The sequence below is a fragment of the Equus caballus genome, chromosome 8, assembly GCF_041296265.1.
Source record: "Equus caballus isolate H_3958 breed thoroughbred chromosome 8, TB-T2T, whole genome shotgun sequence".
Taxonomy (NCBI): Eukaryota; Metazoa; Chordata; class Mammalia; order Perissodactyla; family Equidae; genus Equus; species Equus caballus.
In genome coordinates this window covers 3188856-3260292 of record NC_091691.1, presented here as the reverse complement: position 1 = coordinate 3260292, position 71437 = coordinate 3188856, and the positions used below count along the sequence as shown (strand labels likewise).

Sequence of the window (71437 nt, the reverse complement as noted above, 5' to 3'; positions counted from 1 at the left end):
AGGTCACCTGCTTAAGAGGTCTTTTTTTTTTATTGTTAGTATTTGTGGAGAAGCCTTTGAAGATTTATCTGTGCTCTAGATAAGGAGGCTATGAAGTAGATTTGGGGAGAGAGCCCCTCTAGCAGCCTGCATTTAAAAGGAAACTTTTCCCCTTTTTTTCTCTAACCTCAGGCTTCACTGATTGAGGAGCCAGGTTGAGTCTCAGGTGACTGCGGGCTGTTATATCCTGGGCTGTTTACATGCTAAAGACAGGGAAACATTTACAACTTCAAAGGACACTGAGGAAAAAAATGCAAGTTTTTTCCAAGGACTTTCAGGGTAATTGGGGTTTAAACTTTTCCCTCAGTCTCAGGAATTGGGGACAGTCTAAATAAGGATGCTCCTGGCGAGGGTCCAGGCTTTGAGTCAGATGGGGAGGTGTCAGGATCAGTGACGGGGATGGTGGGACCTGAGCTGCCTGTGGAGCTGCATTTTCAGTTTTGCAGAGATTTGTGAGATGACGACAGTTGCTCTCAGTGCCTCAGAAACTGGGTTGTAACTTAAGTGACAACAGAGGTGGGTTTACCCATCCAATTACAGTATCCCTAATTTGCTTCTTTCTCTCTGGGTACATGGTTTTATTTTAACTTACACAAGAAAGCCTATTTTCAAAAAAATCCTTCTCTATATCTTATTAGTTTTCAGCTGGGAGAAAGAGTAAATATTTCTGCCAGTGTTAAACAACCCCATTACTCCTGGGCTGTTTAAGGGAATGACGTAGCAGTTTACCAGGAAAACCCTCAGAGTCTGGTCAACTCTGGAGGAGCCTGTCAGGGCTCTGCTACGAGAGTGGATGTGAGGGCATCAGTAAGGCCTCCTGTGTATGGCTGTGTGGTCTTTCCTTTTAGGTATCTCTTACAGCTTTAATTTTTCATTAGCTTTTTGCATGAAAACTTCCAATGAAGCCATTTTAGAATTTTGAAGCCTTTCATTTTAAGTGCACCTTTTAAATGATCTTATCTCATTAGAATGTCCCCTTTCCTGGCCACTCTGGTTTTAAATCATCCTTAGTAATTTTGGTTCATTGAGATAGAAATTTACAAGACAAAGGACCTTAGTTCTTAAACAGAAAACCAGCTGGAGTGCCTGAGGGAGAAAGTTCTTGGGAAATTTTGCAAAATGAAAGTCTCATGTGAAAAAAAAGCTAACAGACAGGAATGACAGTAGAGAAAGCCCTCAATTCAGTGAGAGTTCTCACTAACCAGAGAAAACCCTGCTGAGAGAATCCCCACCTGTGGCAATGGCCACCACACTGGCACAGACAGTCATCTCCAGGGCAGTCACCCTGATCCCAAAAAAAGGCACTGACCTCGACCAATGGAGGGAGGTCAGAACCTGAGACGACCCACAATCAGGAGAGTCAGTGATCCATGGAAATGGAGAGCACAAGGAGGGCCCCATAGGTGAAGCCGGGCACCTGAGGGTTACTGTAAACATTCAAGAAGAACATGCTTCCCTTCCACCCTGTTCCTATCACAGACACAAATCAAAAGAGGTTAATCTTGTGAATTTACTGTTTTCTTGTTTAATTTGAAGGGTGATTCAAGGGTCACTGGATTTATGAGCTGGTTTTGGAGAAGAAAAAGAACCCCTTCAAGGAAGTTGGATGACAGGATAACCAGCCCTGGGCTGCAGTTGATGCCCAGAAGTCTGACTGCCCAAGGACTTACCTGGACTGGAAGAAACCCGAATTTCCCTTTGTTTCTCTGAAACTCCTCCTCCCAAGTCTCTTAGCTCTATGAAACCCCCTGCTTTCTTCTTTTGTTAAGGTGGATTTGAGAGAAACTCTCCTCCTGCCTGCTAGTTTCTTCTAGTCACCCATCTTTGGTGACTCAAAAAAAGCTTTGTCCATGTCCAAGCACCAATGGCTCAGTGACAGGTTTATTGCACACATCAGGCGCACCTTCCGATTAAGAGGTTCGGTATCATAGGAACCACGCCCGCTTCCAGGGGAGGCCGGTCCATGCAAGTAAGGTCACTTCAGGCCCTGCTTTCTGACCCCATGACAGTTAGCCTAAAACCAAAGAGCTATAATGAGAGGCAGAGAGGGGTTTACTTGGGGATAGGACACTGCAATTCTGGGAGCACAGGTTCAGGTCGAAACCCAAATAGTGTCCCACTAGAGAGAAAAATCAGAGGCTTTTAAAGGCACAGAAGGGGGGTTTACATTACAAAGAATGTTCATTGGGGTTGGGGGCAGAAAACTGATCTTGGTGAAAATTAATTGATTGCTAAGTCCAGCTAGAGAGGGGCAAAAGTCCACATTGAGGGGCTGCAGGCTTCTTGCAGCGTTGCTCAGTCCAAATGTTCATGTCCTGGTGGACGAGGATGTTGACAAATTGAAATGGCAAGCAATAGGATATATTGGAGTCTATGAGGAAGCCATTTGGTGTAAACCCAATTCGGTCTGACTTTGTTTTTTCCAAAAGGGCCTGACGTGGCCATCAAGCATGCATTGTTTATCTGCTTTAAACATTTCCTATGGCAAGAACAAATGGCCTTAAGATAAAGGGGCAACTTCCCCCCACATTGGCATTTCCTTAAGGATAAGCATCTCTCCTTAGGCTAGGAACTGATTGCTGTGCTCACCTGTGACCACCCAGCTCACCTGTGACCACCCAGCTCGAGACAACAGACCTGCTTCCTGCTGTGTCCATCAATCACTGTGCTGAGAGAGCAGTCTCGCGGCTATTGTAAAAGGGAGATTTCAAACATATGCGAAACATCCTCTTTGGGGTTACATAACCACTCTGTACACCCCACTTCTTTGGTGCCATTCCTTCCTTCAGAAAGAAAGGCCCCAGGCTGTGGTCCTCACATTTTAGCTCAGAATGAACTGACCCAAATTTTCATTTATAGATTGGTTATGGATTATTTTCGTCAACAACGTGTGTGAGACCCATTTCCTTCATGGCTTCCCAGCTCCATTTTAAAGCCCTTAGACACGAGTGACTGTTTCACATTCCACAACCTCAATCAGGTAACACACAAGGGGCCAGCTTGGGGGAAGCTCTGGTCTCCCCACTTCTTACTCTGCTCCTCTGTTTACCAGGCTCCATCTCTCTCTGACATCCTGCCCTTCCTGCCCCTGGAGTTCTTTCTTGGAAACAGTTTTGTCCTTTATCTTTTATTGTGATAACAACTTTATTCACATACATAATACTCACCAACTGAAAACCTACACTTCAGTGGGTTGTAGCATAGCCACAGAATTATGCAGCCATCACCTCTATCTAATTTCAGAATGTTTTCATCGCCCCAAAAGGAAACTCTGTCCCCATTAGCAGTCACTTCCCATTCGCCTCTCCCCCATCCCCTGGCCACCACTGATCTACTCCCTGCCTCTATGTATTTGCCTGTTCTGGACATTGCATATCAATGAAATCACACAATATATGGTCTTTGTAACTGGCTTCTTTCACTTAGCATAATGATCTCAAGATTCATCCATGTTGTGTCACCACTTTATTTGTTCTTATGGATGAATAATATTCCATTGTCTGGATATTTCACCTTTTATTTATGTATCAGGAGTGGGTGGACATTGGGATTGCTCCTATGAGTAGCTATGAAATTCAAGTACAAGCTTTTGTATGGACACCTGTTCTCATGTCTGTGGTATATACCTGGGGGCAGAATGGCTGGGTCATATGGTAACTTCATATTTAGCATTTAGGAACTGTCCCATAGTTTTCCAAATCAGCTGCTGCATCTTGCATTCCCACCAGCAGTGTCTGAGGGTTCCAGTCACTCCACATCATCCTCACCACTTGCTCTTCTTTGACTTGACTGTAGCCATCCTGAGGGTGCATCACACTGCGGTTTTGATTTGCATTTCCCTAATGAGTAATGATTGATGAGGATTTTTAGGCTGCTTAATTTTAAAATGGTTTATGATGAGGATTTTTAGGCTGGTTGCTTTTAAAACTACAGGTAAGAACCAGGCTCTGAGGAGTGGAATTTGCTTGCCCTTTGATCAGAGACAATTGCATTTGTGATGGAAATCTCCATGCCTCCCTCTCTGTGCCAGGAGGAAGGGGGGATGGCCTCATTTCTGGAAACTCTTAATGGGGAAGGCAAGAACTTAAGTTGTTTACTGTCTGGCAACCTCATGTAACTGACCCCCCACCCCAAAATCCTCCTTTGTCTTTAGTTGAAGATAATATTTGACCGGTGACTTCTGCCATTTACTCAATCCGGTTTGATTCTTATCTAAAAGTTGTGGGACCGCCCAATGGCCGGACCCTACCGGCAATGGTACCATTTTAACTTTTTTTTTCCCTTTGTCTTGTAAAGAGATGACTCACATACCCATGCCTTAAATTTAGCCCTAACCCTCAACTCAGGGCAGCAGCAGGAGCTCTGACTGCCCGTGGGTCTTGTCCCCACGCACCAGCTCTGCCTGCCCATGGGTCCTGTCCCCATTCTATTCTATACTATTCTCTAAATAAAAGAGCACTACTGCCAGATCTTGAGAGTCTAAGAAATCTTTCTTTTGACTCCTCGGCTCACCGACCCCGCATCAATGATGTCAAGAGTCTTTCCATGTGGGGGCCGGCCCAGTGGCACAGTGGTTAAGTTTGCACATTCCACTTCTCAGCAGCCCGGGGTTCACCGGTTCAGATCCTGGGTGTGGACATGGCACTGCTTGGCAAGCCATGCTGTGGTAGGCATCCCACATATAAAGTAGAGGAAGATGGGCACGGATGTTAGCTCAGGGCCAGTCATCTTCAGCAAAAAGAGGAGGATTGGCAGCAGATGTTAGCTCAGGGCTAATCTTCTTTTTCAAAAAAAATTTAAAAAAAAAGAATCTTTCCATATGCTTGATACTGAGCAATGGGCTCACTGTGCTCACCGTCATCTGAGCCAATTAATCACAATGAGTTAAGAGATCAAGAAAGGAAGTTTAATTAGATTAGCTGGATAATTGGAAGATGGGTGTCTAATGTCTCAAAAACCCACCTTCAAGGATTATAGAATGTTGAGGCAATTATACAGGGAAAATGGGTGGTGAGGAGGGGGTCCAGGGATGTTGGTCTCCAGCTATGATGGGCTCCAGGCATCACATTGTTCTATTCTTCTGTCGGCTGTGATGGATACCTTGCAGGTGTGTTTCCCAACTGTCGTCAGCCTGTTCCTTGAGAGAAACTCATAGAACAAAGCTTTAATTTATCAAGATATCAGGGAGGACATACATAAGTGGAGGCCATAAATCAGGAGAGCATGTGAATTTTTTAAAGCGTGTGCAGAGCAGCGAGTAGCCACACAGAGGAGGGGCTGGGGCCATTTAGCAAAACAAGATGGCTTCACTTTTGCCCACTTACATGTTTATTGAACATTTGTGTGTTTTCTTTGGAGAAATGTCTATTCAGATCCTTTGCCCTTTTTTAAATTGGGCTATATATCTTTTCATTGTTGAGTTGTAAGAGTTCTTTATATATTCTGGATACAATCTCCTTATCAGATATATGATTTGCAAATATTTTTTCCCATTCTGTGGATTATTTTCTTTTCTCTTCCCTGATGGTATCCCCGGAAGCACACAAGTTTTTAATTTTGATGAAGCCCAATTTATATTTTTCTTAGATTGCTTGAACTTTCGGTGTCATATTTAAAGAAACCATTGGGGGAAGGGCAAGTGGGTAAAAGGGGTCAATTATATGGTGATGGATGGAAGCTACACTTTTGGTGGTAGTGTATAGAGATGCTGAATTATAATGTTGTACATCTGAACCCTATACCATGTTATAAACCAATGTTACCTCAATAAAAATAAGAAATAAAAGAAAGAAGCCATTGCCTAATCCACGGTCATGAAGACTTCATCCTGTTTTCTTCTAAGAGTTTTTTGGGAGTTTAGCTAAACTTCTCCATAGCATTGCTGCCTTGGCATCCATTTTGTGTGGCCAAGTGGCCTGCAGCAGCCTTGAAGTGACACTAGCCCCTCCTGAGAGTGTATGTCCTAGATAACCATAGGGAGAGTCAAAGTAAATGTCAGTTCCTGATCTGACTCCTGCCACTGCCCTTGTGAGAGGCGTTCTCCCCTCTCCCAGGACCTTCCCCCTGTGTGCACTCCTTAGGTAAGACCTCTGTGAAGCTTACCAAAACCTCATTTGGTTTGAATTGACCAATATTGACTTAGCCCGGGAACCCCAAAGCCTCTGAATGCGAACCCCAATAAAGGCATATGCCCCAGGTTCCACCCTGCTCTCTGCCTGCCCTCTGCCTTAACCTCCTGGTGTGGCCCCTCAAGGTGTCCCGTGGACCTTCTCCAGGACCTGTGAGTGAGAAACTCCTCTCTTTAAATTCCTTTGTGGTCTTTTATTGGACCAAGGCTGCCATCCATTACCCCTGGGCTCTACTTAACAAATGTTCATTTGACAAAGTCACAACACATATTACAGGCATACCTTATTTTATTTTACTTTGCAGATATTGCATTTTTTTACAAATTGGAGAGGGAGGAAGAGGGAGAGTTCTCCCCCTTTTTCCCCTTCTGGTTCTTAAGGCAGGTCAAAGAATTAAAATGACATAAGACAGGTTAGTTGGAGAAAATCAAAGTTTACTTTGCGTACATGGGGAATTCATGTAAGCATGAAGAACTCCAAGGAAAGTCAGAAAAATTAAGTATACATGTCTTTCTGGACTAAGGAGAGGGAGATAAAGGTCTGAGTCTTCAAAGGGGCAGAAGGCCATTTACAGAAAGATGAAAAGAGTTCATATTTGGTAAATTTGGTAAACAAATGTTTGCTGGGCCATGTTTTGAAAAGGGGACCTGAAAGAGATATTATATAAAAATGGCCCTTGCCAGATGCCTTCCTGTCCCCCACACCTAGGAGTATCTGTGTAAGAGCTCCTCCTGGGACCGGCCCTTCCAGTTTAAATTCTTTTAGGCAATTTAGGGGAAGGTCAAGTGTTCTTCCAGAGTCTTCTGAGTCTTGATTGTCTTCAGCTTGAAATAACCCACATAGCAGAGTGGCACATCTTGGAGTGGCCTGGCCTGAACCCCATCAGTTCCCCTCTCTGAAACATCCCTGGAAGTTTCACATATTGAAAGCTCAGCTGGTGGCTGTGGAGAGAGAAAATGAGTTAGTAGCTGAGTGGTAAGAAATCAGCAAAGGGAGAAAAGAACATGGATTAGAATGAGGATGAACAAGCAGATAGGAAGGGATGGGAGCCCATCTCCTCACACGCCATTAAACCAGTTCCCAATCCTGGGAATGAGTCAGTCCAATGAATGGGTGAGCTTCATTCATCTGATGGAAAGAGTGAATCTTCTCTTTATAGATGGAAGTTAGATACTGCTTGCCCTGTTTGGTTCACATAAAAGCAACGTTTTTCACCAATGATTGCACAAGCGCCTCCTTGCTGGGTAGTTAGTGTGTCCAGAACAGGGTGATTTTGGAGGCTAGGCTGTTAATCGCTGACTGGAGTATTTCCAATGTTTGCATGATGGGGTTGAACACTTGTTCCATCACCATGGAGAGATTTAAGTTCGCCTTTTCCAACTGATAATTTCCAAAGCTGAGGAATAAGACTCTCGATGCTGAAAAGAACTTGGAGTTGTGACACATAAGCAGATTCTCTGTGATTTCTCAACTGGCACATTCACGTGGTACAATCTTATGAACAAAGGAGCCCAAGTTTGCAATGTGGCTGGCATTTAGGGTGGAGTATCTGGAGACAGAAGGGGCCAGGTGTCCAAGTCCACATCGTCCTGACCAATTAGCTGGGAGCCCTTTCTATACTTTGTTGTCACATAAAATAAAAAGACCAGTGTGGTTTACAGACAAGGTTAGAGCTGAACCTGTAGTTTCCAGGGTCCAGAGTGTTCCATGACCTTTGCCACTGGTACTGTTGGTACGTAAACATCTCCATTTTCCATGCCCTCTTGTCAATCTGGGAGAGCAGAACAGATGCAGAATAGCTGGTACAGGAGGCCTGCAGCCTGATTCGGGCAGCTGTAAAGCTTGGTCCTGTCACCTGACCAAGTGAGTCCAGAGTTTGGATCCACCCACATATAGTTTGTGGTATTGGCAGCTAACCATGCGGGCAGCTGCAATACCCCATGTTGAACAAGGATAACTGATAAACCATCCAGAACATTTGGTGATTTGGCAAATGTTTGTGCCAAAAGGAGTAGTGTTAGAGTCAATTACAGTTTCCTTGAGAGGTTTGAGGATGCCACCTGTGGACTCAAACCGCAGAGTTTGATTGCAATATTGACTTCCTATGTCACCCAGGAAGGGTACAGTGTCCAGTGTACTTTTGATGCAAAGAGAGCAATTTTCACTTATTGTCTTTATCTGGGCAAGGGACAGTCCTGGAGCTTCTATAGAGGTTTTCTTGGGTCCACATGACTCACCAGGAGAAGAGGCAGAGTGATGTCTTCCTTGTCATGGACACCATGCCCTGTCGTTCATCCATCTTCCATACTTAGTCCACCACCAGATGTTCACATCAGCAGGAAAAGGCCAGTTCAGGTTCTTCTGTGCTCTCTAGCTGTTGACATAGCCAACAGTCAGGTTGATTAGTTAGCATGGCCAGGGTTTGGTAAACTGGCATATGGGGGTGTTTGGTCTGTGCTCGACCTGGTGAGAAAGAGAGAGTTAGTGAGAGCAAGACACAGATTGAAAAATACTCAGAGTGGAAACTTAGAGAGGGGGAGTGGACAGATAGAGACTAATGCTCTCCAGCCAGGTTTCTGATAAGTGATTAAAAGAAATATATATACTCATTAACAGGAAAATGGTTGTTGTGTGTGTGCATGTGTGTGTGTATTTAGGGAGTTTTAAAAGCAAGGTGGGAAAATAGGTAAAAGTGAGGTTCTTTGATCCATGATCTTGGGAAAAGCTGTCTACCTGGTGAGGCCAGCTGCTTCTGGGACCTGATATTGGCCCTGGAAATCCTTAGTTTAAGGTCACTTGTGGGGACTATCTCCCAGCTGTCCTGAGAGTGACGTTTTTGGTCTATCTTGGTGTGGCATGCAAGGATCCTGGAGGATTTTTCCTTTATTTTGAAGGCAGTGTAGGTGGTCAGCAGGACTTCATAATGTCTTTCCCAGTGATGTGATAGCATATTTTTTATTCTAAAGGCTGGATCTACACCCGGTCTCCTTGTCCAAAGGGAGGGCAAGGCTTGTCAGCAGGTGGAGGCCATGCCTCTTTTACCTGTTGACCATATGCTTCAAGTAGACTAGTTAATTTTTGTCTATAGCTAGTCATAGCATCAAGTTGTTCACTTAAGTACCCATAATATTCTCTTAACACAAGAATGGAAAGTTTAGAGGTGCCAGCAGCCATCAGGCATTCAAAAACTATTTCAAAAGGAGTCACTTTGTGTCTCCTATTTGGAGTATTCCATATCTTTCTAAGGGCCAAGGGCAGAGGTTCTGGCCATTTAAGCCCAATTCTTTGATGGACCTTTCCTAAGTCCTTTTGATGTCTGGATTTTTATGTTCCACTTGCCCTGATGATTGAGGATGATGTGGGGTATGAAATTTGAATGAGTGCCCCAGAGTTTCTGCAGGCAAGTGGCTTATCTCTTCTGTAAAATGAGCTCCTCATTCTGATTCAATCCGTAAAGGAAGCCGGAACAAGGGACAACTGCAGTTGTTAATTTCTGTCCCACTGTTGTGACATCTGCACGTCTAGTCGGATAGCACTCAGTGCATCCACTAACCACGCAGACGATCACCAAACAGTGAGAACAGCCTAAAGCTGGGGCAAGTCTGTAAAGTCCATTTGGAGTGCCGCACAGGGCAGTGTGGGCCTGGGAGGACTTCCTGGGGTACATGGATTTCTCTAGAAACTTGGTGAGATTGGCAAGTGGTGCAATGGGAAGCAATTGGGTCAGAGATTTTGTGGATGCCAGGGCAAAACCAATTGTCTTTTAGTTCCTTAACTATCCCCCATCTACACATATGTCCCACTTGGAGGAAAATAAGTTCTAGCCAAAAAGTCAAAGAAAAAAGATACAGGACGTGCCTTTGGCCCAGTGTCTACTCCATCTGATCATTGTTTGGCACCCTTTTGTATCCAATTGTCTTTTTAGCCTGATAGTTAATAATGTCAGTCAGGGATTACAGGTAGGTATAAAAATTGGGTGGAGAAGGCACAAGGGGGTCCATGGTGAGCTGCACATTTAGCAGCTCTGTCAGCCTGTTGTTTCCTGAAGATTTGACATCAGTCTCCTGAGTGTGGGCTGAACAGGGAAAAATGGCATGTTGAGAAGGGAGGTGAATAGCTTGTAATAGGGCAGGAATTAAGTTTCTGTTAGCAATGGGAGTTCCTGTGGAAGTTAAGACTCCAGGGGATTTCCAAACTGTGCCCACAGTATGGCAGACTCCAAAAACGGATATGGAGTCCGTGTACAGAGTGGCAGTTTTCCCTTTTGCTCATGTGCAGGCTCTAGTGAGAGCTATGATCCAGCAGCTTGGGTGATTTTACAGTGGGCAAGGAACAAGCTTCGAGCATTTCATGTGGGGAAACTGTGGCATAATCAGTTATTATGTTTCCCCAGAAACTCTATGTACAGGAGCCATCACAAAACAGAAGTAAGTCTGGGATTTCTAAAGGGATGTCCGAGAGACCCTCTCGTGGCTTTGAGACCATTTCTATGGGTGTAAGGGAAGACTGTGGGATGCAGTGGGGCTCTACAGCTTCAGGGAGGGCGATGAGGCCGCTGGATTCACAGTGTTACAAGGATGTAAGATGATGGAAGGGTTATTTAGAAGAGCCTGCTCTGTCTGGCCTTGTAGAGAGGTGTTGTGTCCTGTGAACTTACAAAAGAGCAGACACAGCCCGGGGAACATAGAGATGACTGGCAGAGCCTAATGTTAGAGTACTGGCTTTGTCAGTCAGGGTGGCAGCTGCAGCCACTGCACATAAGCATGGGAGCATACCTGATGTCATGGGGTCTAGTTGGCATGAGAAACATGCCATAGGACTTATCTGTCCTAGAATGCGTGCAGCAGTTCCATTATTTTCATGACAGTATAGATGAAAGCTTTGTCAAAATTAGGTAAGCAGAGAACCAGGGGCGGGGGAAAAGGTAATTTTAAGGCTTCACAGGAGTTTAATGGGTCTGAAGGGCAGGAAATAGGCTGTGGGGTGATGTCTGGGAGAAGAGCACACAAGGGCTGCAGCATCAGGAATCCACTGGGGCAGTAACCAGCTGTCCCTAGATGTTTATGGAGCTGTTTCTTCATTTTGGGGAGAGGGGTGGACAAAATGGACTCAAGGCATTTGGGGTGAGCTGTTGAAAGCCTTGACATGGCTCCTGTCCCGAGTAGGTCCCAGTCGTCTGCGCCCACTGAGGTTTAGATCTTTATGGCCTCCAGCAGCTCGTGCCTTTAGGAGAGTGAGGGGTCTGTAAGGGCTCCCTGTTTACTCTGAGTACAGAGTAGAAGGTCATCCACATACTGAACAGGAGTGGAGCCTTGAGTGAAGGCTACAGAATTCAAGTCCACTGCAAGGATTTGGGAAAATATTGAGGGAGACTCAATATCCCTGAGGTAGGCGAGTCCATGTGAATGGCCTCCCTTTAAAGGTAAATGCAGAAGTAACTTGTGAGGCTGCAGTGGGATGGAAAAGAGAGTGGGGGAAGGTCCAACTCTTGTCACTCAGGCTGCACCATCAGGAACTGAATCAGGATGACGGCTGGATCAGGGGCCAGGGCTGCCAAGGAATACAGAAGACTTTATGGCTCTGAGGTCTGTACAAATCTATAGATTTGGTTCCATGTGAGTCAAACTTGTCTTCTTTTTTCACTGTCAAGATTGCAGTATTGTTTGCTCCTGTAGACATAGGTTCCCTACCTGCCACACAAGATGGGCCAAATAAACACTGGAACACCAGGCAAGGAAAAGGTTTTTATTTCAGATGATATCAGCTGGGAGGTGAGAGTGAGCTCTCAAATTTGTCTCATTTCATCTTATCTCCCTGAAAGATGGGGAGCCAGGGGCTTTAAAGGTTTGTGAGAAATGTGGCTGCTTGTGGCAGGGGGGAGTCAGTGGCCTTGCTGGTCAGAGCTTTCCCACCAGCCTGCCTTCAGCCTTGGGACACTGCTTGCAGGAAGGAGGAGGAGATGATATGGAATCCAGGTGGCTGTCCTTGGCTGTTTGTCTCCATGGCAGATAGTGGATTCTGCAGCCAGGGAGCCAGGGAGTGAGCAGGGCAAGAGTGCTTTGGGTTTAACCACATATATGCTGGTTTTAATGTAGGGGAACTGACATCAGGGCAGGCATCAGTATTACAGGGTGAGGAAGTAAGTTGAGTACATCCTGATGTGAAAGAGAGTGTACTATAGGTTCAATTCCTCACTCTGAATCTATGGAGAGGGTAATGGGCAACTGACGGACATGGTTCATCATTTTTCCAGGTAACGTGCGTGGTAACAATCCTACTTCATTGGCATGTGTAGCCCAGAGACTCTTGGGGACATATTTAAAGACTCATCCTCTTCAGAAGAATTTAAATCAGGATGAGTTTCTAACAAGGAAAGTAGGAGACTTGGGGTTTGGTCCCAGGGCAGGGAGGTGAAAATGCCTTTGTCATTACAATTCTAGTGGCATTAAATTTACATAACAAACCTCTGCCAAAAAGGTGGGAACAGTGCAAGACTAGAGAGGCAGGGTGAGTGTTAAGGGGCTCAAGCTGTGGGAGTGGCTGGGACCTGGGCCATGAAATAGGCTGCCCAGAGACTGTAACAGCTTGAACAGAATCAGAGGAGATGGGTAGAGATAAACCCTCTGAAGGGAGATTAGAGAAAGTCACACCAGAGTCACTTAAGAAATCCGGTTCCCGATCCTCTATTTTAAGTTTAGTGATGGCTCAGGGCAGTGACTGAGGATCAGCTGACCCCATCGTTTAAGGGGGAAATGCCCCTCAGGAGGAGAAATACAAGACTTCTGGGGGAACTGGGGCCAAGGCCGGGGAGGTATTTTTAAGCTTCCCCTTCTCTTCAGAGCAGGACAATCTCTCTCCAATGCCCTGGTTTCCTGCGAGACCTGCAAGTGTCTGGAGGCAAATAGGGAGCCCTCTGAGTGGGCTTCAGTGACTCTCACAGTCACAGTTTCGCTTCTCTAGACATTCAAGTTGAAAAGCAAGAAGAGTTGCTCATAATTCTTTTATTCTTTTACTTTCATGCCGACTATTTTCAAAGAACTGTGTAGCAGCCTCCATTATTACACTTAATGGCTGCCCTGACCCACCAACCACACTATTTGGAATTTGCTTTTGATATCAGGAAGAAAATTTCCTACTAAGCAGGAATTAGGAGATTCTTCTGCTCTGGGGCTTCCGGGTTTAATGCACTGCGCCTTTGAAAAGTTTATATAAGTGTTCAACAAAGGCTTATGGATGTTCCCCTCATTCTGAGTGCATAATTCCATTTTTGGCCATTTACCTTTAGGAGGAAACACCTCTAAAATTGCTCTTATTAACCCTTGAGTGTCAGCCTCGAGCAGAGCCACTTCCTGGTCATTTGCAGGAGGGCCTGGGAGAGGGTCTGGCCCTCTATTTCCCCTGTGAGGGCGTTTCCTCCAGGGGTCCCCTGGTCAGTCTGATAACTACAGTGTAATCCTGGGCTGGAAGAACCCCCTTAGCAGCCAGCCACGATCTCCGTGGGTGGGGTTATGAATAGCCACTGACCTTTCTGAGTCCTCTCTAAATTTAGTGGGTCTTCTGACCATGGAGGCAGGAGAGGTTTATAATTTCATAGATGGGCTGTGTCCAGGGGACATGAACTCTCTGCAGTGGAGGTCCAGGGCACATCCACAGTAGATCCCGCATGGACTGCCTGATGCTGGATCATATGGTAATTCTGTTTTTAGTTTTTTGAGGAATCTCCATACTGTTTTCCATAGTGGCTGCACCAGTTTGAATTCCCACTAGTAGTGTAAGAGGGTTCCCTTTTCTCTACATCCTCTGCAACATTTGCTGTTTTTGGTCTTGGTAATTACAGACATTCTCACTGGTGTAGGGTGATATCTCATTGTAGTTTTGATTTGCGTTTCCCTAATGATTAGTGATGTTGAGCATCTTTTCATGTGCCTGTTGGCCATCCATATATCTTCCTTTGAGAAATTTCTGTTCATATCCTTTGCCCATTTTTTAATCGGGCTGTTTGTTTTGTTGTTGTTGTTGCTGAGTTGTGTGGGTTCTTTATATACTTTGGATATCAACCCCTTGTCTGATAAATGATTTGCAAATATCTTCTCCCATATTGGTGGGTTGTATTTCCATTTTGTTGATGGTTTCCTTTGCTCTGTAGAAGGTTTTTAGTCTGATGTAATCCCTTTTGTTAACTTTTTCTTTTGTTTCCCTTACCCAAGTAGACATGGTATTCACAAAGATGTGGCTAAGACCAATGCCAAAGAGTATATTGCCTATATTTTCTTCTAGGAGTTTTATGGCTTCAGTTCTTACATTCAAGTCTTTAATCCATTTGGAGTTAATTTTTGTGTATGGTGCAAGATAGTGTTCTACTTTCATTCTTATGCATGTGTCTGTCCAGTTTTCCCAACATCACTTATTGGAGAGACTTTCTTTTCTCTGTTGTATGTTCTTGGCTCGTTTGTCAAAGATAGACTGTCCATAGATGTGTGGTTCTATTTCTGGCCTTTCACTTCTGGTCCATTGATCTGTTTGTCTGTTTTTGTGCCAAAACCATGCTGTTTTGATTGCTATAGCTTTGTAGTCAAGGAGTGTGATGCCTCCAGCTTTGTTCTTTTTTCTAAGAATTGCTTTGGCTATTTGGGGTCTTTTTTTGTTCCATGTAAATTTTAGGATTCTTTGTTCTAGTTCTGTGAAGAACGCCATTGGGCTTATGATTGGGATTGCATTGAATCCATAGATTGTTTTAGGTAGTATGGACATTTTGACTATGTTTATTTTTCCAATCCATGAGCATGAAATATCTTTCCATCTCTTTCTGTCTTCCTCAATTTCTTTCAATAATGACATATAGTTTTCAGTGTACAGGTCTTTCACTGCATTTGTTAAATTTATTCCTAGGTATTTTATTCTTTCTGTTGTGATTGTAAGTGGGATTGTATTCTTGGTTTCTTTGTCTGCTAGTTCATTGTTAGTGTATAGGAATGCAACTGATTTTTTAAAAGCGATTTTTGTACCCTGCAACTTTGCTATAGTTGTTGATTATTTCTAGTAGTTTTTTGGTGGATTCTTCAGGGTTTTCTACATAGAGAATCATATCAAATAGCAAATAGCAAAAGTTTTGCTTCTTCCTTTCCAATTTGGATTCCTTCTATTTCTTTTTCTTGCCTTATTGCTCTGGCCAATACCTCCAGTACTATGTTGAATAGGAGGGGCGATAGCGGGCACAGTTGTCCTGTTCCTGTTCTCAGAGGGATTCAGTTTTTTGCCATTAAATATGATGTTGGCTGTGTTTTTGTCATATATGGCCTTTATTATGTTGAGGCACTTTCCTTCAATACCCATTTTATTGAGAGTTTTTATCATAAATGGATGTTGGATCTTGTCAAATGCTTTCTCTGCATCTATTGAGATGATCATGTGATTTTTGTTCCTCATTTTGTTAATGTGGTGTATCACATTGGTTGATTTGCAGATCTTGAATCATCCTTGCACCCCTGGAATGAATCCCACTTTATTGTGGTGTACAACTCTTTTAAAGTATTGCTGTATTCAGTTTGCCAATATTTTGTGGAGGGTTTTTGCATCTAAGTTCATCAGTGATCTTGGCCTGTAGTTTTCCTGCTTTGTGTTTTCCTTGTCTGGTTTTGGTATCAGGGTGATGTTGGCCTCATAGAATGTGTTACGAAGTGCTCTATCCTCTTCAATTTTTCAGAATAGTTTGAGAAGGATAGGTACTAAATCTTCTTTGAATGTTTAGTAGAATTCCCCAGAGAAGCCATCTGGTCCTGGACTTTTGTTTTTTGAGAGGTTTTTGATTACTGTTTCAATATCTGTCCTCATGATTGGTCTGTTCAGATTCTCTGTTTCTAATTGATTCAGTTGTGGGAGGTTGTATGAGTCTAGAAATTCATCCATTTTTTCTAGGTTACTGAATTTGTGGGCATTAGCTTTTCATAGTATTCTCTTATAATCCTTTGTATTTCTGCAGTAGCTGTTGTTATTTCTCCCCTTTCATTTCTAATTTCATTTATTTGAGACTTCTCTTTTTTTTCTTGGTAAGTCTGGCTAAGAATTTGTCAATTTTGTTTATCTTCTCAATGAACCAGCTCTTAGTTTCATTGATCCTTTTTACCGTTTTTTCAGTCTCTATTCCATGTATTTCTGCTTTGATTTTTATTATTTCCCTCCTTCTGCTGACTTTGGGCTTTGTTTATTCTTCTTTTTCTAGCTGTGTTAGGTGCATTTTAAGATTACGTATTTGAGGTTTCTCTTGCTTGTTGAGGTGGGCCTGTGTTGCTATGAATTTCCCTCTTATGATCGCTTTTGCAGCATCCCCTAAGAGTTGTTATGTTGTTTTTTCATTTTCATTTGTCTCCAAGTATTTTTAAATTTCCTCTTTGATTTCTTCCATTTGTTGCTCAATAGCAAGTTGTTTAATCTCTATATATTTCTGACTTTCCCAGTTTTATTCTTGTGGTTGATTTCTAGCTTCAGAGTATTGTGATCAGAAAAGACAGTTGGGATGATCTCAATCTTCTTGAATTTGTTGAGGCTTACCTTGTTACCCAACATATGGTCTATCTTTGAGAATGTGCCATGGGCACTTGAGAAGAATGTTATTCTGCTGTTTTTGGATGGAATGCTCTATATATGTCTATTAAATCCATCAGGTCAAGTGTTTCATTTAAATCTATTTCCTTGTTGACTTTTTGTCTGGATGATCTGTCCATTGAAGTAAGTGGGGTGTTGAGGTCCCCTACTATTATTGTGTTGCTGTTGATTTCTCCCTTTAGGTCTGTTAATAATTGCTTTATGTACTTTGGTGCCCCAGTATTAGGTGCATATCTATTAATAAGTGTTATGTCCTCTTGGTGGAATGTCCCTTGTATCATTATATACTGCCCCTCTTTGTTTCTCATTGTCTTTTTTAAAACAAAGTCTGCTTTGTCTGTTAAAAGTATGGCAACATCTACTTTCTTTCATTGGCCATTAGCTTGAAGTATTGTCTTCCATCCCTTCACTCTAAGCCTATGTTTGCCTTTGAAGCTGAGATGCATTTCCTGGAGACAGAATATTGTTTGGTCTTTTTTTATTTTTTTGAGGAAGATTAGCCCTGAGCTAACATCTGCCACCAATCCTCCTCTTTTTGCTGAGGAAGACTGGCCCTGAGCTAACATCCAGACCCATCTTCCTCTACTTTATATGTGGGATGCCTACCACAGCATAGCTTGCCAAACAGTGCCATGTCTGCACCCAGGATCTGAAGTGGCAAACCCCAGGCCACCAAAGCAGAACATGGGAACTTAACCACTGTGCCACCAGGCCAGCCCCTGTTGGGTCTTGTTTTTTAATCCATCCAGCTACTCTGTGTCTTTTGAGTAGAGAGTTCAATCCACTTACATTTCAAGAGATTATTGTTGTATGAGGGCTTAATGCTACCATTTTATCTCTTGTGTTCTGGTTGTTCTATGTTTCCATTCTTTCTCTTCCTTTGTATTTCCTTTTTTAAAAATATTGACAGCTGAGCTAACAACTGTTGTCAATCGTTTTTTTTTTTTTTCTGCTTTTGCTCCCCAAATACCCCCAGCACGTAGTTGTATATTTTAGTTGTGGGTCATTCTGGTTGTGCTATGTGGGATGAGGCCTCAGCGTGGCCTGATGAGTGGTGCCATGTCTGCACCCAGGATCTGAGTGAGTGAAACCCTGGGCCACAGAAGTGGAGCACGTGAATTTAACCACATGGACATGGGGCTGCTCCCCCTTTGTATTTCTGACTGCCATTTCATTTTGTTGGTTTTCTGAGAGGGGTTTCTCAGTTCTCTCTCTTTTTTTTGAATTGTGGCTCTGCTCTGATTTTTTGTTTAGTGTTTACAATGTGCATTGTATGAAAGATATTGCAGATGAGATGGTCCATTTTCTTATAGCCTCTTATCTCCATTAGCCTAACCAGGTTCCTTCCCTTTCCTCTCCCCTCTGAGTCATTGCTGTTACACCTTGTTCTGTTTGAAATTTCCTGAGTGTGTGGCTGAGTTGAAGTGTGATTTACTTTTGATGCTTTCTTTCTCTTTCTCTTTAAGTTGTAATTGAGCCTTTGCCTCCCTATTCTGGTGGAGAGCTGCAGGTTTCTCATCACGTCCGTTTATTTATCTCCTTGCTCAGAGCTTTGTAGACCTTTCCCTTTTTGTTGCCAGTATGAGGGCATCTTTAATTATTTCTTGTAGGAAAGGACTGTGGTGATATCCTCCCTCAGCTTTTGTTTATCTGAGAAAGCTTCTATTGCTCCATTGTATCTGAAGGAAAGCTTCGCTGGATAGAGTATTCTTGGCTGAAAGTTTTTGTCTTTCAGTATTTTGAATACATCATTCCATTCTCTTGTAGCCTGTAGGGTTCCAGCAGAGAAATCTGCTGAAAGCCTGATAGGGTTTCCTTTATAGGTTATTTTCTGCTGCCTTGCTGTTCCTGATATTCTTTCCTTATCCCAAAATTTTGCCATTTTTACTATTATATGCCTTGGAGAGGATCTTTTAGCATTGATGAAGTTGGGCATTCGATTAGTGTCATTTATCTGTAAATCAGAAACCATCCTCATATTTGGGGAGTTCTCAGCAATTATTTCTTTGAACAGGCTCTCTGCTCCTTTCTCCCTCTCTTCTTCCTCTGGAATACATATAATCCTTATGTTGCTCTTCCTAATTGAGCTGAATATTTCTCAGAGAATTCCTTCATTTTTGTAAAATCTTAGTTCTGTCTCCTCCACCTGTAGAATTTTTACATTTTTATCCTCAAGAAGACTATTTCTTCCATAAGATCAATTCTATTTCTTAATGATTCTAGACTATTATTTATTTCATTAATTGTGTTTTTCATATCCAGAATTTCTGCTTGATTTTTTTTATAGTTTCAATCTCTTTGGTGAAGAGATTCATTTTATTGCTGGGCTCCTTGAATTGTCTTTCTGTGTTTTCTTGTGAGTCATTGAGTTTCCTTTTGATGGCTATTTTGAATTCTGTCGTTTAGGTTGTGTATTTCTGTGTCTTCAGTGTCAGTTTCTGGTGAGTTGTCATTTTCCTTCTGGTCTGAACTGTTGCTGAAGTTTCTCATGCTGTTTGCTAAACTAATCTTTTGTTGGGGCATTTGTGGTAGTCTTAGGATGCAGATTCCCCCTGCTATAGCTAGGAGGGAGCAGGAGCAGGGTTTCTGGCCCCACCCCCACTGCTGGAAGCCGTAGGGGTATTATGAGCGCTTATCCCAGCCTCGGGTGTCTTCAGGCACTTGTGTGGACCGTCCTTGTCGAGTGGGGCTTCCTCACTAGGCTAAGGTCACTCTTTGGCACCTCAGGGGTTCTCTGAGCTCCCCCTCCCTGTCAGAAAGAGATCACCAGTGGATTCAAAGCTGCCACACCTATTCCTGGATCCACCCCTCCTGGGGAGTGCAGCTGCCCTGTGAGCGCTCACACATGCCAGGGCTGTGTTTGCCCCACCACAGAAATCTGCTGAGGTCCTTGTTCACCATCTGAAGTCCGCAGTCCGCTGTGCTTGTGGGTGAGTCTTCCTCGCTGGGACCTGAGCCATGGCTGCTCTTTGATGGCCCTGGGGCACAGTGGGCCCCCCTCCCCACTGGGAAAGTGAACGCACATGTGTTCGAAGCTGCCGTGCCTTTTACCACAGCCGCCCAGACCTGTCGCCTCTTTGGGAGCACAGCTGCACTGCCAGCTCTGGTGCACGCCTGGGAAGTGTGTGCCTCAGCGCGGAAATCTGCTGAGGCCCCTGCTTACACTCCAGTCACAGGCGGGGCTTCCTTGTTGTGACCTGGGACCGGAGCTATGGCTGCTCTTTTACAGCACAGGGGTTTGGTGGGCTCCCTCTCTGTGCAGGGAGAGTGACCACGATCACGGGCTGAGAGTTACCGCCTCCTCCTCTTACCGTCACTCCGCTGCATATCCCCACTTTCTGGGAGTTTGCAGCGGGTTGCAAATTGTTCATGTGCCTGCACCTCACTACTGAGGGAGAGCAGGGCATGCTCACCTATCTCTGGCACTTCCCGGGTGGCCAGTCCATCCACCCGCAGATGTATAGCTGTGTCTCTCAGGCATCCTTTGTGCTGTGTGGGCTTCCGCCTGTGGTCAGTGAATGTCCCTTTCATTGTAGTTCAAAATGTGGAGAGACAAAGGGAACAACTCACTCGGTCATGTTGCTGATGTCACCAAGTGGAAATTTTCTTGAGGTTGGCAGCTGACCTGTTGTCATCTACTCTGTTCCTTGGCCAACTTATCCTATCATGGGCATCCTCTTGAGGCAGCAAGTACCCTGATGTCTCATCTGTTCAGCCCGTATCCACCACTATTGTGGTCATTTGGCTTCCAAGACGTCCCTCAGCAACAGCTTTTACCTCATGTGCCTGTGAACCCACAGCAAACTTTGTGTAAATAGATGCTGGTCTGCTGAGACCACAAACTCACCAGCCTGTGGGGCTGGCCCGGACGGCAGGCTTATAAGGCCTATGCCTGCATCCTGCCCTATGTTATTTCTTTCTTGTGACGTTTGACTCCAAACACAGAGAGAAAAAGAAAAAATACAGTGACCATCTCTGGGAGGGAAAGGACCAACAAAGCCAGCAGTACTGCACCAAATTTACCAGTGTCACTAAAAAGCACAAGAAACTAGTTTCCAAAATATTTTCTCCTGCCAATCCAAATTTAGAAAGAGAGAAAGATGTTCTCACCACCTGCTTCCACCAGACCCAGCAGACAGAGATTCCAGGAGGCTGACATGGTCAGAATCTTTCCTCTTGCAAGCCTTCATCAGGTGACCCAGAATCTCCTCCTATGCCACCGTCCTAGGGAGGAAGGAGTCCTTCCAGCCAGAGAGGGCAGCTTGCCAGCCCATGGGGATCCTGCCAGCTGTGCCAAAGCTGCAGGGGAAGAGGGAGAATCCCCCCCTTTTCCCCTTCTGGTTCTCATGGCTGGTCAAAGAATTAAAACGACATGAGGCAGGTTAGCAGGAGAAAATCAAGCTAAGTTTAGCACATGTACACAGGAATTCACATAAGCAGGAAGAATTCCAAAGACAGGCAAAATGAAGTGCATATGCCTTTCTGGACTAAGGAGAGGGAGGTTGAGGTCTGAGACTTCAAAGGGGGAGAAGGAAATGTACCGGAAGATGAAAAGAGTTCACATGTGGTAAACGAATGTTTGCATTGTCCCATCGACAGACCATGGGACCCAAAAGAGATCTTTTGAAGCAGTGCCCCCAGCTAGACGTCTACCATCCCCAGAATTATCGATGGTCAGAGCTTCTTCCTAGGGCAGGCCCTATTATCTTAAATTCTTTTAGGCAATTTGGGGGAAGGGTAAATGTTCTTCCAGAGTCTTCTGACCCTTGATTGTCTTCAGCTTAAAATAGTTCACACACCAGAGTGGCATATCTTGGGCAGTCTGTCCTGAACAGTGTCAAAAGTTTGTGGTAACCCTGCATCAACAAGTCTATGGGCACCCTTATTCTAACAGCAATTGCTCACTTTGTGTCTTTGTGTCATATTTTAATAATTTTCAAGATGTTTCAAACTTTTTCATTATTATTAATTTGTTATGTGATCTATCACTGATCTTTGATGTTAGTATTGTAATTGTTTGGGATTGCCACGAACTGTGCCCATGTAAGACAGTAAACTTAATAAATGTCATGTGTTCTGACTGCTCCACCGATGAGCCATTCCCCCGTCTCTCTCCCTCTGCTCAGGCCTCCCTATTCCCTGAGACACAGCAGTATTGAAATAAGGCCGATTAGTAGCCCTATGTTGGCCTCATAGTGTTCAAGTGAAAGGAAGAGTCACATGTTTCTCATCTTCCATCAAAAGCTAGAAATGACTAAGCTTTGTGAGGAAGGCATGTCAAAAGCCTGGATTAGCCAAAAGCCAGGCGTCTTACAGCAAACAGCTAAGATCTGAACACAAAGGAAAAGTTCTGGAGGGAAATTAAAAGTGCTACTCCAATGAACACATAAAAGGTAAAAGCAAAATTCTTATTGCTGATATGGAGAAAGTGTTAGCGGTCTGGATAGAAGTGCAAACCAGCCACAACATTCCCCTAAGCCAAGGCCTAATCCAGTGCAAGGTCTTAACTCTCTTCAACTCTACGAAGGCTGAGAGAGATGACGAAGCTGCAGAAGAAAAGGTTGAAGCCAGGAGAAGTTGATTAAGGTTTAAGGAAAGAAATGGTCTCCATAACATAAAAGTACACGGTGAAGCAGCAAGTGCTGATGTAGAAGCTGCAGCAAGTTCTCCAGAAGATCTAGCTGAGATCGTTAATGAAGGTGGCCACTCTAAACAACAGATTTTCAATGCAGCTGAAACAGCCTTGTACTGGAAGAAGATGCCATCTAGGACTTTCCTAGTTAGAGAAGAAAAGTCAATGCCTGCCTTCAAATCTTCAAAACAGACTGTTTATCTTGTTACAGGCTAATCCAGGTAGTGACTTGAAGTTGAAGCCAATGCTCATTTACCATTCTGAAAACCCTAGGACTGTTAAAAATTATGCTAATTACTGTGACTGAGCTTTATAAGTGGAACAACAAAGCCTAGATGACAGCACATCTGTTCACAACATGGTTTACGGAATATTTTAGACCTTTGAGACATACTGCTCAGAAAAAAAGATTTCTCTCAAAATGTTACTGCTCTTTGACAATGCATCTGGTCACCCAAGTTCTGATGAGGATGTACAATGAGATTGACGTTGTTGTTATGCCTGCTAATGCAACATCCACTCTGCAGGATCTGGGCAGTCATTTTTATCACGGATCAAGGAGTTACTTTGACTTTCAAGTCTTAATATTTAAGAAATACAATTCATAAGCCTATAGCTGCCATAGATAGTGATTCCTCTGATGGATCTGGGCAAAGTAAATTGAGACCTTCTGGAAAGGATTCATCATGCTACATGCTATGAAGAATACTCATGAACCATGGGAAGAAGTTGAAATATAACCGTTAATACGAGTTTGGAAGAAGTTGATTTCAACCCTCAAGGATGTCTTTGAGGGGTTCAAGACTTCAGTGGAGGAAGTAACTACAGATGTAGTGAAAATAGTAAGAGAACTAGAATTAGAAGTGGAGCCTGAAGATGTGACTGAATTGCTACAATCTCATGATAAAACTTTAATGGATGAGGAGTTGCTTCTTACGAATGAGAAAATAAATGGTTTCTTGAGATGTAATCGACTCCTGGTGAAGATGCTGTGAAGATTGTGGAAATGACAACAAAGGATTTAATTATTAGAAAATCTAGTTGATAAAGCAGTGGCAGGTTTTGAGAGGATGGACTACAATTTTGAAAGAAGCTCTAGTGTGGCTAAATGCTATCAAACAGCACTGCATGCTACAGAGACATTGTTTGCGAAAGGAAGAGTCACTCCGAATGTCAAATTTCATTGTTGGCTTATTGTAAGGAAGTTCCGCAGCCACTCCAACATTCCGGAAACACCACCCTGACCAGTCAGCAGCCATCAACATCCAGCAAGACCCTCCACCAGTGAAAAGATTACAACTCACCAAAGGTTCAGGAGATAGTTAGCATTGTTTGAGCAATAAAGTATTTTTAATTAATGTATGTACTTTCTTTTTTTAGACATAATGCTTTTCACACTTAATAGACTACAGTATAGTGTAAACATAACTTGCATATGCACTGGGAAACCAAAAATTCATGTGACTCACCTTATTGTGATATTCATTCTATTCCCGTGGTCTGGAACCAAACCTGCAATATCTCCAAGGTATGCCTGTATGGTTTCAGTTCTTAGGTTTAGGTCTCTGATCCATTTTGACTTAATTTTTCTGTGTGGTGTGAGGTAGGAGTCTGACTTCATTCATTTGCATGTGGAGATCCAGTGTTACAGCACAGTGTGTTGAGAAGACTGCTGGTCCCCCTGGTGAATGTTAAGGCACTTTGTCAAAAATCAATTGGCCATCAAGAGAATGAGAAGACAAGGCATAAACTAGGAAAAAATATTTGTAAAACAAATAGGTGATAAAGGATCGTTATCCAAAATACAGAAAGTACTCTTAAAAATCAACAATAAGAAAACCAATACCCCAATTAAAAATGGGCAAAGTTCTGAACAAACAACTCATCAAAGAAGATATTCATCTGGCAAATAAGCCTATGAAAGATGCCCCACATCCTATGTCATTTGGGAATTGCAAATTAAAACAACAGTGAGATACCACTAAATACCTTTTAGAATGCAAAAACCCAATTCACTGACAACAGTAAATGTTGCTGAGGATGGGGAGCAACAGGAATGCTGGTGGGAATGCAACGTGGCACGGCCATTTTGGAAGAAGTTTTGCGGTTCTTACAAAAGTAAACATACTTTTACCATATGATTCAGCAACAAAACTCTTTGGTATTTCCCTATATGGCTTGAAAACTTATGTCCACACAAAAACCAGCACATGGATGTTACAGCAGTTTTATTCATAATTGGCAAACCTGGAAGCAACCAAGCTGTCTTTCAATAGGTGAATGGATAAATAACTGTGGTTCATCCAGACAAGAAATATTTCTCAGTGCTAAAAAGAAAAGTGCTATTGATACCGAACCTGAAGTGAGTTTGCTCACCCGTTGTGCAGCAAGCCAATCTCTGACACTGGGTGTAGTGGCAGAAAGTAGGAATTTTATTATTGCACAGTGCTGAGCAAGGAGAGAGGGCAGCTAACACTGAAATCTCAAACTTCCCAAAAAGCTAAAAGGAAGGGTTTTTATTTGGGGTTTTAGGGAGGGGAGGCGGAGCTTATGGCCTTGCTGGACGGAGCTTCCCCACCAGCCTGTGTTTGGTCTTGAGATGACTTGCAGAGAGGAGAGAGCTCATGACCTTGCTGGTCAGCAGCTTTCCCACCAGCCTGTATCTTTTTGCAGGGAGAAAAGAATCCAAGTTCTTGTCCTTGGTGATGCCTGTCTCCATGGAGGAGGGTGGATTCTGGAGCCAGGAAGCCAGGGAGTAGGCAGGGCATGAGCGTTTTGGTTTTAACCCCATATATGCTGGGTTTGATGTGGGGAAAATGGTATCAGGGTCGATGTCACTATTAAGCCATGAGAAGACATAAAACAACCTTAAATGAATATTTCTAAGTGAAAAACGCCAATTTGAAAAGGCTACATAGTGTACAGTATGATTCCAAATATATGACCTTCTGGAAACTGAAAACTGTGGAGAGAGTGAAAAGATCACTGGTTGCCAGCGGTTAGTGGGGAAGGAGAGATGAATAGGGGAAGCACAGAGGATTTTTAGGGCTTACTGTAATAGTGTGTACATGTCCTTATACATTTGTCAAAACCATGGAATGTCCAACACCAAGTGTGAGCCCTAATGTAAACCATGGACTGTAGGTGATAATGATGTGTCAGTGTAGGTTCATCAGTTATAACAGATGTGCCAATCTGCTGGGGGATGTTGATAGTGGGGGAGGCTGTGCATGTGGAGGGGTTGGGGGTGTATGAGAACTCCACCTTATTTTATTCTCAATAATAAATGGAAAGTCTATCTTTAAAAAATTAATTGGCCGTAAATATAAATTGGCCATGAATTTTTAAAAATTAACTGACCTTATTTTGGATTCTTAATTCTATTCCATTGATCTATATATGTCTATCCTTATGTCAGTGAGACACTATCTTGATTCCTGTAGCTTTGTTTAGAAATCAGAAAGTCTAAGTCCACCAACTTTGTTCTTTGTCAAAATTGTTTTGGCTACTCTGGGTCCCTTGCATCTGCATTTGAATTTTATAATCAACTTGACAATTTTTGCAAAATAGACAGTTGGGATTTTGATAGGGATTGCACTGAATCTGCAGACCAATTTGGGGAGTATTGTCATCTTGACAATATGAAGCTTTCCAGTCCATGAACATGGGATATCTTTCCAGTTATTTAGGTCTTAAATTTTTACAATGATGTGTAGGAGGTTTCAGTGTACAAGTTTTGCATTTCTTTTGTTAAATTTATTATAATTATGCTTATACATAAATTTATTCTTTTTCATGCTATGCAGGCAGAATTATTTTCTTAATTTCATTTCTGGGTATAGAAATTTCATTGCTAGTGTATAGAAATACAATTGATTTTTCCTGCAACTTTACTGAACCTGTTTATCAGTTCTAATATTTTTTGTGTGGATTTCTTAGTATTTTCTCTACATAAGATCATGTCATCTGAGGCTAGAGATAGTCTTAGTTCTTCCTTTCCAATCTGGATTCCTTTTATTTCATGTTCTCACCTAATTGCCTTGGCCAGAGCCTCCAGTAAAATGTTGGATACAAGTGGTGAGAGGACCTCCCAATGCTGTTCCTGAGCAAAGGGAAAGCTTTCAGTCTCTGACCACTGAGCAGAGCAGCTGAGGTTTTCTCGTAGATGGTCGTTGTCAGTTTGAGGGCGGTCCCTTCTTTTCCACATTTGTTGACTGTTTTTTTTTTTTTATCTCTGTTGAGAAAATAGTGTTGTTTTTGTCCTTTATTCTACTAGTCCAGCATACTATATTGATTGATTTTCACATTTGAAATCAATTTTGCATTCCTGGGACAAATACCGCTGGGTCCTTTTTATATGTTTCTGGATTCAATTTGTGGCTATTCAGTTGAGTAATTCTGCATCCATGCTGATAAGAGTAGTTGGTCTGTAGTTTTCTTGTGATGTCTTTGTTGGTTTGGTGTCAGGGTGCTCCTGGCTGTGTAGGATGAGGTGGGAAGTGTTCTCTCTTCTTCTCTTTGTATTTTTGGTGCTTTCTCTTCACTGCATCTCCATGTGTTGCTCAGTGTAACTGCCTTGCTAGCTGGGGTCCAGCACTTGGCCCAGCCATGTCCATGGAAGTTTAATTTACTGCGTTGACCACACTTGGCCACGAGTATCCATTGGATGTTGGTGGCTGTGAAAGGGGGTGTAGTGAGAGCCCCTCTCTGGGTAGATGAAAAGTCAGTGCTCTGAAACCCTGCATACCAGCTCTCAGGTGGCCGCCGGTCAGGCCTTGGGGGAGCTCCTGTTACACAACTGCCCAGGCCTCTTGGTGGAAAATGCACTTTTCTAGGTTTCTGTGAAGGCGTTTCAGAACAAGGATCTCTGCTCAGTTATGTTTAGGCCACACAGGAGTGAGGTGTGGGAGGGGTCACCCCTGCAGGAAGTGGGAGCCCATCTGAGAAGCTCCTCAAGACAATGTCAGCCAAATACCAGAAGGGAGCAAGGGGCTGGCTAAGGCAGAGTGCTCCAAGTGGCACCATCTCGCCTGGGAGTCCACCACCCTGTCATCATCCCACTGAGCCAGACAGCCTGCAGGTGCCCCTAACGTCCTATCCCACAAACCGCATAGAAACCTGACAACATGGAGAGAGTTCTGGGGGAAGAGGATGACTGTTTGGGTTTTGCTTTGCTTGGATGGATTGTCCTCACTTTGCTGTAAAGCAGTTCACACCCTGTCACACCAGCCTTTCCACTTTCAAAGGAGTGGGAAGAGCGGAAGGACAAAGAGCCCTCAGCCCCACGAATAAATAAGACTGAGGGGCTTTGTGATGGTCATGTGACAAGACACATGATGTGTCCCCATGATGAAGGGACTGGCATGGAGCAGATGTTCAGTCCAAGACGCCTCTCATGGATATCCACAGGTGGGGAACTGTGGTGAGGGTCCCCCAGGGCCCCCCAGTCTTGACAGGTGCTCCTGGGCTGGGATGGGCTGCCATTGGGATCTGAGGGGCCCTAAGGTGCCCCAAGCTGGAGGGCTGGAGGTCAGCCTCAGGGGTCTGCTTGCCTCCTTTCAGGACACTGTCTGTAGCTAGAAGCTCAGAACAGCCAGCATGAGTTTTGCCAATTCACAGACCACTCCCCAAAGCCGGGCACTCCCTTGTCAGTGGATGAGGGTAGCCTACTGTCATCCCATTGTGCCAGAGGTCAGGGACTGCCCAGGGCCTCTCAGCCACATTCAGACCCTCATCTTACCAGTGTCTTGCCTGACTCCCACAGCCCCCACATCTTCCAGGGTCGAGGGGCCTGGGTGGTGCCCAGCTGGTAGAGTCTGTGTGTTGGGATGAGGGATCAAGGAGGGTGTCTGCAGCAGTGGAAAGTGGGTGGGCTCCAGACCCCACGCCAGACCCGGACATTAACCTCCACCTGCCTCCCAAGGCCACCCTGGTGGCCTGGGCTAGTCACTTACCTGGTGGCCAAGGCATCCTCATCTGTGAATTGAGCACAGTCATAGGGCTTCCCTAGAACCTGGGAGTCTTGTCTTGACTGTGTTAGGTGTGAGCAGGGTGGGCTGAGTGAGTGTGTGATGATGAGGCAGGGCCCAGGGCTGGAGCTTGTGCCCAGGGGTGGAGGCCACCGCAGCGCACGTAGCAGTGGCAGCAATAGCAGGTGAGTCACAGCAATTCCTGCAGGGCTGCCTCAGGCAGGAGAGGAGTTGAAGGCTCCTAACTGGGGACAGGGGTATGAAGGAGGTGACTTTGGCAGGGGTGTGGTGGTGGCATATCATGTTGAGAGGTGGGGACTTGGCTTCAGGCAGAGGTGCAAGGATGACCCCCATTCCCAGCAGGGTGAGCTGATGCACCAGTCTGGGGGGGCTGGGGGTGGGGGGTGAAATTCACTGTCCCAGGCCAGGTGGCCACTTGGGCTATGACCAAGGCCACAGAGTCGCTCCTGTTCTGGGTCCTAGAGGCCTGGACCAGCTGCAGGGAGACCTCAGGTTTCCACCCTGCTGGGATCCCAGACCACTGGAGGGGTTCCTACCCTGGCTCCCTGGGGATGTCCCCTCCCCACTCTAAGGGCACCTCTAAAACACCTAGTCCCTTGCCCAGGAGGCAGGCTGAAGGGGTCCCCACGCTTCCCTGTGGCCTCCTGCCCTCCCTGCTGCCAGGCCCTGAGCCTGCCTCATCCAGCCCTGCAGCTGCCAGTGGTTCCAGGCTTGGGTCCCCAGGGCAGGGTCAGAGCAAGGACTGAAGGCTGGTCAGGACCTGTCTGGGCAACATGTCACTCCTCTCTGACTTTTATAGGTGCTGGCAGCTGGCTTGGTGCTCCTCTCAGCTGCCTACCATGGCCCGGGGGCTGCCCAGCACCGGCAGCCTAGCGTGCTTCTGCCAGAAGCTGAACCGGCTGAAGCCACTGGAGGAGCCCACCACGGAGACGTTGCCGCAGCGCCGCCTGACTACACTGCAGCTGACCCTGCTGAGTGTGGGTGGCATGGTAGGCATGGGTATCTATCTAATCACTGGCTCTATGGCCAAGGAGATGGCCAGCCCTGCGTTGCTCATGTCCTTTGGCGTGGCTGCCATGGCCTCCCTGCTGGCAACCTTATGCTACGTGGAGCTTGCAGTGCATGTGCCCTGTGCTGGAATATTCTACCTGTTCACCTACATGTCCATGGGTGAGCTGTGGGCCTTCCTCATCAGCTGGAATGTGCTCTTTCAGTGCCTAATTGGTGGCGCTGCCATGGCCCGCATCTGCAGCGCCTACCTGAATGCCATCTTTAGCCATCGCATCCAAAGCTTCACTGTCACCCACGTGGGCATCTGGCAGGTGCCCTTCCTGGCCCAGTACCCAGACTTCTTGGCTGCTGGCTTTGCACTTTTGGCCTCCTTATTCATCTCCTGTGGAGGTTGTATCTCTTCCTGGCTCAACCAGGTGATGACATCTTCTCTGCCATCAACCTGGTCATCATCCTCTTCATCATCATCCTGGGGTTTGTCCTGGCCCGCCCGCACAACTGGAGCACTGAGGAGGGTGGCTTTGCACCCTTTGGTTTCCCCAGCATCATGGCTGGTGCCGCCACCTGTTTCTATGCCTTTGAGGGTTTTGGTGTCATTGCTGCCTCCAGCAAGGAGGCCCAGACACCAAAGCGAGCTGTACCTATGGCCATCACTATCTCAGTTGGTGTAGTGGCTGGTGCCTACATCCTTGTCTGCACTGTGCTCACCCTCATGGTGCCCTGGCACAGCCTGGACCCTGACTCAGCATTCACAGATGCCTTCCACCAGCGAGGCTATAGCTGGTCAGGCTTCTTCATTTCTGCTGGCTCCATCTGCGGTAAGGTGCTCTTCCTGGCAAGGTGTGAGGGGATAGGGCAGTCGGCCCTGCCCTAAGCCTCCAGGGCACACATCTCCCGATCTGGGCCTGTGCTCCCAGTCACATCCTGGGCCCAGGAAGGTGCTAATGATTAGACTCTCCACCCAGGCTTGTGGGGAGGGACTTACTCATCACCCCTCCCAGTTGTACGTAGAATGTCAGTTATAGGCATGTGCTTCCAGATCTTTCCAGGCAGAGGGACTCAGCCCTCATCAGATTCTCCAGTGGGCCTGTCACCTAAACTGGGCTGTCCCATTCCTGGGTGGTGAGGGGGAACAATCCAGCAGTCACATACATTCAGGCTCACTCTCAAAGCCTAAACTCATGCACATTTTCCCAAGGGGCCATCCATGTCCTGGCCCCCAGCAGCAGAGCCTGTGGGCCTGTGCACTATGCTGACCAGTCTCCCACCCTCTGCCACAGCCATGACCAGTGTCCTGCTCAGAATTCTCCATTTCCTGCCACAAACAACGTATGCCATGGCCATCGACGGGCTCATCTTCCAGGTGTTTGCCCACGTGCACCCCCGGACCCAGGTGCCTATGGTGGGCATCCTGGTGTTCAGGGTACTCATGGCTTTCCTGGCACTACTGCTAGACCTCCAGGCACTTGTCCGGTTCCTGTCCATTGGTGCACTGCTGGCCTATACATTTGTGGCCACCAGAGTTATCGTGCTACGCTTCCGAAAGCCTCCTCCATCCAGTTCTCAGGACCCAGGCAGCTGTGTGGGCACAGAGCAGGCCTCAGCCCCTGAGCCCAGGCAGGTGCGACCAGCCCTGAGGCCCTACCTTGGCTTCCTGGGTGGGTGCAGGCCTGGAGCCGCTGTGACTTGGGTGCTCAGTGTCCTGGTGGTCTCAGCCACCACCCTGGACTGCGTGCTGGTCTTCAGGAACTGGGCCCTGCACCTCCCGCCCTGGGGATACACCCTGCTGCTCCTATTCAGCTCCACCATGTTTCTGCTCAGTCTCCTCGTCCTGGGGGCCCACCAGCAACAGCGTCGCCAGTACACCTTTCAGGTACTTCCTCCAGCCAGCACCCACCACGCTCAGCCCAGCCAGCTCCCTTCGCCCCTTCCTCCTCTGCTGTGGCAGTATGCACCAGGGCCGCAGGGCGGGGGAGACCAGTACCGCACACCCCTCTCTCTGCGTGGTGGGGGGACCCTTGTCTCTGGAATCTCCAGAGGCAGAGAAAGGCTCTGTGGACTCCCGAGAAATCAGGCCCTGGGCCAGCAGCCCTTCCCAGCAGCCCAGCCCAGCCCTGTCCTTGTCCCTTCAGGTTTCCCTGGTGCCCTTGACGCCCACCCTGAGCATCTTCCTCAATGTCTTCCTCATGCTGCAGATGAGCTACCTGACCTGGCTGGGCTTCTCCATCTGGCTGCTGATCGGTGAGTGGGGGCCAAGCTAGGACCCCGGGGGGCTGTAGGAGGAGGGCAAGCAGGGAAGCAGGGCTAAGACCTGCCCCTCAGCCTTGTGCCACCCTTGCAGGACTCGCGGTGTATTTTGGGTATGGCATCTGGCACAGCAAGGAGAACCAGTGGGAGCAGCCGGGGTTGATGGCCACATGCTACGTGCTGTTCCCCAGCAGCAGCTTGGAGGTGACGGTGCAGGCCGTGCAGCCCCCGAGTCAGGCACCAGCCCACGATCCTGGTCACACAGGGAAGCCCCCCAGTCCATGAGGACCACTGGGGTCCTGCCCTCCCCCACCTCTTCAGGAGGCCAGAGGGGCTGGCAGCCCCTCTATCCAAGGCAGCTCTGGTGTGCAGACCTGACCATGCCAGGCAATCCTCAGGACCTTAGCACAGGTGCTGTTTTTCAAGTCACTGGGAGTGGGCCGTGGCCAGTGCTGGTGTGGTGGACTCTGCCCAGCACCTTCCAGTTTATGACCAAGTCCAGCTACCTGGGCAGGTGGAGTAGGGTGGGCAGGGAAGAGGCCCGAGCCCCAGAGATCCACAATAATCACTGCTCAGAAAGCCACATAGCCTGTTGCCATGTCCATGTGGCCTCTTTGTGGCACTAAGTCCTTAACACCCCTGGGAACCAGACGATTGTTCAGGGAACAAATCAAAGATGCTGGGGTTCTATAAGGGGGATGTGCCAGCTCTGGGACAACCCTGAGTCAGGGACACGGCCAGGCCTGTGACCCAGGGTATGGCTCTCAGCCCAGTGTACTTTGGCCAGCTTATAAGAGAGTATTGCACACCAGGCACAGAGGGATCCAAGACAGGGCAGGGCCAGGCTCCCTCTCAGGCTCCCCACATGTCCCCTCAGGGGCACGACCAGAGAGCAGAGCCTGGACCCCAAGGAGGCCGCCTAGAAGGGGCAGTGCAGTTCCAGGATTCCCTGGGTTTCCCAGGGCTCCCAGAGAGCAGGGCATTTCCTGAGGCCTGCCCTGGAAGGAGAGGCCCCCTGACTGGGCACACGCATCTCTCAGGCTCATGCCCACATGGTGCACATGGTCCCCTGGGAGTGCACCCACGTGCAGACTGAGGCAGCAGCTGTTTCCCAGCTCAGGGCTGCCTGCAGCTTCCAGCTACCTCTCTCCCTGCCACCCCCTCAGGGCTTTGTGACAAAGGCTCAGGGTGGGACACACACAGGCAGGTTGGTGCACAAACACCTGGTCCTGCTCCAGGGACCTTCAGCCCACCTGCTGGTGGTGCGGCGCCATGCTTGGGGCTCCCCAGGCCCACCCTGCACCCGCCATGGTCTCCCCAAGGCCATGCTCCAACTACCATAGACACCTCCCCCTCCCGGTTCCTGCCTGTGAGGACCACACAGGAAGCCACTGGGTTTGGCAGCTTTACTCCTCGACTCTCTGCAGCCTCGACATCACTTTCTCTGGGCCCTAAGGACAACCAGGGACACATGACTCTGCTCCAATAACCAGGTCTCAGGGCCATGATCTCTCACCCCGGCCTGTCTGACCCGGCCTCCATGGACACTGCCCTGGTGGTGAGAGGCAGCAGGGACCCCTGGGCTTTGCTGAGGCTCCAGGCACCAGATAATTCCAGATGCTGCCCAGCCTGAGCCCCAGGCCTCCCCTCCCCAGCCTGGCCCATGTCACTCCACCAGCAAGCTGCCAGCACGGCCCTGCTCATCAGGAACCCAAGAGAAGGCAGCCGCTTGTCTCCCTGGGGTGGGTACCCAACCCTGCCCCTCCTTGAGACCCAGAGAGGGCTTGATTCCTGCAGCCCCGTCCCTCCCCTCCTGACCATAGGCCCAGGACATGGGGAAGTTCTCCAGCAGGCAGGATACAGGGCCCTTAGAGCTTGAGCAGTCTCCAGGCCTCCCCACCTGAGGCCTCCCCTCAGTGAGCAGCTGTCCTGGGGCAGGAGAGAGTCCAGTGGCTGCTCTGCCCACTCCTGGGGGGCCTGGCCCTCACAGGCCTCATCTTACTCATCCACTGACTCCATCCACTCCCAGCCTGAGTCCTGGGTCTCAGCCCTGTGTCATTGCTGAGGACACAGGGGACAAGCAAGCTGGGACCTGCCTCTGAGAAACTCCCTGCCTGCTGAGGGGGCAGGGACAGAAGGGTCCCTAAACAGACACAGGCAGTAGGGGTGGGGGAGGTGAGGCGGGCCCGGGTCTGTGGGGTCCAGAGAGTGACACTGGCTCTCCCCTGGGAACCAGGGAAGACTTCCTGCCTGGAGCCCCTCAGTCTGGATTCCCAGGGCTCAGGAAGGAGCTCCAGGCAGAGATGGAGGGCGGGGAGAGCACAGAGGGGAGGGCTGGTCCGGCCCCAGGTGGTTGCACAGCGTTGGAGGGCCAGTGAAGCCAGGCCAGGAGTGCACAGTGGGCAGTGTCACAGGGCATCACGTCCAAGCCTGGTGGCTGTGTGCACGTCTACATGAGGGTGACGAGGTGACATGAGGGGGCAGAAGGATGAGACAGGTCTGCATAGGAGATTCAAAGACATGACAATACATGCAATGCGAGAGCCTTGAGTGCATCTTGGATTGGAAAATAAAAAGATTTAGGACAATTAATGGTGCAGCTAGGGAAATTTAAACAGTAGATTTATCTGCCTAAGTTAAATTTCCTGAGTGTGATAAGAGGACAGTGGGAAGGTCCTCATTCTCAGGACAGTGTTGAGAGGGGTGAGTGTCTGGATATCTGCCAATTACTTTCCAACAGTTTCCTGTGAAATCTCTAAATATATCCAGCTCTCTCTAAAGAGGGAGAGAGAAAGTAAATCTGGAAAAATGGTTAAAATAAAAACCATGGTGAACCCAGATGGAGGCTATATGGGTTTTCATGGTACTAATCTTTGAATTTTTCCATAGAGTCTTGCAACTTTTTAGATAAAACCTTAAGGGGAAAGTAAAAAGAAAGCCCCTGTGCTGTGGAGGGAGGTGCTGGAGGCAGGGTGGAGTGGAGGAGGGGCTGGGGTGAGGGGTCCCAGCTGCAGCAGGGTGTGGGGAGAGATGGGGTGGAGACCAAAGGGCTCAGGAGGGAAGCTGGATGGAGGCTGTGCTGGGGGACCTGGAGCTGAGACCCCTCCTGCGCTGGGACCCCCTCACACACACAACAGAGCGTCCAGAGGGCCTGGCCAGGCTGTGGTCTGTCCCGGCCACCACAGGAGGACAGGTGGGGGAGGACCTGGCTGAGGAGCAGCAGGCTGGCAGTGGGGCCACACCTGAAGTCAGAGCTCCTCTCCTGCAGCTGGAAGGAGTCCTGGGGCCGGCAGTCTGGGCCCCTGGCATCCAGGTCACAATCCCAGTGGACGTGGATGCCACAGCACCGCCCTGCACACATCACATCACTGCTCCACCAGCACACAGGCCCGGGATCCTTGATTAATAACCCACATAGAATAAAAGTTGTCTGTTTCCATTATATCTGATAAGTGTGAAGACGCATCTATTTTCATTAAACCAACAAACTTAAGCAAGCTTTTATTGACTAAAGATTATTTTATAACATGTTAACTTGAGAAACATTTGGGCTAGTTTCTATTATATTTAGAAATCATTTATATGATAGAGGAGTCAGGCTGAGTCTCAGGTGACTGTGGGCTGTTCTCTCCTGGGCTGTTTACATGCTAAAGACAGGGAAACATTTACAACTTCAAAGGACAGAGAGGAAAAATGCAAGTTTGTCCCTAGGGCTTTCAGGGTAATTGGGGTTTAAACTTTTCCTTCAGTCTCAGGAATTGGGGACAGTCTAAATAAGGGTGCTCCTGGCGAGGGTCCAGGCTTTGATTCAGATGGGGAGGTGTCAGGATCAGTGACAGGGATGGTGGAACCTGAGCTGCCTGTGGAGCTGCATTTTCAGTTTTGCAGAGATTTGTGAGATGAGGACAGTTGCTCTCAGTGCCTCAGAAATTGGGTTGCAACTTTGTACATTATCCATAATTTGCTTCTTTCTATCTGTGTTCATAGATTTATTGTCTATTATTCATAGACATGAAATGACCTTGGAATCAAAGATTCTCCTCCCCATGGAACCCAAAGGGCTGGGACACAACTGGACCTTGAAAGTTAGGCTCTTCTCAGAAGTGAGGAGTCCCTCCTTCAGGAAGATCCAGTGTTAGATTCCTTCCCCACCTCATCATAAATGTTTAGAGCCCTATCATAAAAGTTTAGAAATTTGTCATAAATGTTTAAAGCCATACCATAAATGCTTGAAGCCTACCAATCAAAACCAGCGCCACCAGTGTTTCCAGGTGCCACCCTGTCCTCCCTAATGTCTTAAATTTCACCCCAAGTCCTGAATCAGGGAGATCAGTGTGAGGGCACACGCCCCTTGCCTCCCTGCAGATCCATCTCTCAGAATAAAGCTGATTTCTCCTCCGAAGTCTGATGCCATAATTAATGGCTCATTAAGCTCATCAGGCAAGAGTACTCCAATATTCTGAAGTAACAGTTGGTGACCATGAAGGGACAAGGTGTTGTCACCGCCTGCCTGAGACTTTGGAACCCCCAGCAGGATGTGTGGTCTTTTCATTGACCCTAAGCAGCCGCCTAGACAATTTTGTCTAGTGACGTGACTGATTGGATTCCTGTTTCCCCCTTTGGTGCTCCCAGTACCAAGGTGTTTTGTTTTCCCATTAGGAGAAGAAATACTTTCTGGATCAAGACATCTCTGAGCTCTGGGTGAGTAACTTTAAGAAAATGACTGTCCTTCACCTTGTCTCTCTGGTTTGATTTCCTGGAAATAGAAGTTTGGCTTTCACTCTGGGGAATCCTGGTGGGCTGATACCCAAACCTTGAGCCTGAACCACCCAAAGTAATTAGAGGCAGGATAAGAGTTGCTTCTGGATCTGGGCAACTCTTGGCGCTGGCTGTGACCTGTCCCTGGCAATCTGGTTTTGAGTAGCTCCTGGCACTGCTTCTGAGCTACTCCTGGAAAACTAGCTAGTGTTCTGGTCTGGGTTATACACAGAATTGTACTGTGTGTTAATGTTTGTCTGAATAGCATTCAGGCTAACCCGGGATAATTTAAAATTGCAGTGGCTATTTTGGGGCTTCTTTTTAAGAGCCAGGCAGTAGAGAAATTTCTTTAAAGAGTCAAGCTCACCACTTTCTGGCACCTAAAGTTTCCAGAAGCTGCAAATGTTTACAAATAACTGTAGAATCTGACCCAGCTTGCTTAGTGTCCTGAGGGTTTGGCTTAATAATCATCAGGGTGGAGGTCACAAAATACAGTTGGGCAAAAATGTGGTTGCACTCCATTTTGTGGCCAAGGGTCCTACCAAACTGCCATCAGCCTCAGAAATTACATTGGCCATTGGAAGGAAGCTGTGGTTTGACATCATTGTCAGGGCCTTGGTTTCAGGGATCCCGAAAATTTTCCCTACCTGATTCTATCTGCAGCATAAATACACTTTTGACCAGCTGTGTCTAAATTCTGAAACAATGGGAAATGCTAATTTGATTCCCATCTTTAGCCCCTTAGGCTACATTCTCCCAAAATGGGCAACTTTTAGCTATGAGCCCATGAAACACGACAAGGCGATATTTCTTTATAACACAGCCTAGCTATCGTGTTCTTTAAACTCTGGAGAAAATAGTCAGATGATGGGTCACTCAGTGACTCTGAGAAATTTGGTTTGAGTACTCACTGGTTGATTGATCCTTCTCCTCCCAGAGATGGTCACTATTTTTTCTTGTCTCTGTCATTTATGTCAATTGTCATAAAAAGGAAGGAACCATAGGGCAAGACACAGGTATCTCTATAAGCTGTTGTCTGGGCCCTCAGTAAACTTTGCTGTAGGTTAAGTATGCACATGAGGTGAAAGCTATTGCTAAGGGGCCTCTTGGAAGCCAAAAAGGGCCACAACATTGGTGGGCACAGGTCAAGCAGTTAAGAGCCATTAGGGCACTTGCCTCCGCAAGAAGACTCCTGTGATAGGAAAAGTTGGTCACAGAATGGGGTACATGATGACAGGTCTCCCACCAATCTCAAGAACACTTCTGTGTACAAGGTACTCTGTAAAACAACACACAATCCGCAACCCCAAGGTACTTCCCTCCTAGGTATTACTTTGGCTCCAAGAGACCCAAGGCTTAGCTAAAGCTATTAATGGGCTTATAAGATGAAGGTTTTTCTTTTGTCTTGTTCCATGTTTGAGAGCTTGGCTTTGTGACCTCTTTGGTCTCTGCCATCTGCAGGATGCACGTACCAGCATGCATCTTGGCGGCCAGTTGAATAGACTGGGTTTCTGAGGTGCACTCTCTTTGTCCTGCTGTATCAAATCTCAGGGGAGTTTGTCATGAGGGTCCCAGTCCATCAGGGACCTTTGTTGTCTCAACCTTCACTGCTTCTTAGTGCACTACCATCTGTGCAGTGGAAACCTTTTCTTTCTTGGACTTTTTTTTGACAGTGAACTTTCTGGATCTTGTGAGGGCTGCTTCTTTTGCATTCTCTTTTGGGGGCGCGTCTTGTGTCCATAGTTAAGCCATAAATGCTTATTGGTTTGAGTCGCTATTAAGATCCTACTCATCAATGGTCAGACAATGGATCCCTAAATTGGAAAAGCTTCTAAATTGGAAAAGTTTTTTAGAGAAGTCTCATAGACTAGTCTTAAGAATTAAACTTGGTGTCTCAGCCTCCTCTCCTGCTCTTCCAGAAGTTAGTGGAGTAAATTGGTCTAGAGCTGAATTGTGCACTTGGCAAAGGGCCTTTATTAAACACTTTGTGCAGCCTTTTTAAAGGTGTGATTCATTATCCTGAAGTTTTAGAAGATAACAACCTTTGGACTTACCTCTTAAAGTAAATATCTCCCTGATATAAAGAAGCAATTGGAAAAATGTAGCTGAAAGGGTAGGCCAACCTCTCTTATCATTCAGACTGTAATCAGTTCTTTGGGGAACTGGAAACAACCATCTTTGCCTTGCAAATCCCTGCAGGGCCAGAGGTGTGGCTCTGGAAGGCCGTTCAAAGTTTGCTTGTCCTTCTCCAGTCCCAAAGCCTCCCCTGTTCCTCTCAAGATGCTCATAGATATTGGGACATTGGAGACAGATAAACAAAATATGCCCAAGAAACTCCATCTTGGAGAAAATGTGAATGGTTTTTCTGTGCCTTTGTGATGTAGCTGGACAGGCTGATCAACCTATAATGTCATTTAAGTTACAACCCAATTTCTGAGGAATTAAGAGCAACTGTGCTTAAAAAAATCCTTGCAAGACTGGAAATTCAGGTCTAGAGGCAGTTCAGAGTCCACCCATTTCCCTTATCTCAAAGAACATGCAAACTTTCCAAGAAATATCTAGCCTACCAGCAATTCTTAAGACTGAAGAAAAAAAGGGTAAAGGCAAGAAAAATGGCCGTAAGAGCACCCTCACCAAAAATCTAGCATCTTGAGTGTCCTCTCCACAAATATTAGTAAAAAACCTAAAACAAAACGTGGAATCATAACTAGGGAGCCTTTTATTACTGTACCTGATTCACGGCAGTAATTTTAAAACAATAACTGTGGTGTCGATGAAAATAATCCATAACCAATCTATAAATGAAAATTTGGGAGAGTTTATTCTGAGCTGAAATCTGAGGACCATGGCCCAGGGCCTTTCTTCCCTAAGGAAGAAAGGGCACCGAAGAAGTGAGGTATACAGAGTGGTTATATACCCCCCAAACAGGCTGTTTCACATATGATTGAAATGTCCCTCCCACAATAGTCACAAGATTGACCTGTCAGCACAACGCTTGATGGACACAGGTCTGCTGTCTCGGAGGGTGTAGCAGGAGGTAAGTCTATTGTCTCGAGCTGGGTGGTCACAGATGAGTGCAGCAATCAGTTCCTAGACTAAGGAAAGATGCTTAATCCTTAGGGGAATGCCAACGTTGGGAGGGGGAGGGAAGTTGCACCTTTATCTCAAGGGCCTTTGTTCTTGCCATAGGGAATATCTAAAGCAGATATACAATGCATGCTCAACGGCCACGGTCAGGCCCTTTTGGAAAGACAAGGTCAGACCAAATTAGGTTTACAACAAATGGCTTCCTCATATTCTCCAATATATCCTATTACTTGCCATTTTTATTTGTCAGTGTGATGCGATGTCAGTGAGCCGAGGAGTCGAAAGAAAGATTTCTTGTACTCTCAAGATCTGGCGGTAGTGCTCTTTTATTTAGAGAATAGTGTGGAAGAGCATGGGGACAGGACCCATGGGCAGGAGGAGGTGCTGCCCCCGCTTCTGCTGCCAACGTGGGTGGAGAGTAAGGCTAAATTTAAGGCATAGGTATGTGAGCCATCTCTTTACAAGACAAAGGAAAGAACATGGAAAAAAGTTAAAATGGTATCAGTGCAGGTGGGGTCTGGCCATTGGGTGGTCCCACATCTTTTAGATAAGAATCAAATCAGATTAAGTAAAGGCCAGAAGCCACCACCCTAAATCAGTTACATGAGGTTGCCAGAAAGTAACCAACTTAAGTTCTTGCCTTCCCCATTAAAAGTTTCCAGAGACAAGGCCATCCCTCTTCCCCCTGGCACAGAGAGGGAGACATCTCCACAGATGGAGGTTCCCCCCACAAATGCAAATGCCTCCCAACAAAGAGCAAGCAAATTCCACCCCTTGGAGCCTGCTTCTCATCTGTAGTTTTAAAATTAACCAGCCTAAAATCCTCATCAAGTGGAGTCTCGATGTGGCACGTTTATATATGTGTTTATGTGACATCTTACCTCTGGGTGGTCTAGTTTCTAAAGAGCTCTACTCAACTGGATTAACATAAGTATTTGCATAAATTACTTCTAAATGTAATAGCAACTAACCCAAATGTCTTTCAAGTTAACATGATAAAAATTAATCTTTGGTAAATGAAAGCTTATTTAAGATTGTTGGTGGGGCAAGCCCCATGGCCGAGTGGTTAAGTTCACTCGCTCCACTTCAGTGGCTCACGTTGTTGCTGGTTCGGATCCTGGGCATGGACATGGCACTGCTCATTAGGCCACATTGAGGCAGCGTCCCACATGCCACCACTAGAAGGACCCACAACTAACATACACAACTATGTACTGGGGGTATTTGGGAAGAAAAAGCAGGAAAAAAAAAAAGAAGATTGGCAACAGTTGTTAGCTCAGGTGCCAATCTTTAAGAAAAAAAGATTGTTGCTTTGATTAAAATGGATGTGTCCTCATAGATTGGAAGAATAAACATAGTTAAAATGGCCATACTACCTAAAGCAATCTACAGATTCAACGCCATCCCCATCAGAATCCCAATGACATTCTTTACAGAAATAGAACAGAGAATCCTAAAATTCATATGGGGCAAGAAAAGACCCTGAATTGCTAAAGCAATCCTGAGAAAGAAGAACAAAGCTGGAGGCATCACAATCCCTGACTTCAAACATACTACAAAGCCGTAGTGATCAAAATAGCATGGTACTGGTACAAAAACAGGTGCATAGATCAATGGAATAGAACTGAAAGCCCAGAAATAAAACCACACATCTATGGACAGCTAATCTTCAACAAAGGAGCTGAGGGCATACAATGGAGAAAAGAAAGTCTTTTCAACAAGTGGTGCTGGGAAAACTGGAAAGCCACATGCAAAAGAGTGAAAATTGACCATTCTTTTTCACCATTCACAAAAATAAACTCAAAATGGATCAAAGACCTAAAGATTAGGCCTGAAACAATAAGTATTCTAGAAGAGAATATAGGCAGTACACTCTTCGACATCAGTTTCAAAAGAATCTTTTCGGACATCATAACTCCTGAGACGAGGGAAACAATAGAAAGAATAAACAAATGGGACTTCATCAGACTAAAGAGCTTCTTCAAGAAAGGGGAAAACAGGATTGAAACAAAAAACAACCCACTAACTGGGAAAAAATATTTGCAAGTCATATATCTGACAAATGCTTAATATCCATAATATATAAAGAACTCTCGCAAGTCAACAACAAAACATCAAAAACCCAATCAAAAAATGGGCTGGAGACATGAACAGACATTTCTCCAAAGAAGGTATACTGATGGCCAATAGGCACATGAAAAGATGCTCATCATCGCTGATCATCAGGGAAATGCAAATCAAAACTACACTAAGATATCGCCTTACACCTGTTAGAATGGCAAAAATAACCAAAACAAAAAGTAACAAATGTTGGAGAGGTTGTGGAGAAAAAGGAACCCTCATACACTGTTGGTGGGAATGCAAACTGGTGCAGCCACTATGGAAAACAATATGGAGATTTCTCAAAAAATTAAAACTAGAAATACCTTACGACCCAGCCATCCCACTTCTGGGTATCTATCCCAAGAACTTGAAATCAGCAATTCCAAAAGTCCCATGCGCCCCAATGTTCACTGTAGTATTATTTACAATAGCCAAGATGTGGAAGCAACCTAAATGCCCATCCACTGATGATTGGATAAAGAAGATGTGGTATATATATATACAATGGAATACTACTCAGCCATAAAAAAGACAAAATCGTCCCATTCGCAAAAACAAGGATGGACCTTGAGGGTATTATGTTGAGTGAAATAAGCCAGACAGAGAAAGACGAACTCTGCATGACTCCACTCATAGGTGGAAGTTAACATATAGACAAAGAGAACTCATCAGTGGTTACTAGAGGAAAGGGGGGATGAGGCGGGGCACAAAGGGTGAAGTGGTGCACCTACAACAGGACTAACAATAATGTACAACTGAAATTTCACAAGGTTGTAAACTATCATAATCTTAATAAAAAGTTAAAAAAAATGGACGTGTCCTCAATGTTATCAACATTGGATAATATGGAGACATGCAGGCTTTATTTTATGTTTGTTGGTCAAATAAGCTGATATTATAGCTATTATAAAACTGGTTAGCAAAAATAATAACTTAAAATGATGGCTAATTTTGCCTAATGTCTCATAAAGTTTTGTAGGCAATCTAAGGAATTATTGGGATTGAGTAAACTAAACAGATGAGAAAGATAAAAGTGTTGGGTGAGCTTTTTAACAATAATTATGTGTTATGGCATGAGTATTTAAGACAACTTCCAAAATTTCTCTGGTAACTTGAAACTTTAACATTTCTCTAGGTGAAATTAAATGAGGAAAATCCCATTGAAGGGGCCGGCCCAGTGGTGCAGTGGTTCAGTTTGCACATTCTGCTTTGGTGGCCCACGGTTCAGCAGTTCAGATCCTGGGTGCAGACATGGCATCTCTTGGCAAGCCATGCTGTGGTAGGCGTCATACATATAAAGGAGAGGAAGATGGGCACGGATTTTAGCTCAGGGCCAGTCTTCCTCAAAAAAAAAAAACTCATTGAATATTTGGGTCATTTTCAAATAAAATAAAATACTGAAACATTATTGCTGAACATGGATAAATTTATCTACTTTTGACTTCTCATTACAGAGAAACTAAAAGATGTTTTGGCCTATTAGTAAACATGTCATATTTTATAAAAATTGTATTATTAAGTAGCATGTATCTAGAAATTGTAAAAACTGTTTATTAACTTGCCAAGCCACAGAATGCTAATGTAAAAAAGCAGTTCATAATAAGTTACTCTTTAGTTTACATGAAAAATGAACATCCATAAGGGCAAAATTTTCAGTTAATATATGTAATTAAAGCTACTAAAAACTAATAAGGAAAACACCGTTGTGCTCAAGGAAAGTAAGATGTATGTTTTCATTAAAGAAGCTACAAGGAGTGGAAATGTTTTTGTTTGTTTTGTTAAGAAAAATTTGTCCTAAAATAGTAGAAAGGAAGAAAGAAGCCATGGGGCAAATTCTGAATGTGAAATAGGAGGTTATAGGAGGTTTGTGGACGAGGAACCATAAGGAAAGAATTTTGTGTCCTAACACTTAGGGAAGAAAACCTACTATAAAAATTCTTTCAGGCTCTGAATATCAGCTTTTCATTTGGCCAATGGTTGACCACAGAGCTACTGAAGAAATTTAAAAAGCTTTAAAATATCTGCTTAGTTTTCAGCCAGAACAAATGGTAAATATTTCTGGCAGTATTAAATAACCTCAATTTTTCTAATTTAGATTCCCCTGGGCTGTTTAAGGGAATGACGTAGCAGTTTACCAGGAAAACCCTCAGAGTCTCATCATCTCTGGAGTTGCCCATCAGGACCCTCCTATGAGAGTGGATGTGAGGGCGTCAGTAAGGCCACTAACCTGGTGGCCTCCTGTGTATGGCTGTGTGGTCTTTCCTTTTAGGTCCCTCTTGCAGGTTTAATTTTCCATTAGTTTTTTGCCACAAAACCTTCAATGAAACTATTTCAGGATTTGCTTTGGAGTGCACCTGTTAAGTGATCTTATCTAATTAGAATATTCCCTCTACTGGCCATTGTGATCTTAAATCATCCTTAGTAATTTTGGTCCATTGAGATAGAAATTTGCAAGAGAAGGGACCTTAGTTCTTAAACAAAACCAGCCAGAGTTCCTCAGGGAGAAACTTCTTGGGAAGCTTTAGAAAGTTAAAGTCCCAAGTGAAAGAGAAGCTCACAGACAGGAATGACAGTATTGTAACCGAAAGTTCGGTCTCTGAACCCGATGACAATCCAAATAACGAGAACAGAGTCTTGAGTGGAAGAGCAAAGTTTTTTACTATGCCAGGCACAGGGAGCAAAGCAAGGGCTCATGTCTCAAAAATTGCTAGCTCCCCGATGAGGAACGGGTAGGGATTTTTATTTGGGGTTTTGGGTAGGGGATGGGGCCCATGTAGCTTGTGCAGGTCGGTGTTTGTCCACCAGCCTGCGTTTGGCCTTGAGAGGCTGCTTGCAGCAAGGCGGTGGGGTGGGGGGGTGAGATAGGAGGATGGCAGGTGGGCGTCCTTCGCCGTTGTCTCTCATCTTACTGTGTGAGGCGGGTTGGAGCGCCGGGAGTCGAGGAGTTGAGGTCTGGGAAGCCTCCGCTCCTTGATATTCTTGAGACAGTGGCTTTCCTGGCAAACTTCAAGGACACATGATTAGCTAAACTTTAGTGTGCCTCCAACACCAGGCCAACTGGGCTTTTAACAATTTGTAACTCCCATTTAGTTGTAAAGCTCAAAGAGTCAAAGTTTAAAGAAACAGGTATTTACATGTGAGTGGAGCTAGAGAAGCAGGAAAGGGGGTGGTGAGTTTTAGTTTTAACCCCATATACGCTGGGTTCAATGTGGGGGAACTGATATCGGGGCTGATGTTAAGAGCCTGTAACAGTATAGGTATCCCTCAATTCAGTGAGAGTGCTCATAGAGCAAAGTAAAACCCTGCGGAGGGAATCCAGTCCTTGGCAATGGCCGCCACACTGGACTGAGACAATCATCTCCTGGGCACTCATCCCCATCCCCAAAAAGAGGCTCTGACCTTGACCCACTGGAGGGAGGTCACAACCTGAGAGGACCCACAATCACCAGAGTCAGTGGTCCATGGAAACAGTGAACCCCAGGCGGCTCTGCAGGTACCATACCTGGTTCCAGGGGAGGGTGGTCCACAAAGATGAGATCACTTCAGGTCCCACTTTCTGACATCATGTGTGTTAACCTATAAATACAGAGCTAAAAGGAGAAGCAGAGAGGCATTTATTTGGGGATCAGAGAATTGTGATTCAGGGAGCACAGATTCAGGTAGAAACCAAAATAATGTCCAGCTAGGGAGTAAAAGCCAGGGGTTTTTAAAGGCACAGAAGGGAGGTTTGCATTACAAAGAATGTTAATTGGGGTTGGTGGCAAAATTTACTCTTGGCTAAAAATAATTGATTACTAAGGCTAGCTAGAGGGGGCCAAAAGTCCATCACTGTGAGGGGCTGCAGGTTCTTGCAGGTTACTCAATTCAGAAGTTCATGTTCTGCTGGATGAGGACATGCATGAGACCCATTTCCTTCATGGCTTCCCAGCTCCATTTTAAAGCCCTTAGACATGAGTGACTGTCTCACATTCCACAGCCTCAATCAGGTAACGCACAAGAGGTCAGCTTGGGAGAAGCACTGGTCTCCCCACTTCTTACTCTGCTCCTCTGTTGACCAGGCTCCATCTCTCTCTGGCACCCAGCCCTTCCTGCCCCTGGAGCTCTTTCTTGGCAACAGTTTGGTGCTTTATCTTTGATTTTGATAACAACTTTATTCACATACATAATACTCACCAACTGAAAATGTACACTTCAGTGGTTTTCACTAAATCCACAGAATTGTGCAACCATCACCACTATCTAATTCAGAACAGTTTCATCACCCCAAAAGGAAACTCTGTCCCCATTAGCAGTCACTTCCCATTCCCCTCTCCCCAATCCCCTGGCCACCTACTAATCTACTCCTTGTCTGTATGAATTTGACTATTCTGGACATTGCATATCAATGACATCAGACAATATGTGCTCTTTTATAACTGGCTTCTTTCACTTAGCATGATGTTCTCAAGATTCATCCATATTATGTCATGACTTAATTCATTCTTATGTACAAATAATATTCCATTGTCTGGATATTTCACATTTTATTTCTCCATCAGGAGTTGGTGGACATTTGAATTGCCTTACTTTGGGGCTCCTATGAGTAATGCTGCTATGAAAATTCATGTGCAAATTTTTGTGTGGACACATGTTTTCATGTCTTGGGTACATACCTGGGGCAGAATGGCTGGATCATACAGTAACTTCATGTTTCATATTTTAAGTAACTGCCCAGTGGTTTTTCAAATCAGCTTCTCCATCTTACAATTCCCACCAGCAGTGTGTGAGGGTTCCAGTCACTCCACATCATCTTCAGCATTTCTTCTTATCTGACTTTTTGACTGTAGTCATCCTAGGGGGTGCCTCATATTGTAGTTTTGATTTGCTTTTCTCTAATGACTAATGATGCCAAGACTCTTTCCAAGTGCTTATTGGGCATTTGTATATCTTCTTCCGAGAAATGTCTATTCAGATCCATTGCTTATTTTTAAATTGGGCTATTTATCTTTTTATTGTTAAGTTGCAAGTGTTCTTCATAGGGAATGATGTCAGTGTCACGGCAGAGTGAGCTGTTCCCTTTGTCTCTCCCCTCAAAGTTACAACTAAATGGACATTCATTAGCCAACAGAGGATTCCCACACAGCACAACAGGAATCCTGAGAGATCCACACAGATATACTCCTGAAGGTGGGTGGACTGAATCGTGGGAAGCAGTGGAACTAGATAAGCACATCCCACCTACTGCCCAGTAGCAGTGATCCAGGTTGCAGAGCCTCACACAGTAGCCATGCAACTGTAAGAGGAGGCAGGAACAGTCAGGCCCACACATGTGAATCTTTTTGGAGTGGGAGCCTGGCCTGCAGGAGTCCCCACTGTGCCATGGCAGCCCCACTTGAGAGATCACTCCCCACCAAGTGGCAAGTGGTGTCAGCTCAGCCCCCATGAAAGTACCCACACACCAAATGGAGCAGCTCAGCCAAACCATTCATGAGCACAGAATTGCCATGCATGTACACAACCCACCTGCTGAGCAAATGTCCCCACCCCCACAACAGTGACCCACCAAGTGGCTGCAGCCAGCCCACAAAAATGCAATTGTGCACACACAACTTCCAACAGAAAAGGCAGGATCAGAAACACAGCTCCTGACCCTCCCCAGTGTTGGCAGGTGGAATCTGCCACTTGCTACTACCACAAATGCACCAGTGAAGGATCAGTTCATCAAACCCCATGACACAGTAACACTTCAGGGCAGAAGGAAAATGACACGTCTCTGTAAAACAATCCTGAAGTCACAGAAACTTACAACCTAATGACAGAGTATTTACAATAGTTGACATAAAGAAACTCAATGAGTTACAAGAAAACTCAGAAAGATGGTTCAATGAGCTCAGGAATAAGATTAATGAACAGAAGGAATACTTCACCAGAGAGATTGAAGCCCTTAAAAAAAACTATACAGAAATTCTGGCTATGAAGGACACAATTAATGAGATAAAAATTAATCTAGAAATCATAAAAAATTGAGCTGACATTACATAGGATATTATTAGTGAATTAGGGGACAGGAATCTAGAAATGCTTCAGGTGGAGGAGGAGAGATAACTAAGATCTTTTAAAAATGAAGAAATTTGAGGCCAGCCCCATGGCCGAGTGGTTAAGTTCATGTGCTCTGCTTCAGCAGCCCAGGGTTTCACTGATTCCAATCCTGGGTGCAGAAATGGCACCACTCATCAAGCCATCCTGAGGCAACATCCCACATGCCACAACTAGATGGACCCACAACTAAAAAATTATGCAACTATGTACCAGGTTGCTTTGAAGAGAAAAAGAAAAAAAAAATGAAGAAATTCTTTGACAAATATCCAACTCAATTAGGAAAAGCGACACAAGGATTATAAGTATTCAAGAGGGAGAAGAGGGGGAGAAAGGAGCACAGCTTGTTCAAAGAAATAATAGCTGAGAACTTCCCAAACCTTGGGAAAGAACTAGACTTACAAGTACATGAAGCCAATAGAATTCATAATTACATCAATGCAAACAGACCTTCTCCAAGGCATATAATAGTAAAGCTGGCAAAAGTGAATGACAAAGAAAAAACATTAAGGACAGCAAGGCAGAATAAAATAACCTATAAAGGAACCCATATCAGGCTTTCAGCAGATTTCTCAGCAGAAACCTTACAGGCTAGGAAAGAATGGATGATATATTGAAATACTGAAAGACAAACACTTCCAGCAAAGAATACTCTATCCAGTGAAACTATACTTCAGATGTGATGGAGAAATAAAAGCTTTTCCAGATAAAAAATCTGAAGGAGTTCATCACCACTAGACCTCTCTTACAAAAAATGAGGAAGGAAGCCCTCACACCTATAACAAAAAGGCAAAGTTTACAAAGCTTTGAGCAGGGAGATAGACAAAATCAGAAAATTTCAGCTCTCTATCAGAACAGGTTAGCAAAAACTTAGCTATAATATTAAAGATAATAGGAAAGAAAACATCAAAAATAATTATAAACACTTCAATTTAGTCACAAACTCAGAACACAAAACAGAATAATTTGTGACAACAATACCTCAGAACTGGAAGAAGAAAGGGATGAAAGCTGCTTAGGCTAATGGAGATATGAGGTTATCAGAAAATGGACTATCTCATCTATGAGATCTTTTATACAAAGGTCATGGGAGTGACTAAACAAAAAACAGAGCAGAGATACAAGTCATAAATAAAGAGAAAACTCAGAAAACCACCAAATTGAAATGGCTGTCAGAAATGCAAGGGAAGAGAAACAATGGAAACATACAACAACCAGAAAACAAGAGATAAAGTGGCAGTATTAAGGCCTCACATATCAATAATCACTCTAAATGTCAATGGATTCAGTTCTCTAGTTAAAAGATACAGAGTGGCTGGACGGATTAAAAAACAAGAGCCAACAGTATGCTGCCTCCAGGAAACACATCTTAGCACTAAAGACAAACACAGTCTCAGAGTGAAGGGCTGGAAGATGACACACCAAGCTAATGACAAACAAAGAAAGCAAGCGTTGCCATACTTATATCAAAGTAGACGTCAAGATAAAAAAGGCAATGAGAGACAAAGAGGGACAATATATAATGATAAAAGGGACACTCCACCAAGAGGACATAACATGTAAATATATATGCACCTAACACAGGAGCACCAAAGTACATAAAGCAACTATTGACAGACATAAAATGAGAAATTAACAGCAACACAATAATAGTAGAGGACCTAAACACCCCACTTACATCAATGGATAGATCATCCAGAGAGAAAGTCAACAAGGGAACAGTGGCCTTATATGAAACACTAGACCAGATGGACTCAATAGATATATAGAGAACATTCCATCCAAAAACAGCAGAATACACATTCTTCTCAAGTGCATAGGGAACATTTTCAAAGATAGACCATATGTTGGGAAACAAGACAAACCTCAATAAATTTAAGGAGATTGAATTCATATCAAGCACCTTTTCCAACCACAATGCTATGAAAATAGAAATCAACTACAAGAAAAACCTGGGAAAGCCACAATATGTGGAGATGAAACACCACACTACTGCACAAGCAGGTAATCGATGAAGAAATCAAAGAAGAAATTTGAAAAATACCTGGAAACAAATGAAAATGAAAACACAACATACCAACTCTTATGGGATGCAGCAAAAGCAGTGTCAAGAGGGAAATTCATAGCAATACAGACCCACTTTAACAAACAAGAAAAATTCAAATAAGTAATCTTAAACTACACCCAACAGAACTAGAAAAAGAATAACAAAGCCCAAAGTCAACAGAAGGAGAGAAATAAAAAATCAGAGCAGAAATAAATGAAGTAGAAACCAAAAAAAAAAAAAAACAGTAGAAAGGATCAATGAAACTAAGAGCTGGTTCTTTGAGAAGATAAAGATAGTTGACTAACCCTTAGCCAGACTCATTAAGAGGAAAAGAGAGAAGGCTCAAATAAATAAAATCAGAAATGAAAGAGGAGAAATTACAATGGATACTGCAGAAATACAAAGGATTATAAGAGAATACCATGAAAAACTATATGCCCACAAATTGGAAAATCTAGAAGAAATGGATAAATTCTTAAACTCATACAACCTCCCCAAACTGAATCAAGAAGAAATAAAGAATCTGAATAGACCAAACACAAGTACAGAGATTGAAACAGTAATTGAAAACCTCCCCAAAAAGGAAAGTCCAGGGCCAGAGGGCCTCACTGGAGAATTCTACAAAACGTCCAAAGAAGATTTAATACCTGTCCTTCTCAAGCTATTCCAAAAAATTGAAGAAGATGGAGCACTTCCTAACTCATTCTACAAGGCCAACATCACCCTCATCCCAAAGCTGAACAAGGACAACACAAATAAGGAAAATTACAGGCAAGTATTAATGATGAACAAAGATGCAAAAGTCCTCAACAAAATATTGGCAAGCTGAAAACAGCAATACATTAAAAGGATCATACACCACGATCAAGTAGGATTTATACTGGGACAGAGGGATGGTTCAACATCTACAAGTCAATTAATGTGATACACCACATGAATAAAATGAGGAATAAAACAACCACATGATAATCTCAATAGATGCAGAGAAAGCATTTGACAAGACCCAACACCCATTTTTTATTAAAAACAATCTCAATAAAATGGGTATAGAAGAAAAGTACCTCAACATAAGAAAGGCCATATAAGCCAACGTCATACTCACTGGGGAAAAACTGAAAGCCATCCCTCTGAGAACAGGAACAAGACAAGGGTGCCCATTTCTGCCACTCTCATTCAACATAATACTGGAGGTTTTGGCCAGAGCTATTAGGCAAGGAAAAGAAATAGAAGTTATCCAGATTGGCAAGGAAGAAGTGAAACTCTCGCTGGTTGCATGTGACATGATTCTATATCCAGAAAACCCTAAAGAATCCATGAGAAAACTGCTAGAAATAACCAAAAACTACAGCAAAGTTGCAGGGTAGAAAATCATCTTACAAAAATCAGTTGCATATCTATACCCTAATAACATACTAGCTGAAAGAGAAGTCAACACTATAATCTCATTTACAATTGCAATAAAAAGAATAAAAATACCTAGGAATAAATTTAACCAAGGAGGTAAAAGACCTATACAACGAAAACTGTAAGACATTATTGAAAGAAATTGATGATGACATAAAGAAATAGAAAGATTTTCCATGCAGATGGATTGAAAGAATAAACAAGTTAAAATGTCCAAATTACTAAAGTAATCCACAGATTCAATGCAATCCCAATTGGAATACCTATGTCATTCTTCATGGTGGAAATAGAGCAAAGAATCCTAAAATTCATATGGGGCAAGAAAAGACCCTGAACAGCCAAAGCAACCCGGAGAAAAAAGAACAAAGCTGGAAGCATCACAATCCCTGACTTCAAAATGTACTACAAACTATAGTAATCAAAACAGCATGGTGCTGACACAAAAACAGACACACCAATCAATAGAACAAAATTGAGACCCCAGAAATAAACCACACATCTACAGAAACCTAATCTTCAAAAAGGAGCCAAGAACATACAATGGAGAAAGGAAAATCTCTTCAATGAACAGTGTTGGGAATACTGGACAGCCACATGCAAAAGGATGAATGTAGACCATCATCTTATGCCAAACATGAAAATTAACTCAAAATGGATTAAAGACTTGAAAGTAAGACATGAAATCGTAAAACTCCTAGAAGAAAATATAGACAGTACACTCTTTGATGTCAGTTTTAGAAGCATCTTTTTGAATACCGTGTCTACTCAGGCAAGTGAAACAAAAGAAAAAGTAAACAAATGGGACTACATCAGACTAAAGGGCTTCTGAAAGGCCAAAGAAATCAGGAACCAAAAGAAAAGACAACCCACCAACTAGGAGAAATATTTACAAACTGTATATCCAACAAGGGGTTAAGTTCCCAAGAACACAAACAAAAAAACAAAAAACCCAATCAAAAATAGGCAGAGGATATGAACAGACATTTTTCCAAAGAAGATATACAGATGGCCAACAGGCACATGAAAAGATGTTCAGCATCACTGATTATTAGGGAAATGCAAACCAAAACTACAAGGAGATATCACCTTGCAACTGTCGAAATGACTATAATTAGCAAGACAAAAAATAATAAATATTGGAGAGGATGTAGAGAAAAGGGAACACTCATACAATGCTGGTGGGAAGGCAAACTGATGCAGCCACTATGGAAAACAGTATGGAGGTTTCCCAAAAAGTTAAAAATAGAAATACTATATGATGAAGCTATCCCACTATTGGGTATTTATCCAAAGAACGTGAAATACAACAATACAAATACCATGTGCACCCCCATGTTCATTGCAGCGTTACTCACAATAGCCAAGATGTGGAAGCAACTGAAGTGCCCATCAGTGAATGAATGGATAAAGAAGATACAGTGGTATACTACTCAGCCATAAAAAAGGCAAAACCGTTCCATTTCCAACAACATGGGTGGATCTTGAGGGTATTATGTTAAGCAAAATAAGTCACACATAGAAAGACAAATACCTTATGATTTCACTTATATGTGGAAGATAAACAAACACATAGATAAAGAGAACAGCTTAGTGGCTACCAGAGGGGAAGGGGGTGGAAGGTTGGGCAAAAGGGGTAAAGGGGCGCATATGTATAGTGGGAGCTAAAAACTAGACTATCGGTAGTGAGCACGATGCAGTGTATACAGAAACTGATATATAATAATGTACACCTGAAATTACACAGCGTTATAAAGCAATATGACCTCAATAAAATAATTGAAAGAAAAGAGTTCTTTACATATTCTGGACACAATCCCATTATCAGATATATGATTGCATATATTTTCTTCCATTCTGTGGATTTTCTTTTCACTTTCTTGATGGTATACTTTGTGCATGCAAGTTTTTAATTTTGATGAAGTCCAACTTATCTACATTTTCTTAGATTGATTGAACTTTGCTGTCATTTTTAAAGAAAGGACTGGGGGAGGGTGAAATGGGAAAGGGGGTCAATTATATGGTGATGGATGGAAACTACACTTTTGGTGTGAGCACGCTGTTGTGTGTACAGATGTTGAACTATAATGTTGTACACCTGAAGCCTATACAATGTTATAAACCAATGTTACCTCAATAAAAGTAAAAACTAAAAGAAAGAAAGGAGCCATTGCCTAATCTGCAGTCATGAAGATTTACTCCTATGTTTCCTTCTAAGAGTTTGTTGGGAGTTTAGCTAAACTTCTCCACAGTGTTGCTGCCTCAGCATCCATTTCATGTGGACAAGCAGCCTGCAGGGGCCTTGAAGTGACACTAGCCCCTCCGGAGAGTGCACACCCTAGATAACCACCAGGAGAGTCACAAGTCAATGGAAGTTTCTGGTATGGCTTCCACCACTGCCCTTGTGAGAAGCATTCTCTCTGTCTCCCAGGGCCTTCCCCCTATGCACCCCTTAGATAACAGCCCTGTGAGACTTACCAAAACCTCTTCTCGGTTTGAATTGACCGATCCAGTCATAGCCTGAGAACCCCAAAGCACTCCACCTGTGCACCCCAATAGAGGCATATGCCCCAGGTTCTGCCCTGCTCTCTGCCTGCCCTCTGCCTGCCCTCTGCCTTAACTCCCTGGCATGGTCTCTCAAGGTTTGCTGTGGACCTTCTCCAGGATGTGTAACAAACGTCTCTATTTTGATACCTTTATGGTCTTTGATGAACCAAGACTTACCATCCAATACCCCCAGGGCTCTAACTAACAAACGTTAACTTGACATATCATAACAGCTGTTGCAGGCATACCTCATTCTGTTGTGCTTTGCAGATAGTGCATTTTTTACAAATTGAAGGTGCAGGGGAAGAGGGAGAATTCCTCCTTTTCCACTTCTGGTTCTCATGGCTGGTCAAAGGATTAAAAATTACATAAGGCAGGTTAGCAGGAGAAAAGCAAAGTTTAATACAGGCACATGGGGAACTCACATAAGCAGGAAGAATTCCAAAGACAGTCAGGCAAAATGAGGTGTTTGGGTCCTTCTGGATTAAGGAGAGGGAGACAGAGGCAAGGGGGAGAAGGCAATTTACAGGAAGATGAACAGAGTTCATATTTGGTAAACAAATGTGTGCATTGTCTTGTCTATACACAATGGGACCAGAAAGAGATCTTTTGATAAAATGGCCCTTGCTAGATGCCTTCCTGCCCCCCACACCTAGAATTGTCCATAGTAAGAGCTCCTACTGGGACAGGCCCTTCCAGCTTAAATTCTTTTAGGCAATTTGGGGGAAGGTCAAATGTTCTTCCAGTGTCTTCTGAGCTTTGTCTTCAGCTCAAAATAATCTGCATTAAAGAGTGGCACATCTTGGGGTGGCCTGCCCTGAACCCCATCAAAGGTTTGTGGCAACCTCACATCAAGCAAGTCTATTGGCATCATTTTTCCTACTGCATTTGCCCACTTTGGGGCTTTGGGTCACATTTCAGTAATACAGTGCTTGAAACTTTTTCATCAGTATTAATTTGTTATACTGATCTGTGATCAGTGATCTTTGATGTTACTATGGTAATCGTTTTGGTGTGCCACGAACTGTGCCCATCTGAGACAGCAAACTAAATTGGTACATGTCATGGGTGTACTGACTGCTGTACCCACCAGCCATTCTCCCATCTCTCTCCCTCTCCTCAGGCCTCCCTATTGCCTGAGACACAACACTGTGGAAATTAGGCCAATTAATAACCCTACAGTGGCCTCTAAGTGTTCAAGTGAAAGGAAGAGTTGCACGTCTCTCACTTTAAATCAAAAGCTAGAAAGGATTAAGCTTAGTGAGGAATGCATGTCACAAGCCTAGATAGGCCAAAAGCTAGGCCTCTTGTGCCAAACAGTTAGCTAAGCTATGAACACAAAGGAAAAGTTCTTGAAGGAAATTAAAAGTGCTGCTCCAGTGAACACACGAATGATAAGAAAGCAAAACAGCCTTATTATTGACATTGGGAAACTTTAGTGTTCCGGATAGAAGATCAAACCAGCCATGACATTCCCTTAAACCAAAGCCTAATCCAGAGCAAGGCCCTAACTTTCTTCAATTCTATGAAGGCTGAGCCAGTGAAGAATCTACAGAAGAACAGGTTGACTCTAGAAGAGGTTGGTTCATGAAATTTAAGGAAAGAAGCCATCTCCGTAACATAAAAGTGCAAAGTGAAGCAGCAAGTGCTGATGTAGAAGCTGCAGCAAGTTCTCCAGAAGATCTAGCTGAGATCATTAGTGAAGGTTGCTGCTCTAAATAACAGATGTTCAACATAGACAAAACAACCTTATGTTGTAAGAAGACACCATCTAGGAATTTCATCACTAGAGAGGAGAAGACAGTGCTTGGCTTCAAAGCTTCAAAGGACAGGCTGACTCTCTTGTTAGGGGCTAATGCAGCTGGTGACTTGAAGTTGAAGCCAATGCTCATTTACCATTCTGAAAATGCTAGGGTCCCTAACAATTATGCTAAATCTACTCAGCCCATGCTCTATAAATCGAAAAACAAAGCCTGGAGGACAGCACATCTGTTTACAATACAGTTTGTGGAATATTTTAAGCCCAATGTTGAGAACTACTGCTCAGAAAAAAGATTCCCCCTCAATATATTAATGCTCATTGACAATGCACCTTGTCACCCAAGAGCTCTGATGGAGATGGATAATTAGAATAATGTTGTTTTCATGCCTGCTGACACAACATCCATCCTGCAGGATCTGGGCAGTAATGTTGATCATGAATCAAAGAGTAATTTTCACTTTCAAGTCTTATTATTTCAGAAACACATTTCATAAGGTTATAGCTGTCATAGATAGTGATTCCTCTGATGGATCTGGGGAAAGGAAGTTGAAAACCTTCTGGAAAGGATTCACCATTCTACATGCCATTAAGAACATTTATGATTCATAGGAAGAGGTCAAAATACCAACATTGACAAGAGTTTGGAAGAAGTTAATTCTAACCCTCATGGATGACTTTGAGGGGTTCAAGACTCCAGTGGAGGACGTAACTCCAGAAGTGGTGGAAATAGCAGGAGAACTGGAATTAGAAGTAGAGGCTGAAGATGTGACTGAATTGCTGCAATCTCAAGACAAAACTTAATGGATGAGGAGCTGCTTTTTATGGATGAGCAAAGAAAGTGCTTTCTTGAGATGGAATCTAGCCTGGGGAAGATACTGTGAAGATTGTTGAAATGACAATATAGGATTTAGAATATTATGTAAACTTAGTTGATGAAGAAGTGACAAGGTTTGAGAGGAGTGAGTCCAACATTGAAAGAGGTTCTTCTGTGGGTAAAATGCTACCAAACAGCATCACAGGCTGTAGACAAACTGTGAAAGGATGAGTCTGTCGATGTTCCGGACTTCATTGTTGTCTTGAAAAAATCTCCACAGCCATCCTAATCTTCAGCAACAACCACCCTGATCAGTCAGCAGTCATCAACACCGAGGCAAGACTCTTCCCCAACAAAAAGATTACAACTCTCTGAAGGTTCAGATGATGGTTAGCAGATTTTAGCAAGAAAGTACTTTTTAATTAATGTATGTAATTCTTTTTTTAGTCATAATTCTATTGCACATCTAATAGACTACCGTACAGTGTAAATAAAACTTTTATATGCACTGGGAAACCAAAAAATTCATGTGACTCACTTTGCTGTGACATTCATCTTATTGTGGTGCTCTGGTACTGAAACCACAATATCTCCAAGGTCTGCTTGTACAGTTTCAGCTCATAGATTTAGGTCTCTGATCCATTTTGAGTTAATTTTTGCATGTGGTGTGAGGTAGCAGTCTGACTTCATTCATTTGCATGTGGAGATCCAGTTGTTGCAGTGTGTTGAGAAGACTATCGTTTCCCCCATTGAGTTGTTTTGGTTCTCTTGTAAAAAGGGAATTGGACATCAAGAGAATGAGAAGACAAGGCATAGACTAGGGGAAAATATTTCTAGAAGACATATTTGATAAAAGACTGTTATAAAAATAAACACAGAACTCTTAAAAATCAACAAGAAAACCAAAAGCCCAAGTAAAAATGGGAAAAACATTGGAACAGACACCTCACCAAAAAAGATGTACAGTTGGAAAATAAGCCTATAAAAGATGCTCCACATCCTATGTCACTAGGGAATTGCAAATTAAAACAACGAGATGCCAGTACACACATGTTAGAATGGCGGAAATCCAGTACACTGACAACACTTAATGTTGCTGAGGATGCAGAGCAACAGGAACGCTCATTCATTGCTGCTGGCAATGCAATATGGCACAGCAAGTTTGGAAGACAGTTTGGAAATTTCTTACAAAACTGAGCATAGTTTTATCGTATGAATCAGCATCCACACTCCTTGCATTTACCCAAATGAATTGAAAACTTATGTCCACACAAAAACCTGTACATGGATGTTTACAGCAGCTTTATTCATAATCGCCAAAGCTTGGAAGCAACCGGGATGTCCTTTAGTAGGTGAATGGATAAATAACTGTGGTTCATCCAGACAATGGAATATTATTTAGCGCTAAAAAGAAACGAGCTATTAAGGCATGAAAAGACATGGAGAAACTTAAGTGCATATTACTAATTGAAAGAAGCCAATCTGAAAAGGCTACACAGTACATGATTCAATTCCAACTCTATGACCTTCTGGAAAGGCCAAACTGTGGAGACAGTGAAAAGATCAGTGGTTTCCAGGGCTTAGTGGGGAGGGACGGACGAACAGGTGAAGCACAGAGGATTTTTAGGGCTTACTGTAATAGTGTGTACACGTCATTATACATTTGTCAAAACCCATGGGAAGTGCAACACCAAGAGTGAGCCCTAATGTAAACCATGGACTGTAGGTGATAACAATGTGTCAATGCAGATTCCTCAGTTATAACAAATGTACCAATCTGGTGGGGGATGTTGATAGCGGGGGAGGCTGTGCATGTGTTGGGGCTGAGGGAATATGAGAACTCCACCTTCTGCTCAATTTGGCTGTGAACCTAAAATTGCTGTAAAAAATAAAGTCTATTTTTTTAAAATCTATTGACCATAATTTCAATTGGTCATAAATTTTTAAAAATTATTTTCCCATATTTTTGGACTCTCAAATCTATTCCATTGATCTATGTCTCTCCTTATGTCAGTAACACACTGTCTTGATTCTTGTAGCTTTGTAGTCAGTTGAGAAATCAGAACATGTAAGTCCTCCAACTTTGCTCTTTGTCAAAATTGTTTGGGCTCTCCTGGTTCCCTTGCATCTCCACTTGAATTTTAGGAGCAACTTGATAATTTCTGCAAAATAGGCACTTGGGATTTTAATAGGGATTTAACTGAATCTGCAGACCAATTTGGGAAGTATTACCTTCTTGACAATATTAGGTATTCCAGTCCATGAACATGGGATGTCTTTCCACTTATTTAGATCTTTAATTTTTTGCAATGATGTTTAGTAGTTGTCAGTGTACGTCTTGCATTTTTTTGCCAAACTTACTCTAAATATGTTTATACATAAATTTTTTTGATGCTTTGTAGGCAGAATTGTTTTCTCAATTTCATTTCTGGATAGTTCATTGTAGGTATACAGAAATACAATTGGTTTTTGTATATTGATCTTGTGTCCTGCAGCTTTCCTGAATTGGTTTATTAATTCTGATATTTTTGTGTGGATCCCTTAGTATTTTGTCTATGTAAGATCATGTCATCTGAGGCTAGAGATAGTCTTAGTTCTTCCTTTCCAATCTGGATTCCTTTTATTTCATGTTCTCACCTAATTGCCATGGCCAGAGCCTCCAGTAAAATGTTGGGTACAAGTGGTAAGAGAGGACATCCTGGCATTGTTCCAAAGCAGAAGCAAAGGGAAAGCTTTGAGTCTCTCACCACTGAGCACAGCAGCAAAGGGATTTTCATGGATGGTCCTTATCAGTTTGGGGGGGTGGGCCCTTCTATTCCAGGTGTGTTGACTGTTTTTTTCTGTGTCTGTGTGAGACAATGGTGTGGTTTTTCTTCTTTATTCTATTAGTATGGCATATTCATTTGATTGATTTTCATATGTTAATTCAATCTTGTATTCCTGGGATAAATCCTGCCTGGTCCTTTTTACATGTTGCTCGATTCGATTTGCTGGTACTCAGTTGAGCAATTCTGCATCTATATTCATAAAAGATGTTGGTCTGTGGTTTCTTTCGTTGTAATGTCTCTGTTGGGTTTGGTGTCAGGGTGCTCCTGGCTATGTAGGATGAGGAAGGAAGCATTCTCTCATCTTCGTCTTGTATTTTTGGTGCATTGTGTTCACTGCATATCCATGTGTTGCTCTGTGTAACTGCCTTGCTCGCTGGGGTCCAGCACTTGGCCCAGCCATGTCCCTGGAAGTTTAGTTTACTGTGTCGACCATGCTTGACCATGAGTATCCACTGGATGTTGGTGCCTGTGAAGGGGGTGTGGTGAGAGTCTCTCTCTGGGTAGATGAAAAGTCAGTGCTCTGAAACCCTGCATACCAGCTCTCAGGTGGCCGTCGGTCAGGCCTTGGGGGAGCTCCTGTTACACAACTGCCCAGGCCTCTTGTTTGGAAATGAATTTTTCCGGGTTTCTGTGAAGGCGTTTCAGAACAAGGAGCATCTGCTCAGTTATGTTTAGGCCACACAGGAGTGAGGTGTGGGAGGGGTCACCCCTGCAGGAAGTGGGAGCCCATCTGAGAAGCTCCTCAAGACAACGTCAGCCACATACCAGAAGGGAGCAAGGGGCTGGCTAAGGCAGAGTGCTCCAAGTGGCACCATCTCGCCTGGGCGTCCACCACCCTGTCACCAGCCTGCTGAGCCAGACAGCCTGCAGGTGCCCCTAACATCCTATCCCACAAACCACATAGAAACCTGACAACGTGGAGAGAGTTCTGGGGGAAGAGGATGACTGTTTTGTTTTTCTTTTGCTTGAATAGATTGTCTTCATTTTGCTGTAGACAAGTTCACACCCTGTGACACCAACCTTTCCACTTTCAAAGGAGTGGGAAGAGCAGAAGGACACAGACCCCACAGTCCCAGAAATAAATAAGCCTGAGGGGAGTTTGTGTTGGTCACGTGATGAGACAAGTGATGTATCCTCATGATGCGGGGACTGGCATGGAGCAGATGCTCAGTCCATGACACCTCTCAGGGATATCCACAAGTGGGGAGCCATCATTCAGTTCCCCCAGGCTTGACAATTACTCCTGGGCTAGAAGGGGCTGCCATTGGGGTCTGAGGGGCCCTAGGGCTACCCCAAGTGGAGGGCTGGACGTCATCCCCAGGGGTCTGCTTGCCTCCTTTCAGGACACTGTCGGTAGCTGGAAGCTCAGAACAGCCAGCATGATTTCTGCCAGTTCACAGAACACTCCCCACAGCCGGGCACTCACTTGTCAGTGGGTGAGGGTGGCTTACTGCCATCCCATTGTGCCAGGAGGTCAGGGACTGCCCAGGGCCTCTCAGCCACATTCAGACCCTCATCTTACCAGCGTCTTGCCTGATTCCCGCAGCCCCCACACCTCCCAAGGTCGAGGGGCCTGGATGGTGCCCAGCTGGTGGAGTCTGTGTGTTGGGATGAGGGATCATGTAGGGTGTCAGCAGCAATGTTAAATGTGTGGGCTTAGTCCCCTCCCAGATCTGGACCTTAGCCTCCACCCACCTCCTGAGGCCACCCCAGTGACCTGGGCTAGTCAGTTGCCTGGAGGCCTGGGCTTCCTCATCTGTGAACTGGGCACAGCCACAGGGCTTCCCCAGAACCTGGGGAGGTGTGGGTAGGGTGGTCTGGGTGCATGTGGGATCATGAGGCAAGGTCCAGTGCTGGATCTGGTGCTAGGCATGGGGTGGGCCCTGCACACTGAGGGGCAGCGATGTGGACAGCAGGGGAGTCAGAGCAAGTCCTGTGTGGTTGAACTCAGCCAGAGAGGTCATGGAGCCTAGGGTACCTAGGGACAGGGGCGTGGCAAAAGGGACTCTGGCACTGATGAGGCAGCAGTGTGTCAAGGTGCAGGGGAGGGAAGCAGGGCCTTGGCATTCAGCGCAGGGCCCAGGGTGCCCCCCACTCCCAGTGGGGTGAAATGATAGACCAAACTGGCAAGGCAGTGGATGGGGCATGAACATCGCTGTCTGAGGTCAGGTGGCCACCTGGGTGAAGCCCAGGGCCACAGAGTCATTCCAATCCTGGGGCCTGGGGGCCTGGCCCCATTCTTGGGAAGCCTCAGGTTTCCAACATGCTCTGGGATCCCAGACCACGGGAGGGGTTCCTAGCCTGGCTCCCTGGGGCTGCCCCATCCCCACTCTCAGAGCCCCTCCCAAACACCCAGTCCCTTGCCCTGGAGGCAGGCTGAAGGGGTCCCCATGCTTCCCTGTGGCCTCCTGCCCACCCTGCTGCCAGGCCCTGAGCCTGCCTCATCCACCCCTGCAGCTGCCAGTGGTTCCAGGCTTGGGTCCTCAGGGCAGGGTCAGAGCAAGGACTGAGGGCTGGTCAGGACCCAGCTGGGTAGCCTCTCACTCCACTCTCACCCTCTTAGGTGCCAGCAGCTGACTTGGTGCTCATCTCAGCTGCCCACCATGGCCTGGGGAATACCCAGCACCGCCAGCCTGGCGCGCTTCTGCCAGAAACTGAACCGGCTGAAGACACTGGAGGAGCCCACGATGGAGACATCACTGAGGCGCAATCTGACTACACTGGACCTGACCCTGCAAGGTGTGGGTGGTATGGTTGGCTTAGGCCTCTATATCCTCACAGGCACTGTGGCCAAGTGGATGGCCGGCCCTGGAGTGCTTGTGTCCTTCAGCGTGGCTGCCGTGGCCTCCCTGCTCACAGCCCTATGCTATGCAGAATTTGTAGTGCATGTGCCCTGCAGGGGCTCTTCCTACCTGTTCACCTATGTGTTCACGGGCGAGCTGTGGGCCTTCCTCGTTGGCTGGATCGTGCTCATCCAGTGTCTCATTGGTGGAGCTGCCATGGCCCGCGTCTGGAGCAGCTACCTGGACGTCATCTTTAGCCACCGCATCCGCAGCTTCACCGAGGCCCATGTGGGCATCTGGCAGGTGCCCTTTCTGGCCCAGTACCCAGACTTCTTGGCTGCTGCCATCATACTTTTGTTCTTGGCTTTCGTCTCCTGTGGAGGTCGTGTCTCTTCCTGGGTCAACAACATCTTCTCCACCATCAGTCTGGTCGTCATCCTCTTCATCATCATCCTGGGGTTTGTCCTGGCCCGCCCACACAACTGGAGTGCTGAGGAGGGCGGCTTTGCACCCTTCGGCTTCTCCGGCATCATGACTGGCGCCGCCACCTGCTTCTACGCCTTTGCAGGCTTTGGTGACATTGCTGCCTCCAGTGTTGAGGTCCGGAACCCAAAGCGAACAGTGCCTATGGCCCTTGCCATCTCAGTTGGTGTAGTGGCTGGCGCCTACATCCTCGTCTCCACAGTCCTCACCCTCTTGGTGCCCTGGCACAGCCTGGACCCTGACTCAGCACTCGCTGATGCCTTCCTCCAGCAGGGCCATAGCTGGGCAGCCTTCATCGTGGTGGCTGGTGCAATCTGTGGTAAGGGGCCCATCTGGACAAGGTGGGAAGGAACAGGGTGGAGGGGCCTCCAGGGGACACATCTCCCCATCTGGGCCTATGCTCTCAATTGCATCCTGGACCCAGGAAGGTGCTAATGATTAGACTATCCACCCGGGCTTGTTGGGAGGGACCTACTTACCACCTCTCCCAGTTGTACACAGCATGTCAGTTCTGGGGATGTGCTTCCAGATCCTTCCAGGCGGAAGGACTCAGCCCTCATCAGATTCTCCAGTGGGCCTGTCACCTAAACTGGGATGTCCCATTCCTGGGTGGTGAGGGGGAGCAATCCTGCACCCCACATACACTCACACTCATTCTCAGAGCTCAGAGAAACTCATGGCCATGTTCCCAAGGGGCCACCCATGCCCTGGCCCACAGCAGCGGCCCCTGTGGGCCTTTGCACCATGCTGACCAGTCTCCCACCCTCTGTCACAGCCGTAATCACTCTCCTGCTCAACATCCTCCTGTTCCTGCCACGTATGGTCTGTGCCATGTCTGCCGATGGGCTCTTCTTCCAGGTATTTGCCCCCAAGCACCCCCGGAATCAAGTGCCTGTGGTGAGCACCCTGGTGTTTGGGTTCCTCATGGCTTTCCTGGCACTGCTGCTAGACCTCCAGGCACTAGTCCGGTTCCTGTCCATCGGAATAATGCTGGAACTCACTGTCCTGACCACCAGCATTATTGCTCTACGCTTCCGAGAGTCCCCTCCATCCAGTTCTCAGAGCTCAGGCAGCCCTGTGGGCACAGAGCAGGCCTCAGCCCCTGAGCCCGGGCAGCTGCGACCAGCCCTGAGGCCCTACCTCCGCTTCCTGAGTGGGTGCAGGCCTGGAGCCGCCGTGGCTTGGGCCCTCGGTGTCCTGGTGGCTTCAGCCGTCACTCTGGACTGCGTGCTGGTCTTCGGGGACACGGCCCTGCACCTCCCGCCCGGGGGCTACACCCTGCTGCTCCTGCTCAGCTCCGCCACGTTTCTGCTCAGTCTCCTCATCCTGGGGGCCCACCAGCAACAGCGCCGGCAGGACACCTTTCAGGTACTTCCTCCAGCCAGCACCCACTGCGCTCAGCCCAGCCAGCTCCCTTCGCCCCTTCCTCCTCTGCTGTGGCAGGATGCACCAGGGCCACAGGGCGGGGGAGGCCAGTGCCCCACACCCCTCTCTCTGCGTGGCAGGTGGGCCCTTATCTCCAGAATCTCCAGAGGCAGAGAAAGGCTCTGTGGACTCCTGAGAAGTCAGGCCCTGGGCCAGCAGCCCTTCCCAGCAGCCCAGCCCTGCACTTGTCCCCTCAGGTTCCCATGGTGCCCCTGACTCCAGCCCTGAGCATCCTCCTCAACATCTTCCTCATGCTGCACCTGAGCTACGTGGCCTGGCTGGGCTTGTCCATCTGGTTATTGATCGGTGAGTGGGGACCTGGCTGGGACCCCAGGGGGCCGCAGGAGGAGGTCAACCAGGGAAGCAGGGCTGCGACTTGCCCCTCATGCTTGTGCTGCCCTTACAGGACTTGTGGTGTATTTTGGCTATGGCATCAGGCACAGCAAGGAGAACCAGCAGGAGCGGCCCAGGTTGATGGCCACACACAGCAACCTGGAGGAGATGGTACCAGCCCTGCAGCCCTCCAGCCAGGCACTGGCCCAAGAGCCTGGTCGCAGGGAGGAGCCAACCAGTCCATGAGGACCACTGGCTCTTGTCTGCCCTACCCCACCTTCTCAGGAGGCCAGAGGAGCTGGCAGTCCCTCTATCTGGGGCAGCTCGGGTTTTCACACCTGCCCATGCCGGACCTCAGCCCCGGTGCTGAGCTTCGAGTCTTTGGGAGTGGGCCGTGGCCACTGCTGGTGTGGTGGACTCTGCTCAGCGCCATCCAGTTTATGACCAAGTCCAGCTACCTGGGCAGATGGAGTAGGGCAGGCAGGGAAGAGGTCCGAGCCCCAGGAACCCACAATAATAACAGGTCGGCCAGCCATGTGGCCTGCTGCTGTGTCCACTGTGGGGGTCTTTGTGATCCTGAGTCCTTACCTGTCCCCAGAAACCAGATGTTATCTCCAACCTACAGCACATTTGCCGAGGTTCTGTAAGGTGAATGTGCGAGCCCTGGGACAGCCCTGAGTCAGGGACATGGCCAGACCTGGGTCCCGGGATTCTAACCTCAGGCCAGTGCCCTCTGCCCAGCACAGAGGGGAGCTACACACACCAGGCACAGGGGGTCCATGACAGGGTGGGGCCAGGCTCCCTCCCAGGCTCCACACATGTCCCTTGGGGGCAGATATAGAAAGCAGAGCCTGGACCCCAAGGAGGCCACTTAGAAAGGGCAGGACAGTTCTGGGTTCCCTCGGTTTCCCAGGGCTCCCAGAAAGCAGGGCATGTCCTGATCCCTGCCCCAGATGGAGAGACCCCCTGCCCGGGCACACGCATCTCTCAGGCACAGGCCCACATGGCGCATACGGTCGCCGACATGGACGTGCAGGCTGAGGCAGCAGCTGTTTCCCAGCCCAGGGCTGCCCACAGCTTCCAGCAGCCTCTCTCCCTGCTGCCCCCTCAGGGCTTTGTGACAAAGGCTCAGGATGGGACACACACAGGCAGGTGGGTGCACAAGCACCTGGACCTGCTCCAGGAACCTTCAGCCCACCTGGTGACGATGGAGCCCCATCTTTGGGGGTCCCCAGGCCCCAGAGAGGGCTTGGCTCCTGCAGCCCTCTCCCTCCCCACTCCTGACCGTGGGCCCGGGACACAGGGAAATTCTCCAGCAGGCAGGACTCAGGCCCCTGGAGGATTCCAGAGCCAGAACCAGGCCAGCCTACTGGGGTTTCCATGTCCTCTGTTAAGAACATTCCCTCCAGCCCCTGGGCTGCAGCTGGGGTTTGGTCAGAGCGTGGTCCTCGGGCAGTTGCCTCAGGCTGGGGTGGCAGCTGTTCAGACGTATTCTCAGGTGTGACCTTGGACAGCAGTGACATGTGTGCAGATATGCAGCCTCCCCACCCTATGAATCCCAGGAAGCCTGGTGAGCAGATTCCAGGGCATTGGGCTGGTGTCACCAAGGAGACAAACAGAGGGTCCCAAAGGACCCCATGCCCACCAACAACCCCTCTATCCAGCTCCCCATCCCAGCCCTCCACAGCCAAAGGGCTGCCACCAGGAAGGTGCTGGTGCTCATCAGCTGAGAAGGTATGGGCCCAAGAGGTGCCTGTACCTTTGCCTGGTGTCCTAGGGGGTCAGAGCATCTGCCACCACACTCCTCACTCCATGAATGAGACCCAGAGCTGGGAGGGGCCCTGCCCTGGGAACACAGCACAGAGCAGCTGCCACAGCTCCTCTTGTCAGGCTGCCTTCTCCCTGGCTTGGGACTCTGGCTGCACAGACCCCAGTGTGGGGCAGCTGAGAGGGCAGGGGCTCTCCCTGTGAGGGGGGTGCAGGCAGGGGGAGGAGGGCTGGGAGCCAGGCAGGGCCAAGGCAACAACAGCCAGTGTGGTGGACAGCTGGAGAGTGGGGAGCTGCTGGGAACACTGGAGATGGAGCCTGGGAGAGCATCTGCAGCCCCAGCCCAAACCGGAGCCCCATTGGACCAGGGCCCTGCGTCTGTTCCCTGCAGTCTCTACACAAAACTGGCTTCTGTGGTCCCCAGGCAGCACCTGCCGAGGCTGGAGCTTGGGGAGGGACAGGCTGTCTGGCAGCTGAAGGGTGGAATTCTCCCCCTACCCCTGTCCTGGTCCTGCCAGGGCATCAGCCATCAGCCATGGGGACTGACCTTTCTCAGCCCCCAACCCCCAACCCTCAACCCCCAGCCAGCAGAGAAAGGCTACAGGCCTCAGGAATGGGCCAGCAAGTGGGTGCCAGGCCCCCGGTGACAGTGTCCTGCTCCCAGCAGCAGTAGTGGGGGCAGGTGCTGGGCCCCCTCTAAGGCACCTGGGCAGCCGGATGTTGGGGAAGCCGCCTCTCTGCTCCGGGCTGGCAGTTCTCTTCGGGTCCTTTGCCTACAGATGAGGACAGCAAGGTGGGGCTCCAGCCACCACCCTCCAAAGTGTAGCCAGCGTCAGGCCCGCAGCCCCCTCCTCATGCTTGGTCCTCAGTAGAAATGGGCTTCTCCATCCAAGTACAACAGCAGCAGGTCACAGAAAGGGGTGATCTGGGAGAGGCAGGGCAGACCCACAGCCTGGCCCCCAACCTACCCTCCCACCACCTCAACAGCCCTCATCCCGAGACTCAATGTCAGCACAGGTTCTCAGGGGGGCTCTCAGGGGGTACATGCTTACCAGCAGCCAGAAGGAGCCACGATGGCCAGACTCACCACACCCAGCCAGGCCACTCCAGTGCCCAGAGTGAGGGTTGTGGGGATGAGCCCGAACTTCCCTGCCTGAGACCTAGGCTGAACCTCTCTGCCTGTGGCTGTCACTCCCTCCCACCCCTCACCCCTGCCTGCCCCCACCTGTCCTGGCCTGACCCTTACCTGTCTACTGATGAGGATGTTGAAGCAGATCCCGTAGAGCTGAGCAGGCTCCGGGCCTCCCCGCCTGAGGACTCTCCCCAGTGAGTGGCTGTCCTAGGGCAGGAGAGAGTCCAGTGGCTGCTCTGCCCACTCCTGGGGGGCCTGGCCCTCACAGGCCTCATCTTACTCATCCACTGACTCCATCCACCCCAGCCTGAGTCCTGGGTCTCAGCCCTGTGTCATTGCTGAGAACACAGGGGACAAGCAAGCTGGGACCTGCCTCTCAGAAGCTCCCTGCCTGCTGAGGGGATGGGGACAGAAGGCTCCCTAAACAGACACCAGCAGTGGGGGTGGGGGAGGTGGGGAAGCCTGGGGCTGTGGGGTCCAGAGAGGAGCATGTGCTCTCCCCTGGGAGCCAGGGAAGACTTCCTGCCAGGAGACCCTCAGGCTGGATTCCCAGGGCTCAGGGAGGAGCTCTAGGGAGAGACAAGGGTAGGGAGAACACAGAGGGGAGGGGAAGAGGGCGTGGGCAGGTCCAGCCCCACATGGTTGCATAGAGCTGGAGGGCCAGTGAAGCCAGGCCAGGAGGGCTCAGAGGGCAGTGTCATGGGCATCACCTCCAGGCCTGGTGGCTGTGTGCATGTCTGCATGAGGGTGATGAGGGGGCAGACGGATGGGACAGGTCTGCTTAGGAGACTCAAAGACACGACAATTCATGCAACGCAAGAGCGTTGAGTGCACCTCGGGTTGGAAAATAAAATATTTAGGATTATTATTGGCACAGCTGGGGAAATTTAAATATTAGATTTATCTGCCAATGTTAAATTTCCTGAGTGTGACAAAAGGACATCGGTCACCTGGGGAAGGTCCTCATTCTCAGGACAGCGTTGAGAGGGGTGAGTGTCCAGATATCTGCCACTTACTTTCCAATGGTTTCCTGTGAAATCCATCTAAATATATCTGGCTCTCTAGAGAGGGAGAGAGAAAACAAATGGGGCAGAATGGTGAAAAAATAAATAAAAATAATCATGGTGAGCCCAGATGAAGGCTATATGAGTTTTCATGGCACTAATCTTTGAAGTTTTCTATAGATTCTTGTACTTTTTCATATAAAACCTTAAGGGAAAAGTAAAGAGAAAGCCCCTGTGTCATGGAGGCAGGTGCTAGAGGCAGGGTGGAGTGGAGGAGGGGCTGGGGTGAGGGGTCCCAGCTGCAGCAGGGTGTGGGGAGAGATGGGGTGGAGGCCAAAGTGCTCAGGAGGGAGGCTGGACGGAGCCTGTGCTGGGGGACCTGGAGCTGAGAGACCCCCTCCTGCCCTGGGACCCCCTCACACACACAGCAGAGCGTCCAGAGGGATGGGCCAGGCTGTGGTCTGTCCCGGGGAGGACCTGGCTGAGGAGCAGCAGGCTGACAGTGGGGCTGCACCTGAAGTTGGAGCTCCTCTCCTGCAGCTGGAAGGAGTAGTGAGGTCGGCAGTCGGGGCCCCCGGTATCCAGGTCACCATCTCAGCAGACATGGATTCCACAGCACCGCCCTGCACACAGCACATCACTGCTCCCCCAGCACATGGGCCCAGGAGCCTATCCCCCAGTCCCCGAAGAAACCTGTCCCCACGGACCCACTGCAATGCCAGGTCCTCAAAGACCCCCACCAGCCATGGCCACGAGGTCCCCGATGTGGAACACAGGGCAGTAGGGGCTGAAGTGTGGGTCGTAGGGGCGGTGCTTGAAATAGGTGGCATCCCAGGTCTCCAAGGCACTGGACCTGAGGGGTTGGAGATGGGGGAGGATCATAAATAGCAGGGGACAAGGAGGATCTGGGGCCAGCCAGGACCCACCATGCTCACTTGGTGAGTTGAACTTGCTGAAGGTGACACTGATTTTCATGAACAGGGTGAAGTTCTCAGCCTGGACCAGTAGGGGCTTCCTGCAGGTGGGGGGAGGTAAGGGGCAGGCTGTGCTGGTCCTGGGACCCTGCCCTGGGTTTCGGGGACACTTACACAGGCACAGTGTCACTCTCCATGGGGCACCTGCCCCAGATCTCATGGGTCCTGTGGGTCCCATTGAAGATCACACACTGGCCCATTTTTATGCCTTGAAAACACAAGACAAACTCCAGGCCTCCAATCCCCACAGGGCCTGGGAAGGGAGTGGGCAGGGGGCTGCTGGCAGAAAGAAGAGACACAGAGCCACCACCGGGCCTGCAGAGGGGAGACACCCAGGGTCCCAGCCCAGTACCCCAAACCCCCATCCCTGTGGAGGCGCTGGAAGACAGGGCCCACAGTGACCATGGCTGTGCATCTCCGTCTCCCCTTCAGGACATTCCTCGTCAGCCCAGCAGGTCTCCAGTGGATGGAGAAGGCTGAGGTGGTGAGAGAGCAGAGCTGTCCAGGCCCAGGAGGTGTCTCCCCTGAGTGACCCAGCCCTGCAGTCCCCAGGGACACACCCCTCCGCTGCTTAGCCCCCAGGTTCCCTGAGTTTGGGGCGCATGGGAAAGCTGGAGAGTGCAGCTAAATGGAGGTGGTCAGAGGGGGATGGCAACCAGCCCCCGGCCAGATAGGGGTGCAGCGTTGTCTCCCAAGACAGAGCGAGACCTTCCCTCCTGACAGCTCTGTCCCTGGGGGAGCAGAAGTGACTCCTCGAGGCCAAGCTCCTCTGGTCCAATTCAGACGACAGAATAGGGATGGTGGAGGGACTCTGGGAGGGTGAGTTCATGCCAGGGTGGAGGTGCTGGGTGTGGCACACAAAGGGTGGGACCCTCCTCAGAGGAGCCTCTGGGGAAGTGGGACCCCACATACTGGCCAAGGGACCACAGGCCAGTCCCTTCCCCACCTGTTCTGCTGTAAACAGGGACATTAGTGACTGCATAGGGTCACAGAGTTCTGGGCATCAGCCAGGAAGGAGTGGGGACAAGCTCTCTTGGAGTCCCAGACCCCAGAGAGGAAGCACCCTCAAGCGTCGGGCACTGAGACAGACATGGCTCTGCCAGGCTGAGGGTGGATGCTGCTGCCCAGGGCCCCTGGCTCAGGGGCAGCAGGAGGAACGCAGCACCAGGGTGGCAGGAAGGGCTGAGGACTCGGAGAAGCCAACTGAAACGGTGGGACTTTGTGGGGATGGGACTATGAGAAGTGGGCAGGGACAGAGTGGGGCCACCTGCTCTGCCTCACCGTCCTTACCTATGTCTTGAGTCTGGCACTCCTCTCTACCCATGCTGGGCCACCATCTCCTCTGGCCAGACCACATGGTGACCAGCATGGGCTCCACCTCTGCCCTCATCCACCTCCCTCCAGCAGCCCGCATGGTCCATCCCAATACACAGATGGTCGCACCCCCTCCCCTGAGCCCTTCTGTGGCTCCGCTGCTACTGGATCCACTTCAGCTCCTGAGACGGGCTCACAGGCCCTGTGATCCAGGGCAACCCGTTCCTGGCCCAGTCCAAAACTAGGGACAACCCCACTCACTGCAGGGAGCCCTGGAAGGGTCCCAACTCACACAGCTCAGGGCCTCTGCCCACACAGCCCCCTCTGCCTGGACATCCTCAAGATCCCCCTCCAGCCTCGCACCCTGCAGGAACGCTTCCCAAGGCCCCGGGCCGCCTGACATTCCTCCCTGGGTCTCCCAGCTGCAGCTTCTTCCCCCATCGCAGGACTGGCCACCTTGGCTGCACTGTTTGTGCAGGAGCTCCGTGAGGTGGGGACGGTGGAGTTTTGCAAGCCCGGTCTGGGGGAGGCTCAGCAGGTGTTCGCTGGAGGCTGTGACACTACAAGGACACAGTGCATGTGCTGGGAGGGACCAGACGACCAGGCCCCTGAGAGGAGCTGGCAGGAACTCCGCTATTCTCAGGAAGCCAGCTTGTGGGATCTGATGGATTACCCAGCCCTGGCAGTTTTGAGGGAAGGGCCAGAAGCCCGGACATGGACAAAGAAGATCACACGGATTCCAGAAAACGCAGACCCGTGGCCCCAGCACAATTTCAGGACAGTCTACAAACCAAACATTAACTAGACGTCTCTGAGCATTTAGAAAGGGAAGGACATCATGTGTGTTTCTGAAAGTCAGCACATGCTCTGTGCACGTGCCTCACCTCGTTGTGGACAGACCAACCGGGACATGTGTCACCCCAGCCACTGTGGTGCGACCAACGACCAGGACTCAGAGGACAGAGGCCACACAGTTACCCTCCAGCCCAGCAAGCGATTCAGTGTTGGGTGCAATTAATGAAAGATGTCACTATGGAAAATAGAAAGCAAATAAAGTATGTTCTCAGACCAAAAAGTACATTAAAGTAGGAAACAAAAACAGAAAGGTAGCTGGAAAATCCCAAAATATTTACAGATTAAACAACATATGG

At 46.8% G+C, this 71437-nt stretch overlaps 1 protein-coding gene and 1 pseudogene across 3 annotated transcripts; one reads left to right on the top strand and one right to left on the bottom strand.

Annotated features, from left to right (window-relative positions):
• The first annotated feature begins 13633 nt into the window (after nucleotides 1–13633).
• On the top strand, nucleotides 13634–68127 carry LOC100054057 (cationic amino acid transporter 4). 3 transcript variants are annotated; one of them, XM_023646744.2, is made up of 8 exons: nucleotides 13634–13857; nucleotides 29191–29380; nucleotides 31535–31643; nucleotides 36309–36350; nucleotides 61635–62656; nucleotides 63113–63705; nucleotides 63960–64068; nucleotides 64169–68127. In XM_023646744.2, the coding sequence occupies exons 1-8, from the start codon at nucleotides 13831–13833 to the stop codon at nucleotides 64339–64341; spliced, it is 2265 nt and encodes a 754-aa protein (XP_023502512.2). In that variant the 5' UTR covers nucleotides 13634–13830; the 3' UTR covers nucleotides 64342–68127. The 3 variants fall into 3 exon arrangements, with proteins under 3 accessions (XP_023502512.2, XP_070132176.1, XP_070132177.1); XM_070276075.1 differs by lacking the exon at nucleotides 31535–31643; XM_070276076.1 differs by lacking the exons at nucleotides 31535–31643; nucleotides 36309–36350.
• LOC111774785 (P2X purinoceptor 6-like) lies at nucleotides 66636–70296 on the bottom strand (annotated as a pseudogene).
• Between the last annotated feature and the right edge of the window lie 1141 nt (nucleotides 70297–71437).

Bases quoted from the DNA above. Each gene is read 5' to 3' on its own strand.
- LOC100054057 (XM_023646744.2), top strand. From the start codon at position 13,831: ATGGACTGCCTGATGCTGGATCATATG. The intron at 63,706-63,959 runs GTACTTCCTCCA...TTGTCCCCTCAG, and splicing joins GCCGGCAGGACACCTTTCAG to GTTCCCATGGTGCCCCTGAC. The intron at 64,069-64,168 runs GTGAGTGGGGAC...CTGCCCTTACAG, and splicing joins GTCCATCTGGTTATTGATCG to GACTTGTGGTGTATTTTGGC.